General features: G+C 38.1%; 1 protein-coding gene across 1 annotated transcript; it reads right to left on the bottom strand.

The window, feature by feature from the left end:
* Positions 1–18,156: 18,156 nt before the first annotated feature.
* LOC149258597 (12-oxophytodienoate reductase 7-like) lies at positions 18,157–21,304 on the bottom strand. Its single transcript, XM_089372220.1, has 4 exons — positions 21,021–21,304; positions 20,699–20,839; positions 20,300–20,430; positions 18,157–19,326 (listed from the first exon to the last, which is right to left on the bottom strand). Exons 1-4 carry the CDS (start codon positions 21,140–21,142, stop codon positions 18,500–18,502), a joined length of 1,221 nt encoding a protein of 406 aa, XP_089228346.1. The 5' UTR covers positions 21,143–21,304; the 3' UTR covers positions 18,157–18,499.
* Between the last annotated feature and the right edge of the window lie 50,785 nt (positions 21,305–72,089).

The raw sequence follows: 72,089 nt of genomic DNA on the forward strand, positions 1-72,089 counted from the left end.
CAGTTAGAAAGCTTTCAAGTTTTTGCAAAAAGAAACATATTCTTTGTTTTAAGTCTTTGATTAGTTTCTAAGTGGAATGTTTCTCTTTACTTATTGAATGATTTCATTCGAAAAGGACTTAAAACTAGCATTGTTTTGAGTTTTGCATTTGGTTGCTTGTCATCTATTCGAAAAAACAAAATATCACATTCATTTTGCATTAGGAAATGAGAACAGTCTTTTGCATTAGTAAACTCTTGACATTTAGAAGTTGAAAAGCAAAGGATGTATTTTTCATTTTCTTAATTAGATTGCTTGCAAGTTAGTGCAAGATAGAAGCATTTCTCTTTCCTCTTTATTGGTTTGCTTGTGAAATAACGAAAGTACCATTCTTGCATTTGCTTGCTTTTTCTGAAATAAACCTCTCACTTTTCTTTAGTTAGTTATTCATTGAAACGAAATGGTTTCTTTACTCATTTAGTTTCATTCTAGGAGTTTTTGAAGATACATTCGGTAGGTCCTTGAAACTGAGATCTAATTCAAGATAAAGTGCTAAAATTTATCGAATTAATCTAAAAACGCATTGGAACTTAATGCTCATATATCTAGAGGTCTTTGCTAGAGACGTGTTCCAGCGTCTTTAAACCTAGTGGCTGTTGTTTTCACTAAGGTTGGGTGATTCCTCCTTTTGTGATTCGATAAGTGCTAGTACGGACTTGTGCTCCCTGTACCGTCACGTATATGATGGGAGACCCCACTAGGTTGCAATCCTGTTATCCATAGGAAGCCGAGTCTCCCGCCTTACAAATCGTAACGCACTGAAAAACAACATTCGTGAAGATTAGCTGTCGTACGGGAATTCCTTGGTCATTTCTCTTTCATTTTACCACCAAGGTGTATATGCAATTTTACGATTTGTCTGGTAAACCTTTTTCCTAGAGTTCCAGAGCAGTCATTTGATCTTTTTGACTCATTAAACTTAAAAGATCATTTGAGCACTTGTCTTTTCGAGCTCGTTTGCGATCAGAAGTGATAGAGTCACCTTTCATCCTTTTCTCGACTCTTAAAACAGGAAAAGGAAAAGTTTTGTTTTAGTGTTCTAAAATTAACTTCCCACAAAATATTCCTCGTAAAATTTATCTTCTTTAGTAATTCTTTAGAGTCGATTCTAATGGCAACATTTCCGGAGTCCGCCAGTCAAGGATTCCCTTTGGAAGGGAATCATGGTCATTTTCCTTCTTTCGGAAATGTTGGTGCTCCTTATATGGCAACGTTGTCCCTCCCTGGGTTAACCATTGGTTTCCCTGTCTGGTTATTTTCGACCTCAGTGATCTCAAGTGTCCCAACTCTTGCCCCGCCATCTCCTTCATTTGAACCATGTCACGATGATTCTAAGGTTGACCCCTCATCTTCTTCCCCTATTTCTTCACCTTCCTCTTCTTCTTCGCCTGGTGAAAGTTTCAAATCTAGTAACTAGGAGGCTACGAAGAAGAAGAAGAAGATGAAGAAGAAGAAGTCAGATAAGCAAGAGGCCAACCATGCGGTTGTTACTCCAAATGCACCTCCTATAGGCAAACCTTCTATTCCTCCACGGAAGGTCAGATTCCCTTGCAAGATGTGTAAGGGTGACCATCTCCTCCAAGACTATCCTGGCATTACCAGAGTCTTAGAGGTATGGTCTCAAAATCTGGATCGACCATCCACATCGACCTCTCGAGATCATGTCGATGCTACACTCTTAGCTAGCAATGGTAAGAAGAAAGGGAACATTAGATTCCCCTGTAGGCTATGTGAAGGAGAGCATCTTATTCACCTTTGTCCTCTTATGGATAAAGCTTCCAAAGCTTTGGAAAACCTTACAGCTCCTCAACCCCAACTCCCTGTTGGTTATCAGAGGCTTTATTCTGACCCTCTCCCGGTTGGTAAAGAGATTGACTTGGGTTCATCTCTTTTTCATCCTGCTCTTCTTGAGCGAGACTCTTTTGTGTCTATTCTCGACCAACCATTGGTCGAAAAGAGTGTCAACTTGGTTTCTCCACCAGTTGCTCACTCTGTTCCAGAAGAGCGTAGTGATCATACTGCTCATGTTCTTCTCGTCTCCTCAGAGTCTCATGAATCGAAGAGTGACCCTCCCATCCCGATTGTTCAGGAGAGTCCTTCTTCTATTCTTGTAGAGCATGGGGGCAAACATATGATACCCCCACCAAGTAGTTTTGTCGTCTCTTTTGATTGGGATCCATTGACTGCTTTCTTCCTCCCATCTTATGTGCCTTTCTAGATCACAGGATAAGCCTATAATGTGGTAGTACCTAGCACTATATTAGATGAAGGTGCATCAGTTAGCATCATGTCTTATACTACTTGGCAAGCTTTGTGTTTCCCACAACTTGTGCCTGTCACCCAGAATCTGTTGGCTTTCAACGGAGGAACCAGTTAACCCTTAGGGATCCTTCCGCAGTTCCCTATTACTTTGGGAGGAAAGACCATCTATATAGACGTGATGGTAGTCAAAGGTCTGTTAGATTTCAATCTCCTTCTTGGACGTGACTATGTGTATGTCATGGGAGCTCTTGTTTCTTCACTTTTCTGTGTGGTTTGTTTTCCGCACGAAGGAAGAATTGTGACTATTGATCAACCATCATTCATTGATCACTAGGTGTCTCCTTTGCAACCATCATCCCCTATCGGCTCTTATTTGCAAGAAATACCTTCCCTGCCACAGGTCAATTATGTGGCTACTCGTTCCATCTCCGCATTTGCTGATGATTACACATATGGGATTGTATATTATGTACTGGGGGAATTGTAACCTGATCTGTCTATGGTACGAAATAACATGTATTCCTCCCAAAGTGTGGTTCTTCCATGTAGTGATGATCTCTTGGGAGCCATGTTCTCGTATGATCCATGAACAAATGTTATGAGGATAGTTCTTCGTCTTGTGTCAACCTCATTAAAAAATGAAACAAGAGATGAGGATAGTTATTTTCTTGTGTCAACCTCGTTAAAAAATGAAACAATGGGTGTGAGCATAGTTTTTGTCTTGTGTCAAGCTCGTTAAAAAATGAAACAAGGGTCTGAGCATAGTTCCTTGTCTCATGTCAAGCTCATTAAAAAATGAAACAAGGAGTTATGAGGATAGTTCTTTTATTGTGTCAACCTCGTTAAAAAATGAAACAAGGAGTTATGAAGATATTTCTTTTATTGTGTCAACCTCGTTAAAAAAATGAAACAACTCCCTTTTTCAACTCGAGTCTTTGATTAAGATCTTGTAAAATCCCAGTCGAGTCTTTCCAATATCTCGAAAGTGAACCTTCATTCCATTCACTTCATTGAATGACATGAAGCTTGGGGGGCATGTACCTCATTTGAGTCATTATGATGGGGGCATGCGAAGTTATAGCAAGCATATTTCTTCATTTCAAGCTTGTGTAAACATGAAACCGAATTCAAGCAGAGTTCCCCATGGTTCAAGCTTGTGTAAAAATGAACCCATGCCCGATTTACATCCTGTGATTGCTCTTTTTATCAGCTAATTTCTGCTAGATGAGCCTTGGTTGTTTCATTCCATTACCACCATCTCTTTGGCCAATCATATGCTTTCACTTGGTTGATTTTCCTTTCCTGAGGGACCATAACGATGAGTGGTTTTATTAGCCAGCCTCTTGACCATTACATGTTTTGAGCAGTTCCACCATTGTCGGAACTAGTTGCTACCTTTTATACCACTCATTCCTCCAGGACAAGTCACCTTTAAGCACTTTTCTGACTCGTAAAAGATGAAAAGATTGCTGACTATTTTTCCCTTTTTGACTCGTTAAAGAGAATAAAAATGGGGGGTCCGCTTTCAGCTCTTTTCCGACCCTTTAAAAACGAAAAGATGGCTGAGCCCTTGTCATTTTGAACTCGTTAACAGATGCAAAATGTCGTGTGCCTAGTACAATTTTACCCTTTTTTTGGGCTGGGAGGCACTATTTACGAAAAAGGTACTCCTTGGCTAAAATGGTCAAGCGGTTCCCTTGGGTATTGTTTTCTACCTTTTCAGATTCAAGGGACAAACGTACGAAAAAGGACCATGTGGAGGTTTCTTTTACGTGTCTTTTTCAAACTCTCTAAACATGAAAAAGATACAGAGTTACACCTTTGTCGGACTCGTTAAACTATTAAACGACATTGGATTCGTCACCATGACGAACACAATTTTCTCCTTCGTAGGGCTTGTTAAACTTACTAGGTCGGATTCATCGAAAGGACAAACTTATATTACAAGCATATGCTATCCCCTTCAAGCTTGTGTTTCAAAAATAATTGGGGTACTTGCCAGAAATGGTGGGGGGGAATTTGGAAGTATTATGTCGGTTGTATTAATTATTGTGGCAGCTTGCCGCTCTTGAACATCGACACTCTTTCTGCTTCGTGTCGGGTTGGGATATCATCACTTTATCGTTGGCCTTCAGGGTTTTGGGTTATCCATTTTGCTTCATTCCATCTGATCCTTACTGCATCATCACGACCTTTGATCCCTTGGCACCAAAATGCTGCCAAACTCCACAGTCGTGTCGCCAATATGTTTAAGAGCTTAATCCTTCTGCAGTTTGTATCCTTACATACCTTCCTCAGATTCTCTGTCTCATCCACATTCATCTTGTTCCTTTGTCTCGTGTCGATGATGTGGGAAACATTATGGCGCTCCATCAACCGATCTCTTCCTATCGACTTCAGCTCATTATCTGGGAAGTTGATCTAGAGACTCCTTTCTGGTACCTTGGAGCTTGCAAGCTTTAATGGAAAGTTCTTCGCATTCAACGATGGGCTTTCATTATTGGCCTTCGATCAAGTGATTTCACAGGTGTTCGACTTTAGATCATTCTTCAAACTTTGTGGATTGTACTAGCAATACCTTGAGAACCATTGACATTACTGGTGGTCTCTCTCATGCTTGTTAACGGTTTACATCATTGACCGGTAATCAAGCAATTTTCTAGTATGCTCGACTTCAGCACATCTATTCGCATATTAGAATTTGTACCTTGATCGGGTTGGGATTAAAGAACCTGAGCTCATATTACATATGTCCAAGTTGCATGGATTGGTTCATGATTGTATACATGACTCTTTTGATTAGATGCATGTGACCATACCTGAGTCTTTTATATGGTCCTTTTAATTGGATGGTTGCGTCCATACCACAGATCATTTATGTTATCTTCTGGATGGTTGTGCCCATGCCTTATGCACATGTAGCTCCTTTCACTATGTACTTGTGTATCAGAGATATCAGTTGTACTTGCATTTGCAAGTTCTCTGTGATGGTGTTTTGTTTCAGTTACAGATTCGTAAAGCATTTCACCCCTCCCACTCTCTCGGCCTTCAAGCTTTAGGGGGCATCAATTACACAGTAATTTGTCACCAACCTTGTATTCCCTAATCCCGGACACTACCAGTCCGTGTTATTTACATTTGCCTTGTGTCATGTTCCAAAATATGTGTCAGTGTCTTCCTTGTCACATCAGGAAGAATACCTTAGTTCATTACTCCTGGAGCAGACCCTTTTTAACCTTTGTTTTTGGGTCATCGTGGGTCATCAGCTATTCCACCAGTGAAGATGACCAAGATTGAACTAAGCCTAGCGACATCGTTGCTCTGTCCCTGTGTTTCACTCACGACGAGCTACTTTTTGCGAGTTTGTTTTAACAAATTGTCGAAGCTTCAGAGTGGCGGTCCTAGGGTTGGTTGTTGGATCAGATGAGCTCGCCTCTCTCCTTTGGGATGGTTGTTCCACCTTTTGTGCAATCTCCAAAGAGATAAGCTCTTTATCCCATATTTTATGGAAGCTCCTCCTCCTATAAATACCTCCTTCATGGCTGAGATCAGCTAGTTCAGAGAGAGGGAGAGAGTTTGGAAGTAGCCTCTAATGTAACTTAGCCTGGGATAGTTTTGTGTGGATTTGGCTTGATTATATGAGTGTTATAGCATCATAATTTTTCCTTTTGGGTAGGAGAGAGAGTTATTAATCCTCTTGGGAGACAATTCATGAGTGAATGCTTGTGGAGACATGCTGACAAGACCCTTCAAGGAGACTTACAACGTCAAGGCATGGTTGTAAGTTTTACTTCAGTTCATATTAATACAAATCAACGGTTTATTTTCTATGTCTTATGTCGAATTGCATATTGATAGCTTGAAGTTCCTTGACCCTTTAAGTAGATCGTTTTTGTTGTATTCTATTTGTTGTTGTTCTCTGTATGTTGTTTCAAGTACAAAAGTGATTAGAACGAGAGCTGGAGCAACACAACGTGTTGAAAAGTGTGCAACAAGAAATTCTTGTTGAGAATGCAACAAGATGATGGAGCTTAGTGGAAAGGAGTCGCCTTCACTAAGTGGGCCCGCAGGCAAATTATGGCGCAAGTTCTATTTTTGATCCCAACAGGGATGATCATAGTATGGGTGATCACAGTATGGGTGATCACATTATGAGTGATCACAGTATGGGTGACAACAGTATGGGTGACCACAGTATGAGTGATCACAGTATGAGTGATCAAAGTCTATTTTTAGACTGGCTGTCAAAAATAGAAAAGTCAAATATTATTGTCTCATAATAATATTTGGACTATAAACTTGATCTTATTCTCTTGGAGCACTTCAGGATGAGCTACGGATGTGGTACATGCATATCCCAGAGGGAAATACGTGGTTACCTATGGGATGACTAATATTTGCATGTAGGACTTCAGTTAGAACTCAAGAGAGTTGAGTTTAGTGGACTAGAGGTGCAGTTGATGGAGTTGTGTTCAGTTTAGCTTTGTTAAACTAGTTGTATTTAATCTAACTGATCAATAGACTAAAGATGAGTTGGGTGAATTAGTTATTAATTAATTCACAAGTTATTAAATCATAATGCAACTATAGAATACATCAGTTAACTCAGTTGCATGTCAATGCATGTTCAGTTCAGCAGGGACAGGTGTTAGAGGATCAGATTGCTATCAGTTGTGACTATAGCTGTGCATGATGATTTGCACAATCAGAGGGATTGAGTATGCCAATGAATTGGCCAATACCAAGATTTGTAGCCTGTGCTCACGTCCAACATAGTGTGAGTGATTATTGCAGGTCAAATACGAGTTTGGTAAATCATTCTCATCAGTTCTGGAGCAGGTATTGAGCTGTGGAGGCAGGCAAGCAGCGGGGGAGATTTGGAGATCAGATCTGAGCTGTATTGTGTGTAGCATGCGGAGATAGTACTGAGTACTTGTGAGGAGTATTTTACTATGTATTGTCACATGATTCAATCAATATAATATACAAATAGTTGGGGTTTTTAGTGAGATGCTTTCCCCGGGATACATACTGTGTTAATGAGTTTGATTGATGCTTCTATGTGTGCCTGTGAATGTTTCTGCTTCTGTAAATTGATTATCAACATAGAGGAGGTTATGTATTATGCATGTTCCGCTTATAAGTGTATAATCAAGATAATCTTTGTGAATATGTGTCATATTATTCAAAATTTCTACATGGTATCGGAGCTAGATAATTGTAGAAAAAGTTTCTACATGGTATCAGAGCGAGTTGATTTGTAGAAGAAGTTCTACATGATATCAGTGCTGTATTGATCATCAGATCTATTATTCGGGAAGTGTTTACATTTTATTTCTTCAGGCAGAGTCTGTAACCAGGCCAGGTAACCTCTGGATTCATCCTTCTTTTGGAAGGTGAGATATCCGGTGAATGCCCATACAGTCGATCTCTGCAAAAGAAATACTTTGTTCTCACGACTTTTAGATCAGAAGCGGTTGAGTTTTTTTGAGCTGGTGGAATTCGAATTTAATTCCAAAGCAAGAGATAAAACTCAGAAACATTAGGTGTGAGAATGGAGACAGTATGCCCCAGTATCTCACGAAGTTCACCCAATGCCGGGATGAGCTGGGAAGTGTGGGGGTGACTGTCGGATGAGGATGGTGAGTCTAGCACTCCTTGACCTTCCTAAGAGTTGGCATAGCTACCAGGACTCGGTGAATGGAAGGGAGAAAATGCCAAATTGGGAACGACTATGGTCGGATCTTGTGTAGGAGGAGATTAGACGGCGCACCAGAGACGGTTCTTCATCCATGCAGGATGAGGAGAACTGTGCCTTAGCGAGTAAGGCGAAGAAGGGGAAGGAGAAGGTTTCTCTTTCCGAATCTTGTTCTTCCAATGATGGGAAGAAGGTTGACAAATCGAAAGTGCGATGCTTTCGTTGTCATGATGGAGACTTGGTGATTGAGAGGGAGCATACATTACCTCTCAACATGCAGAGCCAGAAGAAGTCTCAGACGATTGTGGAGGAGCCGCGATTGGTGCAGCATCTTCAGGAGGTTGTGGAGGAGCCACAACATGGGAAGCTGAGAGGAGATCGAGTAGAGACATATACTCATCCAGAGACCTCCAGTAGGGGGAAACTTCGAGCCAGGTGGACTGAGGGATCGCATGCAGCCATACCTCCAGGTAGGAGGTGGGGTGATGTGGATTGATCATCCCAAGGAGGAGGGGCAAGATCCTTGAGGTACCCAACCTCTTAGATGAGACCTTGCTATGAGAGCCCTGATGTGGAGTAGCAGAAACTGACTGATTGGGTAGATATAGATGCGGATGGAGCGGCAGAGAGAGCGACAGTGCAGGGAATCCCAGGACAGCGCATAGCTAGCAGGCTGCAGCAATGCGAGAGGCACAAGTGTTTTGCATAGTGCTAGGTGGCACAGAGAGGTGTGCAATGGTGCGAGATGCATGGATATGTTGCAGTAGCGCAGATGTCAGAGAGGGAGCACTTGTCAGCAGCAGGTAGAGCTTCAGCATCAGAGGGTGTTTCTAGCCCAACAGGGAGGTCAGTTGGGAGGTGCAGTGCGGATGCAATGCTGGGAGATAGAACCAGCAGCAGCACGGATGCAGTCAGAGATCAAAGTGATAGAGGCTAGAGCAGTCAAATACTGAAGAGCACAGAGATGCAGAGTCTTCAGTCGACAGAGGCAATAGCAGTCAAAGACTTTGATGACAGAGCAAGTGGACCAGCCAGATGTGTTGCATGGAGAACATTCCAGAGTTACAGGATCGGGTTTGAGAGGAAGCTTTTATTATTGAGAGGGAGTGTTGAAAAGTGTGCAACAAGAAATGCTTGTTGAGAATGCAACAAGATGATGGAGCTTAGTGGAAAGGAGTCGCCTTCACTAAGTGGGCCCGCAGGCAAATTATGGCGCAAGTTCTATTTTTGATCCCAGCAGGGATGATCACAGTATGGGTGATCACAGTATGGGTGATCACAGTATGAGTGATCACAGTATGGGTGACAACAGTATGGGTGACCATAGTATGAGTGATCACAGTATGAGTGATCAAAGTCTATTTTTAGACTGGCTGTCAAAAATAGAAAAGTCAAATATTATTGTCTCATAATAATATTTGGACTATAAACTTGATCTTATTCTCTTGGAGCACTTCAGGATGAGCTACGGATGTGGTACATGCAGATCCCAGAGGGAAATACGTGGTTACCTATGGGATGACTAATATTTGCATGCAGGACTTCAGTTAGAACTCAAGTGAGTTGAGTTTAGTGGACTGGAGGTGCAGTTGATGGAGTTGTGTTCAGTTTAGCTTTGTTAAACTAGCTGTATTTAGTCTAACTGATAAATAGACTAAAGATGAGTTGGGTGAATTAGTTATTAATTAATTCACAAGTTATTAACTCATAATGCAACTATAGAATACATCAGTTAACTCAGTTGCATGTCAGTGCATGTTCAGTTCAGCAGGGACAGGTGTTAGAGGATCAGATTGCTATCAGTTGTGACTATAGCTGTGCATGATGATTTGCACAATCAGATGGATTGAGTATGCCAATGAATTGGCCAATACAAAGATTTGTAGCCTGTGCTCACGTCCAACATAGTGTGAGTGATTATTTGCAGGTCAAATACGAGTTTGGTAAATCATTCTCATCAGTTCTTGAGCAGGTATTGAGCTGTGGAGGCAGACAAGCAGCGGGGGAGATTTGGAGATCAGATCTGAGCTGTATTGTGTGTAGCATGTGGAGATAGTACTGAGTACTTGTGAGGAGTATTGTACTATGTATTGTTACATGATTCAATCAATATAATATACAGATAGTTGGGGTTTTTAGTGAGATGCTTTCCCCGGGATACATACTGTGTTAATGAGTTTGATTGATGCTTCTATGTGTGCCTGTGAATGTTTCTGCTTCTGTAAATTGATGATCAATGTAGAGGAGGTTATGTATTATGCATGTTCCGCTTATAAGTGTATAATCAGGATAATCTCTGTGAATATGTGTCATATTATTCAAAATTTCTACACAACGAGAACTTTCATCATGTTATCATAAGGTCTCAAAAAATCCAAGGAAGAACGTTGCTTGAGTATTCATATGAGTTCATGCGATTAATAAGAAAGCCACCTCCAATATGCAAGTCCATCACGGAAAAACTAAGGGCTCTTACATGCACCATACACCTTATAACATATGAAGCACCCCTAAAGCATGCTATAAACATTTTCATAGTAACCTTGAAAGATAACATGCAGACCCTTACTTCCAAAACATTTACATAAAATTTGCAAATATCAATATTCAAACTTGAAACCAATTGTATGAAATGTCCCATAAACCCCTTTCACATGAACATAATGATGTCCACCCTCAAAAGATGGTACCTTGCGAATCTTATGATATAATATTGGCCCTACTCCTAAAGTATCAAAGACACATTTATGCCACATTTCTCATAATCCACATGAAACAACCACCCATTACTATAGTATTATGGATAACTACTACCATGTTTACATTTGAGGTTCTTAAAAATTGTCCATAAGAGAAGTAGTCCTTACTATCCATTTTTTGTGTTGTCAATCCTTCAAATGCTAGTTTAAACACCATCGACTTAGATAAAGTAGAGCCTTGGCTTCCCTTGTTAGTGGCACTTCAAATTTTGGTTACAATGAAAACCTTATTGTTCATCATCATAATAGTGATAAGGATGCATCCATATGTATCATATCCACTCATGTGTGGAAAAATATATATACACTTAAGTTAATTCCATTAACAATCACCCATGATGCTTCAAATGGTTGCCCTTTTATTCGAATTGTGACAATAATCAAGGAGGTGAAATTTTTCTGGTAAAAAATAAATTTACTTGAAGAGAAAATTCGACAGTTCATGTAACAATGATTGTTAATGTAATGATTGTAGTTATGTTGAAGATATTATATATCTATGTAGTGTTGATAGGCATATGTAATTTTTTAATGGATATTGTGGGGATATTATAATCTGTACCTCTAAGAAACAAGAATACTAATGCTTTTCCCTATGCATGTTTCCTTGGAATATTGTCAAGGTTCTACCACGTAAATCTATGTCTTGTTGAATGTTGTTTTCTTTTTCTTTTTTAATCTATTCCATTATTTCTTCAAATATAATTTGTACTACAAATTTATATGATTATGTGGTCTCACGTTCTCAACAATTGGCCCATCAATTACTTTTTTTATAGCATATATTGTGTTAGAGTTGGTGTTTGTTCTACAACATCAAATGGTGAAGGTTTCAAATGCAATTTTTGAGGTGGTGAAGTTCAATGGGAAGAATAACTTTGTGTTTTGGAAGCTCAAGAGAGTGTTTTGTTGGTGTAACAAGGATTGCACAAGGCATTGGAAAGAAAGAGAAAAAACCTATGGATATGAGTTTCATGGACTCAGAGGTTCTAGATACAAGAGCTCTCAACACCATTCACTTGTGTTGGATGAATGATGTTCTTTTCAGTATTGCTGGAGATGAAACAACAATGGGCTTATGGAGCATAATGGAGAGCATTTACATGACAAAATCCTTGACAAACTGTATCTATTTGAATAGGTATTTGTGTAGTATATGAATGAAAGAAGGTACCAAACTTATTAATAATTTAAATATTTTCAATACTTCTATGTTTTAATTAACTTGTATTGATGTAAAAATTGAAGATGAAGACAAGGTAGACATGTTATTGTGTTAATTTCTTGAATAATGGGACAATTTAGTCACTTTTATTAGCTTTATCACAATACACACTCTTGATTGTGATTCTACTATGGGAGTCTTGATGTATGAGAAGGTGCAAAGAAAATCCAATATAGAAACAATGACACTATAAGCAATTATGGCTAGGGGTTGATCCATAGAAAAGGGGTGAATTCAAGAAAGACAATAAGATCTAATTCAAAAGGGAAAAGGGTAAGAAAAAATGTTGGTACTACAATAAATCAAGGCATTTTCCAAGGATGAACCTGCAAAGGAAGCAAATATAGTTGAGAGAATTTCAATTATGGTTGATGAAGTATAATTTGTTTATAATATCACATGATATCATGAGGAAATGTTACTAGATTCTAGTGATTTGCATCTCATGTGTCCACATAGGAGTTGGTTTTCTTCTTACTTAGGCTATTGATGTTAATAATTTTCTTATGGGAAACCATGTTTCTTATAAGATTGTTGAAATTAGGAGCATTAAGATTAAAATGCTTGATGGTATTGTAATTTTTAAATATTAAAATATGTACCATAACTCAAAAAGAATTTCATTTCTTATCATTTTGAATTTTAGAGGTTATAAATTTACAAGTCAAGGTGGAGCATTAAAGGTGTCAAAGGGGATTTTGATAGTAACGAGGGCTACAAATATTGGTAACCTTTACAAGCTAGAAAGGAGTTCTAAAAAAATTGATGCAGGGGTTGTATCTAAGGATGCACATGAATCCAATTGTTTAGGGCATTAGTGACTTTCCCATATGAGCGAGAAAAGGATATAGGTGTTGATTAACCATAAGTTACTTTGAGATTTAAAATATCTGAATTTGAATTTTTGCAAGAATTGTGTTTTTGGTAAGTAGTGTATACAAGAGTTTAAAATAACTATTCATACAAAGTAAGGGTGCTCTATATTATATTCATTCAAATGTTTGGGGTAATTCCATATATTTTCTTTTGGAGGATCATCATACTTTGTGACATTTATAGATGATTACTCTAGAAAGGCGTGGGTCTATATTCTCAAAAGAAAAGATGACATGCTTAATGTATTTAAGCAATTTAAACTTTTGGTTTAAAAGAGAATTGGCGGGTCAATCAAAATTTTAAGAACAGCTAATGAAAGTGAGCACACATGTTTGTAATTTGAAAATTATCATAGAAGGTGATGAATGAGCTTGGGAAAGTATCAAGTAAATTGTTGTCAAGGTGGAAATTATTGGAAGTGTGACAATAATCAAAACAATAAATTTCTTTTAATGGTAAAAGTAGAATCTACTTGCAAAAAAATTGGTAGTTCATGTAATGGTGGCATTTATGTTGAAGACATCATATATATATATATATATATATATATATATATATATATATATATATATATATATATATATATATATATATATATATATATATATTTATATATTTATATATATTTATATTTGTGTGTGTGTGTAGCATTGAGAGACGTGTAATTTCATAATGGCCATTGTGGGAAGATTTCAATATTTACCTCTATGCAATAAGAATATTGATACCTTTCACCAATATGTTTCCTTTGCATATTGTCTAGGTTTTACCATGTAAATTTGTGTCTTGTTGAATTTTTTTATTACCTTTTTTCATCTTTTCCATTATTTCTTCATAACAAATTTGTATTAAAAATTTATATGATTATGTGGGTTCATTTTCTCAACACTTTTCACCATGAATAATTTTTTTAAAATGGTCAAATTAAACTCACCAAACTCACTTTCCAAAATGTTCCCACTAAAATTGTCAACAAAAATTCATAATAGATATTAAATTTGTAGAGACCCAACATTAATACATTGATAATCTAGAAGAGTGTTTGAATGATGCAAATTTCGTTGGCCCCACACTCACTAGTATAATCATAATTCTTGTCATTTATGTTGATGATATTGTTCTTTTAGCAAGGATCCATTACAATCTTGGCAAGCAACTAAGAGTCCTCCAAGATTTCAGCTTCAAAAATGGATATGATTGTTAATATTAACTAAACTAAAATCACAATAATTAAATCCAAAAGAACACATGATACTTTCATATATGACAAAAACTACTTGGAGGAAGTTCATTCATACAAATATCTTAGAATTGACATCCATCACAAGTTCAATTGGAATTATAGCATTGAGAAAAGGAAAAATGTAGTATGGAAGGCTGCTTGAAAATAATTGTAAGTCAACAGATCTTTGGATATGGGATAAAAAGAAAAAAGAAAAAAAAAAAGATATCATCTTTGAGACTCTCGTCACTCCTATTTTATATGGATGTGAGGTTTAGGGTTGCAGTATCTCTAGAGAGTCATGGAGAAAAAATGTGTAGATCCAAAGCAATTTATAACCTACAATCTCAAGATCAAAGGAAATACTCCCTATCCTATCCTCCTGACTTAGGAAAGTCTTTCCCCCTATTGAAAACATAGCTATGACTAGGTATCATATGTATAAAATAATTTATACAATATGGAAGCCAAGAGGTTTCCTAAACTTGCTTCTAACTCTAGCTAGGACCCCCACCTTTAGCTCAAGTGAGGATAGCATAAGGATGCTCAATCTTGGCTAAACCATTGGGGGCTAAAGGAAGAGATTGTTTTGTAGAATAAGGATATATTAAAAATATAATTACCTCAAGTTTTAAGGAGAAAATTTGCAACAATAAAGAGTTAGAGGGAAAAGAAAATTAAGATATTATAAGGAGGTGATAACTCCAACCCTGAATATCAAAAATATCTATCTATCTTGACTACTATTAAGAATAAAATAAATATCCTCGTGAACTTCATAATGAAACTAGGCATTGGTCAAATCCCAAAACATGGGATGAAAGAGTCTATCACCTTTGCAGTACTCAGAGGGTGGAAGATGAAAAACACTTTCTCTTAGATTGTTCATCTTATACTCACATTTGAACTAATTTTCACAATGTTTGTCACATTACCAACCTTCTTGACCTTTAAGCCAACAAAACTATTATTGATATGTTTTAAAATTAACAATCTTTTTTTAATTTTAGTTTTAACTCAAAAATAAATTTAAATTTACTTTCATGTTGATATGTATTTTTTATTAAAAATAAATCTTTATTATTATTATTATTATTATTATTATTATTATTAAGAAGTAAAATTAATATTTTTTTATTTAACTATTTAAAAACATAAATTCAAATTAAATAAGTTTTATACAAATTTGCACTTTAAGATATATCACCCTAAATCCTTCTTAATTCTAGATCTACAAAGCCAAGAGAGATCAAATCTCTTTTCACTATAAAAGAGGTTTGCATCTCTAGGGATTTGATCCATATAGACCCTTGGTATTAAGATGGATTTAGGTTGGTTTAATTTTCCCCTTTAGATGGGTTATATTTCACATGAATACCATGGGCTAATATCACGAGTTCTAGTATGGGTCAATACCTTTGGTGAATACCAAGAAGTTATTTTTATTTTAATGTTATTTTTCTTTATTAATTTTTATTTGATTTTAATAATAAATATTTTTACGTTATTAATTTCATTTTTTATTTTAACTTTTATTTTTATAGCAAAGGGTTTAATTGGAATTACAACATTGAGAAAAGGAAAAATGTAGTATGAAGGCTGCTTGAAAATAATTGTAAGTCAACAGATCTTTGGATATGTGATAGAAAGAAAAAAAAAAAAAAAGATATCCTCTTTAAGGCTCTCCTCACTCATATTTTATATGGATGTGAGGTTTAGGGTTGCAAATAATTGTAAGGCAGGAGATCTTTGGATATGTGATAGAAAGAAAAAAGAAAAAAAAAGATATCCTCTTTAAGGCTCTCCTCACTCATATTTTATATGGATGTGAGGTTTAGGGTTGCACTATCTCTAGAGAGTTATGGAGGAAAAATGTATAGATCCAAAAGCAATTTATAACCTACAATCTCAAGATAAAAGGAAATACTCCCTATCCTATCCTTCTGACTTAGGCAAGTCTTTCCCCCTATTGAAAACATAGCTTTGACTAGGTATCATATGTATAAAAGAAGTTATACAACATGGAAGCCAAGAGGTTTCCTAAAATTTCTTCTAACTCTAGCTAAGACCCCCACCTTTAGCTCAAGTGAGGATATCATAAGGATGATCAATCTTGGCTAAACCATTGGGGGCTAAAGGAAGAGATTGTTTTATAGAATAAGGATATATTAAAAATATTATTGCCTCAAGTTTTAAGGAGAAAATTTGCAACAATAAAGAGTTAGAGGGAAAAGAAAATTGAGATATTATAAGGAGGTGATCAACTCCAATCTTGAATATCAAAAAATCTATCTATCTTGACTAGTATTAAGAAGAAAATAAATATTGCTAAGATAAAAACTAATTCTCATGAACTTCATAATGAAACTAGGCATGGGTCAATTCCCAAAACATGGGATGAAAGAGTGTGTCACCTTTGCACTACTAAGAGGGTGGAAGATGAAAAACACTTTCTCTTAGATTGTCCATCTTATACTCATATTTGATCTAATTTTCACAATATTTGTCACACTACCAACCTTATTGACCTTTTAAGCCAGCAAAACTATTATTGATATGTTTTAAAAGTAACAATCTTTTTTTATTTTTAGTTTTAACTCAAAAATAAATTTAAATTTACTTTCACATTGATATGTATTTTTTTATTAAAAATAAAACTTTATTATTATTATTATTAAGAAAAAGTAAAATCAATATTTTTTTATCTAAGTAACTATTTAAAAACATAAATTCAATTTAAATAAGTTTTGTACAAATTTACACTTTAAGATATATCAGCGTAAATCCTTCTTAATTCTAGATCTACAAAGCCGAGAGAGATCAAATCTCTTTTCACTATAAAAGAGGTTTGCATCTCTAGGGATTTGATCCATATAGGCGCTTGGTATTCAGATGGATTTAGGCTCGTTTAATTTTCCCCTTTATATGGGTTATATTCCACATGAATACCATGGGCTAATATCAAGGATTCTTGGTATTCAGATGGATTTAGGCTCGTTTAATTTTCCCCTTTATATGGGTTATATTCCACATGAATACCATGGGCTAATATCAAGGATTCTTGGTGAATACCAAGAAGTTATTTTTATTTTAATGTTATTTTTCTTTATTATTTTTTATTTGATTTTAATAATAAATGCTTTTACTTTACTAATTTCTTTTTTATTTTTATTTAATTTTTATTTTAACTTTTATTTTTAAGTAATTTGACGAAGTCAAAATGAATTGAGGCTTCTTTGATCCATAATAGTTGAAAGAATAACTTCCACGTAAATCACATGTAGACAGACAAATGTCGACGTGTTTCGAACCAACTAGTGTGGCTCATCGTCAAAATGTTTAGAGACAATTTAAAATTATTTTAAAACCAAGTTAAAACCACTCTACAACCTAATAAAAGAGATGTTATCTTTAAAAAATAAAATTAAAAACAATTTAAAAAGTTACAAGTAAAGTTTTGCACCAATACAAATATATTTAGGAAATTTAATCGTTTTAATAAATCTTCATTTATTTATTTTAAATAGGAAAAATCAAAATATAGAAATAATGATGATGATGATGATGCACTAAGACCAATTTGGCCCGTAAGACCTTAAGAAAATACCAATCTAATTGGATCTTTCATGATCTTATTTCTATGATAAAATAGAATATCTGTTTTTTGATCAAAATCTAACAAAATTTTTGGAAATTTAAATTACACCCATCAAAATTAACTTTTCTTTTTAATTTTATTAAATAAATATTTTTTATTATTATTTAATTTAATTTTCTCTTAAGCTGAGTGAAAACATCTTCCAATGTTAGAACATGGGAATATGTGCACATACTAAATGCGTCTGAATACAATGATCCACACAGCCATCTAATCTAAGCCTATTCAGAGTCACTCCGTGCGCTTTTAACTGAATTGCCATCCCGCTTGGGACGTATCATTGAGAACGTCAGGCAATAGGTTTGACCACTAATTTCCAGGTCCATTCTGTCACAATTGAGGATTGTTTTTTCAGTTTTAGAAAACTCGTCAATTTGTTATTCTACGATGAGACTAGAAATATGTGTGTGTTGACAATTGTGGCACCAGTTCGACTTCGTCTCTGTGTATATTATGGCTGCCGCTCGGGCATCTCTGCTCAGCAGACTTGAACAATACATGACCGTTGCACACTCAGCAGGCTTAAACAATACATGAGCCCTGGTTGCAAGCTTTTTGGCCTCGCTAATACAAGCACTTTAAAGAAAATTGCGACATATAGGTGTGAAATTTACAGTATTATCCGTTTATTTTTCTACAAAGAATAGTTTGAACTTCGTAGTCCATGGACAATTGTGTTTTACAATAATTTGCAGAGAATGCCCCTGCTAGACAGCTGAACCTGAGTATGTGGAGAATTTGTAGTTTTGTATTTCGAAATTTAGATCTGATTAGCTATTATATTTGCTTTTGGAGAATTGATGTGAAATGGGTAATCGGTGTATCCGGCAACCTGATGATGAGTGTAGAAAGTGGATCTGTCATATTCGTTGAGCTTCGCATCAATGGCGAATCTGAGAGGCAGGTCTGGATTCGAAATGAATAGACGGCCGAAGGAGATCATGTCTGCATGGCCGTTTGACACGGCTTCCATGCCACTTTCTCGAACATATCCCCCGCTCCTCATCAGCCGTCCTCTGTACTCCCCTCTAATCGTATTCCACATTTCAGCGGCCATGACCTCGGCCTCCTCCGGATAAGCTTGCTTGAGCCCTTGCCTGGTGAAGCGTGGTTCGGTGACATGCAGATAGGCCAGACGGTAACGATTCAGGACACGCATTAAGTGGCGGGCGAGTGCCACAGGATCGGAGTCCGTTGCCCCATTGTGGTCTATGATAGGAGACAACCGTATGGCGGTGCGCTCCACCCCAATCTCCTCCGCCACTGCCTCCACAATTTCGCGAGCGAAACGGCTGCGGTTCTCGATGCTTCCGCCGTATTCGTCGGTTCTGTCGTTGATGCCGTCTTTGAGAAATTGGTCGATTAGGTAACCATGAGCTCCGTGTATTTCCACGCCATCAAACCCCGCCAGCTTTGCATTTCTGGCAGCTCTGCGAAACTGGTCCACTATTTCAGGGATTTCTGCCGTCGCGAGGGCGCGGGGTTTGGAGCAGGTACCGCTAGAGCCGTCTGGCATTAAGATGCCCCACTGTTCTGGAATTTGCTTGCTGGTGGATGACAACGGGGCTCCCTGGTTGGGCTGATAAACTGCGTTATCAAATAAACAAAACAACGCAGAGATTGTGAATAATATAAACTCTTAATATTGTATACTGCACCGCAGACTCAGTTTACTCCCGAAACCTAATCTTAATATCTTTCGGACCCATTTCTTAAAATTGTTGGGAGTGAGTGCCACTTCCATGGTCGTTTTATATTTTAAATATAAATAAATAAGATAATAATATGAAATGTATGGTTGTGTAGATTTAGGGAATATTTTAGAATTTGATTATGAGGAGGGAGGTTAATTGTTTGACATCTCTTTTGATGAAAGAGATTAATTGTTTGAGATTTTTCTTGATCATCAGATTCCACAATTGATTTTTAGAATCTGCAATCTACTTAAAAATTACTCAGATTTTACAATCTAACATCGAGAGAGAAGTATTCAAATAAGGAAACCTCTCAGTCTGCCTAGCTCAGTTTGCAAATCTTGCCATATCAGAAGTGCCCTCCTGAATGGGTCAAAGTTGGTAAAAAGAAAGGGAAAAAATGGGGAATAGTAGATTCCACCCATGTTGGGTAGAATCCTCTGCTCTGTTCTTGCTCCTCTGTTCTTCTTGACTCTTCTTGCTCAGCAATCCTCTCTTCTAGGGGCCCAGGTGAATAGATTATCCTTTCCGGCTGGCCTGTTCCTGCTTCTCTTGGCTGTAATGTCTTATTGTATTATATTTCCCCTTAATAAAATTAGTTTTTACTGAGAAAAAAAAACATCAAGAGAGAAATAAATTGAACTCTCCAAAATATTTTAAAAATCTACAATCAAATCCCAAAATATTCCGAAATAATATTTAGAAAATCTACCAAAATCTTTAAACATACTGTACCCAAAATGGTACAAAATCTTTAGATTAGCTAAAATAATCTATGTACCCAAAATCTTTAGATTAGCTAAAAGATTAGCTAAAATAATCTATCTGTAGCGTAGAAGAGTTCAAAGTATATATTGATTTCGGACCTGTGTGCGACGCCCTGCCGACGTGCCATATCTGGCAGAAAATGATGCCGCCCTTCTCATGAACTGCGTCTACAACATTTTTCCAGGCCTTGACTTGCTCATCGTTGAAAATGCCGGGAGAATGGGAGAATCTGCACAACATTACATAAAAGGCTTTGTTATTACGATACTATGTCAGAAATATTCCTTCAACATTATTTATTTGGAAAAAAATTCGTAGATATCTGTCAATGTCAACTGGTAATTGGACAAGATTCAACTGAATTCCAACCTAAATCGTGAGAGATTTTACGAACCCAAACCAGAAATCTTATAGTAAACACCACCTGAAAGAATGTGCATCTAATTTATGAAATTTAAGGGAGGTACAGAATGGCGCAGGTGATGAGGGGAGCGTACCCGATGGCTCGCTGTGAGACTGCGTTTGCTTCGGTGATGAGGAGGCCTCCTCTCGTCGTTCTCTGAGAATAGAACTCCACATGGGAAGGCTGAGGGATGCTGTCCAGTGCACGGCATCGGGTCATGGGAGCTAACACAACTCTGCTAGTAGTTGCACCATGAGTTAGCACCCATTACTAAATAATGTTGAAGAGAATATTATTATAATAATAATAATAAGAATGTTAATATTCAATTGGGTTATAATAATCTTTTATTTGTGAAGAAGTAACTTGTGGGTAAGAAACCCAAACTCCTAGCTATAATCAATACGAAAAATTACCTGTGAGATAGACGTAGCTGACCCATTTGGAAGGGCGAAAGGAGGTGAGGACTTGAGTTTTTGTTTGATAATTCATTCTCTTCATGTTCTTGATGTTGGTTAGAAATACCTCCCATTCCCATTATGCACGAACGAATGAAGGAAAAAATGCTCACAAAACGAATTGATGATATTTCTCAGAAGTACGAAGAAATATTCTGCCCTGTGCTGCAAGTGTCAGCCTAAGCCAAAAAGCAAGATGACCTATTCTGAGAAGAGAGAATGAAATAGTGAATCGCACAACGGCTTAATGTGTCACCGGAGGAGGCGTTATATCTATAGTTTGCAATGTGCATTCCTTTTGTTGTCGGACGCGGCGCGGATGACTCTGTCTCTCTCTGTAGTTCAAAAATGACCGTCGTTCAATATAGTTGAAGTCAGGCATTGCTTGGAGTACCTTACACGTCTGCGACTGCTGAAATTTTCAACACGTCTTACCAACGCTCAGGTGCGACAAGGTCTCCTTCGCTTATTTTTTGTTTATATTATCCAATGTTGAATTAATTGATGTAGAGCAGCAATAGACGTAAGAGAATCAGTATTCCAACTCTGCCCAAGTCTCGAATCAGAGAGGGTAAAAATTCAAATTCAAATTCGATATGTAAAAATTCAAATGAAAAAAAGGTCAGTTCCAAAAAGATTTTATAATAGACATCATAATACTAAGTTTTTATTTACTTATTTTAAACTTTAAATAATTTTTATTAATTCTAGATAATATAACAATTTTACAAATAAAATTTATCAAAAAAATTATTATTTATTTTTTTTTTTTTTTTTTTATTTTCGAGAATTTAGATTTAATATTTTTTTATTTCAAATTTTATTTTTATGAAAAGAAAATATTTGCATTTATCGGTATAGATCCATTTTAAATATAAAGCTAATATGAATTCGAGTTAACAAAAGGTCAGAGAAAATTTCACATCTTATTTGTGTAAAATCCTTCCTACATACATTTATTAGGATAGATCCATGTTAAGTACGAATCTAATATGAGCCGAGAAGAATCTTTTCACTTACAAACTTTTTTATAGTGCAAAATACAATGTGTTATTCTTCATTGTTTAAATTATATTTTTGAATACTAAATAGAATATATATAGGGTCAAATAAAAAATTTAACCATAAAAAATTATTTTTTTCTATATATAGATATATATGAAGTTGATATTGACATAAATTAGTTAACATAAATCTTCAAATAATTTATCTAAATCTCTTAATGAAATATTTTTGAAAAGTATAAGGTTTAAACATTTTATTCACACTTTCTTTTACTACTAATTACTGAGTATTCATTTTTTTTAAGGACGTACCAACAAACTTACACATCCCCTCATACTAGGCTATAAGATAAGCCACTCAGCTCAATAAAATTTATATTCAAAATTTATTTATATATAATTTGGCTAGAAATAAAATAACTGGTTAAATTAAGATGACTTTTACATATTCTCATTTCCTCTTTTCTGGGTTTTCTATATCTTTAAAAACAAGAACAAAATTAAAATAACCAAAATTAAAAAACAAATCCAATTCAGTTTACTTTCAACTCTCTTTCATTCTTCATACTTTTATGTATTTTTGTTCATAGGGCATCCTATACTAGAAAATGAATAATCCATCTGAACATGAACCATAGATTTTCATAGATTTTCAGTCCGGATGATCGATTAGATATAATTTTGTGTTTAGAAGGCATCCTTTGCCAGAGAATTAACCATCCCTGTTGGTAAGCTAGATTAACCTAGTCACATTAACCTTTAAATTATTCACATTGAATTTCGTGAAATTGTTAGGCACTTAATCGAATTGGCGAAATTGGCGAAATTCATATTTTTTTTCTAATTGGAATAAATTTTGTAACTATGCTTTCTGATTATTAACAAAATTTCATAATTTTTTACCTCCAATTCAGATAATTTGGTAACTATGACTTTTAATTAGTGCATTATTAATGAAAATTATAGCAATTAGTAACCAGAGGAAATAAACATTTAGTTACAGTTAAATTATAATATTTGTGTTATAAAATATTATATAAATTGAAATTAAAATTTAATTTCAATCGATAAATATTTTCACTAGATTATAGTATTCCATCTGTTATGAAACCTACCCAATTACCAATTCTTCCCATTAAATAAAATAAAATAAAAAATTCCCAATGTTAGTTGATAGCATTCAGCTAGCGCAGAGTGGTATAAGCGTAGTCAACCATTGATGCAACGAAGAACAATCTATTCAATATTATACAAATGAGTTCCACAACGTGTGGGCAGCCATGCTGAGACTGAAAGAGTAAAACAGAGACAATATAATACGACAGTGGCCCGGCCGAACTCTGCCGAAGAGATTGAGTCGTTGAATATTTAGAGTTCGAAGCAAAATTGGCGTTATGCTTTTAAGTCGGTTGAGAAATTCCAAAGAAAATGTTCAAATTTTTTTAATTAATGACTTTCTTTGCGTTAGAAAAAAGGGTTCGGTTAAGTTAGGTTACGATTTTACATTAAATTATATTAATTTGCCGTCAAGTTCTCATACATCAATTTGAAATTCAAAAAGGCTAGGCTATATTCCCATTATTAGTCCAGTCCCTGGTGTTAGGTAAAGCTTATTATATCCATTTTTAACATTAATTTATATTGTACTAACCAAACTTACGAAGGATATAATATAAAATTAGTATTGAAATATTTATTTTAATGATATTATTCAAATGTTTGATTGGATGACAGGCCAATAAAAATCAAAATAAAAATGTATTGAATACTTTATGGACGATGTAGTTGGTGAGGTGTTAATGTTCTCTTGTTGGGTGGTCGTGAAAGTTGACATGAGTGGCTCTAGGGCTCCAAGAGGTTTCCCTTTTTCACCCGGGTCCATGGAAGATAGTTAAGGGAAATGCCTGGTTTGAATCTACGTAGAGCACATGGATTCTTTAATATATTCTTTCAGTGATTTCGTCCACCATTTTGACTAACTTTTTAGTCTTGGGCTTTAGCTTTTTCTTTATATTCTCAGGGTTAGACTGGACTCGATGGAGGATGAATCTGCCATTCCACTAAAAATTGGTCTATTCAACTGAGAAGAGATTCTAGAGCATGCTCTTGAGTTGTTTCCATGCATGGAATTAATGCATATCGGAAGGAACGGTGGGATCCAGTTAGAAATGTGTTATTCTATTTCCCAAGAGGAGATTAGGCTTTGAAATGGTATGTATATGTTTAGTCAGATTTTTGCCCCTTTTTTAAATTATAATGGTAAATTTTGTATTTTTTTTAAATGAACAATGCAGTAATATATCAAAGATCAAAAATTGATTTTATAGAATTTATGAATGTAATTATTAAAATAAATAATTGTTTAAATTTTCTTTTTATATATTATACAAAATTTCTCAAGTTTTTATAATTAAAAACATTTTAGAAGGTTTTTACATATAAGTAAAATTTGTATTTTATGAAATATTAGTCTTTAGGATCTTCATCTTGTTCATATTTTGGTTTGTAGGCTCATTAAGATATGGTAGCTTTAAGCTTTTTATGTTTACATAATTGAATGAGTATCAAGAGTCTTGACTATTTCTAGTAATTTGCAATTTGATTTCTTCAATTTAAGTTTTTATCAACTTTATCTCATCATCAATTTTGTTCATTTGAGATTTATAATTTATAATTAGCTCCATAGTCATAATTAAGGGGGAAACGAAATAGTCATATCAAAGCTTGAGCCTCATTATATTTGTGGTTTCATCCTCATCTTCATCATGCATCGCTAAAAGCTCCTTACACTACCTAAATTTGAGATCAAACCCCTAAAAGAAAAGCACTTGAATGGCAAGCTCACATAGAGAGTTGATAACCTAAATTTGAGATCAAAACCCTAAAAGAAAAGCACTTGAATGGAAAGCTCACATAGAGAGTTGATAAAATTTCTACAACTAAAAACATGTAGAATGAACTTTTTCAGTAAAAATTCAAGATTGTGACTTTGGAATAGAGTGCACAAAGGGCAACTAGAAAGATCCAACTAAAGAAAAGGAATTTTGAAATGGCTCATTTAATGCCAAAAGAGGGACACCATGACAAACTATATCCATCACCAAACAAAGTGGCATATTGAGAATTAAATAATACCACAAGGCAAAGGCCTTTGACTCCCATGTTAACAGATTCAACTCCAAAAAAATATCATAAACATCAAATCCCATAGAAAAAAACAATAAATGAAATCCTTGGAATACCTCTTTAGAGTCCCCAAAACCATAATTTTCTCACATCCATACTCCAACCTATGTGGGAAAGACCTTCTCTGTAAAATACCAAATTAGACCATGATGATCATTTGAAAACATCCCTCGATCCTCATACGATGATATTATCTTCTCTAACGAATGCACCAAGAAAGCATGTGTAACAACTTGTGGTTAAAATTTCATGTACCAAACTAGACCATGATGATCATTTGAAAACATCCCTCGATCCTCATACAGGATGATATTATCTTCTCTAACTAAAGCACCAAGAAAGCATGTGTAACAACCCCTGGTTAAAATTTCATGTAATAAAAGTTAATAAAGACAAAAACAAGACCAATGATATTATCTTCTCTAAGGAATGCACCAAGAAAGCATGTGTAACAACTCCTAGTTAAAATTTCATGTAATAAAAGTTAATAAAGACAAAAACAAGACCAATGATATTATCTTCTCTAACGAATGCACCAAGAAAGCATGTGTAACAACCCCTGGTTAAAATTTCATGTAATAAAAGTTAATAAAGACAAAAACAAGACCAATGATATTATCTTCTCTAACGAATGCACCAAGAAACCATGTGTAACAACCCTGGTTAAAATTTCATGTAATAAAAGTTAATAAAGACAAAAACAAGACCACGGTTAAGAGACATGTATTCCAAGATGAATGTTGGGTAAATAGGGACATGTATTACAAGATGAATGTTGGGCAAAGATATCCTAGTGGGAATCAGTGGATGTGTTTATGGCTAAGGGACATGTGTTTATGGCTAAGGGACATTGGAAAAGGCAATGGATAAGGCATTAAAAAGGAAAAAAAGTATTTTGGCACATTTATTTATGAAAATAAAGGAAAATAGGAGAAAGGGAAGGTGAAAGGTCACATGTTGCATGTGAGGAGAAATTGAAGGAAAATAATGGAAAATGAAGAAAATAGAGGCCTCATTGATAAAAAATACTTCTAAGGATCAGTTGGAAAGATTTTTCTCAAGTTTGGTGAGTGTAACGTTTTGGCAATTTAGTTTTGGAGCTCTCTCATTGTTCTCTCTCTCACACTCTTGGAAACTTAGATTTTTCTTGGAGCAAGGAAGGGAAAAGCAAGCAAAGGAAGGACAAGGAAAAGAAAGGAAATCAAATAGCAAGCAAGGAAGAGCAGGATCAAACAGCTTCAGCAGGAATACTTGCAGGTAACATATTGCATGTGTGATTTCCTAGTTGGTTTTGACATGCATGGCTTTGCATGTTGGTATTTGGTTCTCTGGTTGTCAGTGGCATGGTCTTCCCAGGTTATGATAGTGGTTTTAGGCCTTGCCTTGAATTTTTCCAGATAGCCATGGTGTGATGGGATTGTTTCTCGATTTTGAGCTTTGGAATTGCCAGATGGTTTTGTAATCCGAGGCGGAGGTGGTTTCAGGAAAATTCCCAAAGGCCTAGGAATCCCTCAACCGGTTTAGGCGGGATACATAGTAAATCCTGAGGGTGGAGTCTCAGTTTAGGGCCTAGTGATCTGGTGTGGATTTCGGTAAAGCCTGAGAGACAAGGAGATGGAAAATTCCTCAAGGATAGTGATGGAGTCTGGAGGAATTCCAAGCTCGGTTTGGTTTTGTGATCTCGGTGTCGATTTTGGTGAGATCACAGGTTGGTGAGGGTGGAGGTGGTTTAACCTATGGATTCCCTTGGTTATTTTTGGATTGTTTTATCCATGATATCCCACATTCATGCTTGGAATATGACACGAGGGTGACTGGCTGAAAGAAAGATTTGGTTCAGTCATGTCTATGATCCGGTGGTACATGGAAGTCCCTAACCTAGTTAGCTCTTACCTATGCTTAATAAAATCTAAGTTCTCTTATTTTTGTACTTGTTATTATGTGGCCTTAATGGTTGTTATCTTATTGTTATTTACATGGTTTAATGTTGGTAATAAGCATGGTTATGTGATTGGTTATAGTCATGGTTATTTCATGTATTTACTTGTAACTGAAATGATAATGGAGGCAAGACCTAATTGATGTCAAAAGAGTTAAGGGAAGAGGATGATGATCCTTCTTTTCAAGTTTCATATGAGTTATCTGTAATTTATGCTCTATCTTGTATTCATTTCCTTTAGATATCAATGATGCCAAGTGTTTGACAAAATTTCAATCCTAGTTGGGGATGGTCAGGCATAGTCCTGGAGTCAGTTTTTTATTTGTAAGTCTTCTCATCATGTAAATTATGGATTCTGAAAGCTACAAGGGTTTCTGGGCAGTGACCTGGATTCCGGGCTTGAAAAGTGGTACAAATCTCGAAGTTGCAGGCATAGGTCTGAGAAGAAAAGTCCTTAGACGCACCCATGCCCTCCTCTGGGAGTGGATGGAGCCTCCCAGATGCACTCTTGTCCATATCAAGGGAGAGTTCATGGGTTTAATGGTCTAAAAATTAGTGGGGCCCAAGGACTGGCCATGGGGATGACTGGGAAGGCTTATGGGAGTCCTATACCAGGTATAGAAGGTTTGTGTTGTGGGTTTCCATCGATTCCACTTCCTTAAGGTCGCCTAGGAGATCGAGTATTGGCCTGAAATGGGGGTTTGATAACTTGTTATGCTTACAAGAACCTCCCACTCAATTTAACAAATAAATGATCTAGCTTATATATGACATTTGCGGAATTAAATACTTGAATCAGGTGTATGTCTTTTGATTTTAATTGTTTAAGTGCTTTAAGTCCATTTGTTTCTGTTGATATTAAACACATATAAGAGCCATATAATGCAGCGAATAAACATCAACACATAACAACAAATTTAATCTAGGAGTTCACCCGAATATCATGGGCTACGTCTCCTTAAGCTTTTGTCATCTTGACTTAGCTCTTTGGGATTATGGAAAAGTTTCTTTTACAAGTTCCACACTTAACTCCAAAGGCTATTGAATTGAACCAATGGGCTTAGAATACCATCTATATCCCTGCCATGGTTTTCATCATTCTGCAAACAGATCTAAGCTCCCTTAGACTTAATTCTTTCAATCAGTGCTCTGAGCTACCCTGAGCTTCTTGATGGCACTAACTCCTTCAGAATTCTTTAACTGTCATTGAAACTCATCTATTGTCTCTAGCACATATCAGACACCGAAAATGGACTGATCATTTGCTCAAAATGAGCACTGCATCCCCAAACTAGGCCTTCCTCCATGGTTGGCACTAGGTTGCTTGAAACTTCCCTATAGCATCTCGACCTTTAGAAGTATTCAAATGCTTCTAAAAATCCCTGCAATGGATTCAGAATGCTCATTACATTCAGGAATGACTATTGGTTCGCTGAGAACGAGTACTGGTAGCTCCTACAACTGCCTCCAACTCCTGGTGGCCCTGAGCTCCAAAATCTCCCTGGATGAAAACCTCCATGAAGATGACTTTTTAAGCTTCTCTGGACTATCCCATTGGCTTCAGAAGGCTCCAATTAGCCTAGCTAGCCTCTTGTTTCACTCTCTTTCTGTTATAGACATATTTGGGCACTGCAACCCCAATCACATATGTCGATAAACCAAGGGCTCTTAAACCCCTAAAAGTGTTGTTTCATACCCTAAAGGATCATGGTCAACTGATTACATCATTTCCTGGAAGTTCTACCTAAAACCACTCAGAAATGGCCAAAACTGGACCATACAGACTGCTCCATGCTTAGGGTGTGATGCATACTAGCTGCTACACTGGCCAGGTGCGATGCATATTGAAAGAGCCTTCTGTAGGGTGCGACAGGCGAGAGTAGCAAATGGCAGAGGCAGTTTGCTAAGCGGAAACCCAAAGAATCTTCTAGAAACTGCTCATATGACACTTGCCTCTCTGAATTCACCCAAGGATGAGTGATCCGAATTGGATCCATAAAGAGTGATTAACAGAGCCATGGTTGTACCAGGTCAGGATAGACTGCAAAGAATTTAAACAGGGATCAAAAACACCCTGAACTAGTGGAAATGGCAGCCAACGTGGAATGACGAGGACCCTGGTTAAAGCGCGTTGATCGAGGTCCATGGAGACTGCGCAGGAGGCCGGATTAGCCCCTGGGAGCCCCAGATCGGGAAACAGAGGTGGATTTTGATGCGGAGCTAATCGCGCATCGCTTGGTGAAAAGGGCCGAAATAGAGAAGCCCCGAGCACTCAGACGTGTGGGGAGCCGGAGAACCACGGGCGAAAAGCGAAAAAGCGCTAAGGCGGGACCCGTGCTCCGAAAAACTGGCGGTATTGATTGGGGCACCCTCAAACGGTAAGCGGTTTTGGAGAAATTGGAGCGATCCCACTCAACGATCGACGCGTGGCAAGCGGAGGAGAGAGAAGACCGCCATTGATCTCGCACTAAGGTTCGAGCAAACCAATCGCGTGAAACGTGCGTATGGCATCGGATCTGGAGGCCCCAGATCGGACGGCTGAGATCGCGCCCGATGGGGGAAGCGGAATTGACGAAGGAATGAGCCGTGATTTAGAAGGATTTGAAGTCCATTTTGACCGCCACAGTGGAGGAAGACTTCATCCACGATGTAACCGAAGAACTGAACCAACAAAGCAGGCTGGTGCGTTACAGGACATGTGGCCACTCCCTGTGAGCCGATGATGACGCCGAGCCAGGGAACTCCAAGTGCAGCTGCAGAAGGTGATTCGACGGAGGCAGAAGAGGAACTGAACAGACATGGAAACGAATGGCTTAAAGCCATGAACAGAGACAGAATACATAGTTAGAGAGAGAGAGACAGAGGAACCAGAATCCCAAGAAAAGGATGGAACACAGGGAAAAAGACAGTGAAGCAAAAGCAGAAGAGAATGGAGGGCCGAGATGACCAAAGGCAGCGTTGAGCACTAGAGAGCTTGAGGGATTCAAGCCATCCCAGAGAAGATCTACCCGAACTGAGCACCACATTGAGCTCTTTCCATTGTAGACTAGAAGGTCACAGAGCTGGTAGGCAAACGAGTTTGTGCACTCCAGTGGCTTGGGGAATCCAAGAACCACATTGCCAAGCAAATCTATTTTAGGTGACTCATATTGAGCTCCTGCATTGTAATTCTCTACTTAAAACACAATAAAATAAGGCCACCACTGAAGCTGGACCGGAGATGTAACCCTGGACGATAGGGTGAACTCCTTATTAATTCTTTGTGTTCTTGTATTTGCTTACTATATTTCTCTGTTGTTTTCCATTTCAAGTGTCTGTGTATTTTCAATATGATCGATCCGTTGCTTAAATAACATAGACACACACCAGCACATGAGTCTGTAATACCTCTAATTGATAATTCTTAACTGAGGTCACTCATTGGGTGATTATCAGATCAAGTGGTATCAGAGCTTTAGGCTGTAAGGTCAGACAAGCTTGTGTTGGTTTAGTTGTTGAATGCTCACTAGATCAAAGCTCAAATTAGGAGAAGGAGAGTTGGTCAAAACTAATCCTGAAATTGGGAAAGTCTATCCTCAGAAGACAATGTCAAAGGAAGGTTTTGTGGGGCCAGACCCTCAATTCATAGAAAGTTTCCTATAAAGTCTATGGTAGAAGAAATGTATAGGGACTTTAGAAAGCATAAGGATGAAGATTCATCAGGTTCCAAGCAAGATAAAGAATAAGATGAGTCTCATTCCCATGACCACTCAAAGGGAAAAGGGAAAGAGGAAAACTTTCTCACACCTCCTAATAGCCCTGTGCATAATAAGAAAGCATCTTTGATCAAGCTAGATGTTAAATTTGATTTGCCTATATATGATGGAGAGCTAAATGCTGAAAAGTTGGACAATTGGATTAGACAAATTGATGTGTATTGCAGAGTGCAGAACATCGACTCAGACAAGAGCAAAATTCAGCTGGCAAGCCTACGCCTAGGAGGCACTGCCTTGGTTTGGTGGGAAGGCAGAACCCAAGCTGACATGAAAAGACATGGTAAGACTATCTCTGTCTGGAGTGAATTTGTTTCTGCCATCAAGAAGCAATTCTATCCATTGGCCTACATGCAACAAGCCATGATGAGTTTGCAAACTCTTCGGCAGTTGAAAGGGCAAAGTGTGAAAGGGTACACTCAAGAATTTAGAAAGAGAGCATTGATTCTAGGGATCTCATTAGACTCACCAGAGACTCTTTTGAAGTACATTGGTGGTCTACATAGCTACATGAAGCATACCATCCTCATGTTTAATCCCACTAGTATAGATGAGGTATCTATACAAACTACTCATCTAAAGGCTAGAGGAAAGAATGGAAATCCAGAAGTTGGGGGACCATCCCAACCCACTGCAAGCAAGAGCAAGGAGTAAAGAAAGCAGAAGTGGAAAGCAAGGAAAGCTAACACTGCACATAAAAGCAAAGCTTCATGCACTCACTGTAAAAAGGATGGGCATGATGATGAGCATTGTTGGATTCTACATCCAGAGCTGAGACCTAAGAAGTCTGAGGGCAAGAAGAAGAAGATTGCTGCAATTATTCAGAAAGATTTGGGGTCAAACTCGGGAGATGAAACAATCATTGCAGCAGTAGGTATAAAAGGTAAGAATTCTGAAGCATCTACCAGTAATTCTGCTCAATCTATTATTGATGAAGAACATGAGAGAAAAAGACATGAGCTTTTCCATATTCGAGTTGGCTCACAAGTAAATTTGATTTCTGAAGCAATTGTAAAGAAATTGGGATTAGCAACTACACCTCACAAGAAACCATACCCATTAGGATGGTTGAATGATAAAGCACAGCTACAAGTGACTAGACAGTGCAAACTCAAGTTTTCTTTTGGGTCAACATTTGTAGATGAGGTTGAGTTAGACATAATTCCTTTGGATATATGTGGAATTGTTTTAGGAAGTCCTTACTTATATGATAGAAAAGCCATTTTCTATAGAGCTGAGAACAAGTATCTACTTGTTAAAGATGGAATCGAATACTTTGTAAGAGCTCATAAGCTCAAAAATAATTATACTCTCATAAACTCAGGGCAGATGAAAAGAATGATAAATTCGTGAAAACAATTCTTACTAATGGTTGTAAAGGAAAAGAAACCTGATAAAACCAATGTATTTGAGGGTTGTAATGCTAAGCAGCAAGCTGATATAGAAAAGATTGTTTCAAAGTATGATGTTATGTTTCAAGAACCTAAAGGTCTGCCACCCAAAAAGGAAATAGTACATGATATAATTTTGCAGCAAGATGTTCCATTGCCTAACATTGGAATGTACAGGTTGTTTGCTTTAGAGAATGCTGAAATAAAGAAGCAGGTGCAGGAGTTGCTCAAGAAGGGGTTTATCAAGCCTAGCACATCACCATGTGGGTCACCAATCATTTTCGTGAGAAAGAATGGCTTGTGGAGAATGTGCATTGACTACCGAGCACTGAATAATATAACAATCAAAAATCATTATCCCCTTCCTCGCATAGATGATCTTTTATATCAATTAAAGGAAGTTGCTTATTTCACCAAGCTGGATTTGCACAGTGGATACCATCAGGTCAGGGTCGCAGAGCAAGATGCATGGAAGACTGCTTTCAAAACAAAGCAGGGATTGTATGAGTGGCTGGTTATGCCTTTTGGCTTGACCAATGCCCTTGCTACTTTCATGAGATTAATGAATGATGTACTCAGGCCTTTTCTTGATGATTTTGTTATTTTGTATCTGGATGACATTCTGATTTTTAGTAAAACGTGGGTAGAACACTTAAAGCATGTTAAGCAGACATTAGATGTTTTGAAAAGAGAAAAAATTTATGTTAAAATCTCCAAATGTGAATTTGGCAAAACCTCTCTAAATTATTTGGGTCATATAGTAGGGGGTGGTGAATTGAAAATAGATCCCTCTAAAGTGGCAGTCATTGTAAACTAGCCCAAACCCAAGTCTGCTACAAAAGTGAGAAGCTTCTTAGGAGCAGCACAATATTGGAGGAAGTTCATCTCTAACTTTTCCTCAATTGCAGCTCCCTCACATGCTTTGACAGGATTGAACAAGGTGTTTCAGTGGGGAGGCAAACATTAGAAAGCCTTCGACACCTTAAAGGAAAAGATTAGTACAACACCTGTACTAGCACTGCCTGATCTGCAAAGACCATTTGAGATCCAAACAGATACCAGTGACTATTCCATGGGAGCAGTGTTGACACAGCACGATAAACCCATATGTTATCATTCTGAGGCTTTTAATCCTGCAGTAGTTAACTATCCGACATATGATAAAGAATTGTATGCATTAGTTCAGAGTGTGAAAAAGTGGAAACATTATTTAATGGGCAAAGAGACAGTAATACATACTGATCATCAACCACTTCAATATCTACACTCCCAAACTAAGTTGCAGCAATCAAGACATTACAGGTGGATGGGTTTTCTACAACAGTTTCATTTAGTCATCGGATATAAAAGGGGCATACATAACAAAGTTGCAGACATGTTATCTAGACCCATTATAAATGCATCTACTATACTTAAGCATAATTTTGTACTACATGAAAGCTACATTGAACAATATGCTAAGATATAGACTTTAAAGATATATATGCAACTTTGATTCAAGGCAAAAAGGTAGAAGAATTGGATTATCATGTGAAGGACCGACTCTTGTATCATTGTGGGAAACTCTGCATTCCACAAACAGAGAGAGTAAAGATAATTAGAGAGGCACACACTTCTCTGATATCAGGTCACTTTGGGGTAAGTAAAATAGTTGCACAGCTGCAAAGATTTTGTTATTGGCCAAAAATGAATGAGATAGTTACTAGATATGTAAAAGGGTGTACTATGTGTGCTAAAAGCAAGCCTAGCAATAGAAAATTAGGCCTGTACACTCCATTACCAATTCCTTCTCACCCTTGGGAAAGTCTTTCCATGGATTTTGTTAGGGGATTGCCTGTCTAGAAAAGGTCATGATTATCTATATGTTGTTGTGGATAGGTTCAGCAAAATGTGCATTTTGATACCTTGTAATAAACAGATCACAGCTGAACAAACTGCAAAACTATTCTTTGAGTATGTATGGGTTCATTTTGGATTACCCACTTCCATTGTATCTGATCGAGACACCCGATTTGTGGGAAATTTTTGGTCAAGTCTGTGGGAACTGATGGACACCCAACTGAAGAAAAGCACAGCTTTTCATCCATAAACCGATGGCCAGACAGAAGTAGTTAACAGGATAGTGATCCAGTTGCTCAGAGGATATTGCAGCAAACATCCTAAACTTTGGGATGAACACTTTTGTTATGTGCAGCATGCTTACAATAGAGCAAAACTTTCTTCCACACAGAGATCTCCTTTTGAAACTTGTTTTGGTTTCACACCAAGGTCTCCTTTGGATTTTGTCTTTGGTAAAGATACCACGATTGATGGACACAGTGATGTGGACAAGGCAACTAGGTTCATTGAAAAAATCCAGGAGATCCACCAGGCAGTACAGTAACAGCTGGAAAAGAGCCAAGCCAAATACAAGGCTAGGCATGACAAGCATTGGATGAAGCATAGTTTCCAAGTTGGTGACCAGGTCTGGTTGTATATCAGCAAAGACATGATGCAAGGTGAAGGTAAAAAGCTAAAGCCTATTAGGTATGGACCTTTTAGGATACTTTAGAAGATTGGTGAAAATGCTTTTCGCCTTGATCTACCAGCTTACATGCACATCTACTCAGTGGTAAATGCAAATTGCTTGAGATTGTTTGAACCTTCAATGATTGAGGATCCTGAAGAGCAAATTCAATTGCCTTCTATTGATGACCTGCTACCTGAATATCTGAATGAATTGCAGGAAGAGACAGTCTTGGACAAGAAGGTGAGGACAACACGCAGAGGAAATTTTGAGTACCTCAGAATTGGACTCAAAGGTTCAAAGCCGAGAAGTGAAAAGTGGATTGAGATTGGGCAAGTGAGACAGCAGTACCCTCACTTAGTCAATGCTTGAAAGAAAACCAACTTTTGGTGGTCCAAAATCTTTTTAGTAGGAAGGTCGTGATTCTAATTGGATCCATAAAGAGTGATTAACAGATCCATGGCTGTACCAGGTCGGGACAGACTGCAAAGAATTTAAACAGCGATCAAAAACACCCTAAACCAGTGGCAATGGCAGCCAGCGTGGAACGATGAGGACCCTAGTCAAAGTGCATTGGCCGAGGCCCATGGAGACTGCGCGGGAGGCCACATTAGCCCCTGGGAGCCCCGGATCGGGAAACAGAGGTAGATTTTGATGCGTGATTAGCACATCGCTGGGCAAAAAGTGCCGAAATGGAGAAGCCCTGAGCACTTAGACACGTGGGGAGTCGGAGAACCGTTGGTGAAAAGCGAAAAAGCGCTAAAGGACAAGGCAGGACATGTGCTCCAAAAAACCAGTGGTATTGATCGGGGCGCCCTCAAACGGTAAGCGGTTTTGGAGAAATTGGAGCGATCCCACTCAACGATCGACGTGTGGCAAGCGGAGGAGAGAGAAAACCGACATTGATCATGCGCTAAAGGTTGAGCAGGTCAACTATGTGAAACGTGCGTATGGCATCGGATCTAGAGGTCCCAGATCGGACGGCTGAGATCACGCCCGATGGGGGAAGCGGAATCGACGAAGGAATGAGCTACGATTTAGAAGGATTTGAAGTCCGTTTTGACTGCCACAGTGGAGGAAGACTTCATCCACGATGTAACCGAAGAACTAAACCAACGAAGCAGGTTGGCGCATTACAGGAGGACATGTGGCCACTCCCTGTGAGCCGATGATGACGTCGAGCCAGGGAACTCCAAGTGCAGTTGCAAAAGGCGATTCGACGGAGTCGGAAGAGGAACTGAACAGATATGGAAAAAATGGCTTAAAGCCATGAACAGAGACAGAATACACAGTCAGAGAGAGAGACAGAGGAACCAAAATCCTGAGAGGAGGACGGAACACAGGGAAAAAGACAGTGAAGCAAAAGCAGAAGAGGATAGAGGGCCGAGTTGACCAAAGGCAGCGTCAAGCACCAGAGAGCTTGAGGGATTCAAGCCATCCCAGAGAGGATCTGCCCGGACTGAGCACCACATTGGGCTCTTTCCATTGTAGACCAGAAGGTCACAGAGCTGGTAGGCAAACGAGTCTGTGCACTCTAGTGGCTTGGGGAATCCAAGAACCACCCTGCCAAGCAAATTTGTTTCAGGTGACTCATATTGAGCTCCTGCATTGTAATTCTCTGCTTAAAACACAATAAAATAAGGCCACCACTGAAGCTGGACCAGAGATGTAGCCCTAGAGGATAGGGTGAACTCCTTATTAATTCTTTGTGTTCTTGTATTTTCTTACTGTATTTCTCTGTTGTTTTCCATTTCAAGTGTCTGTGTATTTGCAATCTGATCGATCTGTTGCTTAAATAACATAGACCCACACTAGCACATGAGTCTGTAATACCTCTAATTAATAATTCTTAACTGAGGTCACTCATTGGGTGATTATCAGATCAATGAGTAGGAGATCAATGAAATCTCCAAGTGGAACCAAGAAATATCAGTGAAATGACACTAATCAGAAACCCAGAAGCTGACTCACCCCTCTGCAAATATCTATAAATGGATCCCTCATCTGAGAGATCCGAAGGCTGGAATTTTGTAATTTGTAAGGAAGTGCTATTGGTTTCTCCTTAAGAAGAGACATTGTATTGTTGGGTGATCTTGCTTTTCATGAGGTGAAGGGGGTTTTCATGCTGGGAGGATGATGCTGGATTAGACAGTTGGGTTGTAATCCTCTCTTCTATTTCTAATATCAATAAAGTTCTTTGAGTTTTCCTCAATACAATCGTGTACTTGTGAATCTTGTTATTTGTAGATGCAATTGAATGGTTAATGTATTTCTGATTCTGCATTGTTTATGATATCATAGATCGAGATGCTTTGATGGTGTTTTGTTTCTTTGCCTCTATAGGTATTCTCTAAAGTGGGACAAGCAGGAGAAGAGTGGCAAGCTCTATCAAGGGAGAGAGGAAACAAGCAAGGAGCCAAGCGAAAGATACAGGATGGTCTTCTTTGCTTCTCTCTTATCTATCATACATAAAGGAATTCTTGAAGTTCTTTGAATTGTTTGTTTCTAAGATAGCTACCCGTCTTAGTGGGACTAGCAGATCGAAAAGACATTAGTTTTCCCAGAAACAAAATGGCGACTCTGCTGGGGAGTGAATATTTTGTTTTTTTGTTACTATTGTTTTCTTTATAAACTATAGACAGAGCCTGATGTTAAGCCAGCTAGCATTCGAACTGCCCTTGCTATGCAAGTGCAAAGTAAATCAACGCTACTTCAGTCAATCTCCGGGTTAGTTTATGAACTGAACATCTAACTTGTAAACATCCTAAGCGCCCTTGTGGTAGCTCAATAACCTCATAAGATCATACCCCTGTACTTTGTTTTTACTGTCTATCATATCTCGGCCTAAATCATGAACTTAGCTACAAATTTTGAGTGAAAACCAAGCTCAGTTTCGTTCCCTGGTCCACCGCACTGTCTGTAACTGGCAGCCTGTATGCATCGCACCTCCCTTGTGTTGCAGGTGAGATGCATCCCTGTTTCCCTTAAGGACAGGTGCGATCACTGAAAGATATTGTTTCTCTCTCTGGAATTTGGTTTTTCCTCCTTGTTTTCAGCTCTATTCAGTAGTTTTGCTGCTCATGATTAGTATATCATTGCTGAAGCATCCTTCCTTCACATTATTCAACTTCCATTGATTAGGATTTGTAAGTGTTTTTTATGTATTTTTCATCATTTACAGTCCTTCTTTGTGAAAAGTAGCTTAATCGAACTATCATTTTTTATTCAAAAGTGTCGTAATTTTCATTATGGGTCAAGAAGAAGAGTGTTGTAAAGTCTTCCTCCTCTAGATAGTTGATTGTACTTTTGTCATTGTATTTGATTTGAATTGTCAATATTTGAACTGTCGGAAGCAGTTTTTCATTCAAAATCGAAGGTGTCGTCTTAGTCTTCCTTTCATTTTGAAAAGAAATTGTTGAAGTGTCGCTTTGAAGAAAATAGTTTAGATCTGTACTTAGTTTTCCTTTTTGGCATTCTCACATTAAGGAAACGGAAAAACAAATACATGCATGTGCATTTGCATTTATACTGCATGCGGAAAATGATTTAGGAAAATTGCATTTAGTGTGTGCTCTTTGCTCTCTGTTGAAAGAATCGTACTCTTCTTTCCTTGGTAGCTAGGATTTTCATTGCTAAAAAGAAAACAAACGACTGTTTATCATTTTAGATTGCATATTTAGGAATTTTACATCTACATCACACGGTGAACCTTGAAAGACAAACTTCTAAAAAAGATCAACTCTAAAATAAATCTCAATGAACATAAAAACGCTTTGGAACCTAACGCACAACATCTAGAAGTCTAGGCTAGAGACGTGTTCTGGGGTCGTAAAACCTGGTAACTATCGTTTTCATCGAAGGTTGGGTGATTCCTCCTCTTTGATACGACATGTTCCAGTACGAACTTGTGCTCCCCGTACTGTTGAGTATATATTGGGAGACCACAATACGATGATATCCTTTATCCTTAGGAAGCCGCGTCTGCCGCCCTATCAATCGCAATGCACTGAACACAGCATTCGGGAAGATTGATTGTCATACGTAAAATCCTTGGTAATTTCTCTTTAATTTACCACCAAGGTGTATATTGCAATTTTTCGATTGGTTTGGTAATCCCTATGTCTAGATTTCCGGAGTAGTCACTTTCGTTCCTTTTCGACTCCTTAAAAGAAAAGGTCCATCTGAGCACTTGTCACTTCAGGCTCATTAAAAATCGAAGGTGACTAGAGTCATCTTTAGCTTTTTCTCGACTCTTGAAAATTGAAAAAGCAAAGTTGTGTCAAAGCGTTATAAAACTTATTTAATTCAGAATAAAATTTTCCCCTTTAAATTTTTAGTTGATCAAGTAATCCGCAATCGTGGAAGAAAGTTAATCAAAACCCTGTCATTCGCAGAGTCAACCGTCTTTGTCTCTAGAAACGAAACCATTCCGGGCAAAATGGTATCATTTAACTAAGTCCACCTCTCCTGGTTTGTTTGAAACTTGTGTTTCAACATCATCAGAGACTACAGTTACTCTGATCATTTCTGGTACATCTCCCTTTATAGAAGAAGTTCCGCAGTTACAAGAGGACATTAGAACTGATCTTAGTGTAATAGTAGACACCTCTATACCTGAAACAGCTCCATCTAGAGCTGATCCAGAAACTGAATTTCACTTACCTGAACATCCGGAAGTTGACTTCCAAAATTCAGAAGGTGTCACCCCTCCAGTATCTGTCGCTGCAGAAACTATACCTTCTTTGGCCCCAGAAATATTTTACAAACCTGATGGTCTACCTCTTCCACCTGGACTGATTGCTATAGAAGAAGTTGTAGAGGATCCTCCATCCAGTACTCCATTGCATTTTGGAGCAGGGATCCACTTATATCGTTCTATTCCTGAAGTTAGTTCTTTTAATCATCCTTCATCGCAAGTTCCTTCCGAATCGCTAGGAAATATTTTGGATAGACTAAATATGTCTAAACAACCATCGACATCTAGGACTGTGTCATTCGATACAGCCACAGTAGAACTTCCCGCTACCACTCCTACGATGTTTGTTGGTATACCATCTGTCCCAACTAGTTATCAATCACTAGATGGAGTCCACCCAGGGACTGTTTTGACAACATGATTTGTTCCCATTGGTTCCTCCGGAATCCTATCTAGCATTTCTTATGTTGAAACTTAGCAAATTGATCCTGCATACCAATTTCAATTTGGGCAGCCCAGTCTTCAAAGACCCATCTATCCTTTGAGCACTGGATTACCACCATACGGGGGGCAGTATTCTTTTTCATTATTCCCTCCTGGAGAACAATCTTATGAGAGCTCACAACAAAATTCGGGTCAAACTGGAATTACATCCGGTGGTTGGATACCAATACTGCCTCAAAAACCAAGGGTTGTATATTCAATGCAACTGACCCAACCTGTGTCGAATATTACCACTACACCTGCTATTGTGACTATGTCGCAAGTACAAGCACAACCCGTTGTATGTCAACCTCAAATTTCTTAGGTTGTAATACAACAGCGTCTTGTCTCTACGGCTCCGTCAAAATCTCAGATTAGTGCTTCTTTAACCGGAATGACTCAGGCTCAAACAAGTGTTATCGCTCTGCATCTTGGTCAATCATCCAATATTGGGCAATAGCAAATGGTTCAACAACCATGGCTGGTGCAATATAACCAACCCCAATTCCAGCAAGTTTACCGAGGACCTGAGCAACAAGGCGTTTTAGTTAATGGACAACCGCATTTTCAAAACGGTTATCAACAACCATTCTATACCGGTTATGTCCATCAACCTTATCAAATTTACCAGCATCAGATACATTATGCTGGTATGCAAATACCCACTGCTCAGGCGATCCCATCTTATCTTGGGCATGCTTCACCAAACCTGAATCAATAGTTGCCCTTTGTAGCAACTCTATAATTACCAGATTTGAACTGGTTAACGAATGATCCAATTGCTTACACCCCTTGGTGGCCAGTGATTCCTCATAAACTTCCCTCAGATATTCCTAAATTCAATGTAAATCTGGGTGAAGATCCATCGAATCACATAATGACCTTTCATTTTTGTTGTTCATCCAACACCCTCAATGATGATTCGATTAGGCTTCACCTTCTTCAGGGAATGCTAACTGGTCCGGCAGCAAAATGGTACATCGAATTGCCTAGAGCTTCATTCAATAACTTCAGCACGCTTGCCACTACCTTTTTAACCCGCTTTCAGTTACCCATAAGGTACGAAACAGGGACAGACTCCTTACCAAATTTAAACAGACAATATCCACTCACATATCTAATCATATTCATGAGTGGCAACGTCGTTGTCGAATGGTAAAGATGTATGTTCCTGATCAGCTTATAGCTGAGTGGTTTATTAAGTCATTATTACCTTCTATCAAAAAAGATGTGGCGAGAGAAGGAGTTGTCACTGAAGAGCAAGTCATTGCTCGTGCACAATATTTGGACTTGATCTATACTAAGTCTGGCACACTCTATGACAAAATCCCTGACTCTCCTAGACCAGAATTTTCCATTCCTCCCCCTCCTAAATCAAACAGGGACTCTCATGCCGGCAATGGCATGATTGGTACCTCAAGTATGCAAATTGCGAAGGCTCAATCTGTTAAAGCCCTTGTTGTTTCTAGTAAAAAATAAAATGACAAACTTCCTGCCTCGGAGGTTAATGCCATGTCATCTGACAAAGGCAAAGAACCGAAGCAACCAGGGGGCAAGAAGAAAGGGAAAAACAAAAAGAAGAAACAGGAAGATTCAACTCCTGAAAAATCTTCTGAAAACCCTGTTGGGCAAAAGAAACCTAATCAGCCATGCTTCATATGTAATGAGGACCATTATACAAAAATTGTCCACATCAAGCTGAGGTCAAGAAATTTTTAAAAACTTCAAGCACCTCAGTAGTATTGATTGATCCGTTTCCAAACCCAAAAACTAATTTGGTGCTATCGATCATGCTTCCCCATCCCAAGTGCTTATGTTATCCGTCTCAAAGCAGAAAAATGATGCTTTGATATCTACAAGGAATAAAGATTACAGGAATCTACAGATGTTGAACAACAAGGCTACAGATCAACCCAATAGTTCGACAACGACTTCGTCAAAAGTTGTGCCACCCATCATTCCTGGACTAACAATAAAGTCGCCAAAGGGAGTAGTACATAAATCGACATTTAATCCTTGTGCTCGAGCAGCACATTATTATAATATAGTAGAGGATCTGGCTCAATCACCATCCGCTATGTCGACACTTGAAGTGTTGCAAAATTGCCCCTCCCAAAAGCAAGCTTTATAATCAGCAATAGGTGGGATTGACCCAACGGATTCCAATCTTGTGGCCTTTAACCAAAAAGGATATGAACCTCAGTTACCGGCCCAACTCTCTTTCCTTATACAGGTAAAATCCCTCAACAAAATTGTTCATAGAACAATCATTGATGAGGGGGCATCTACCTATATTACGTCAATGAGTTGCTGGAAAATTTTAGGCTCACCACCCTTGTCATGATCATCAACATCATTAAAAGCATTCGATGGAAGAACATACACGCCATATGGGATATTAAGTAACTTGCAAGTTGAACTGGGGGGCAAGACAATAGAAATTGAAGTCGAAGTTATCGATGGAAACCTTTATTACAATATCCTACTAGGAAGGCCCTGGATTTATGCTATGGCTGTTGTTGTGTCAACATATTTTAGAAAGATTGCATTTCCCTTCCAAGGTGGAATTACAATTGTTGACCAACTGACCTTTTTCCCCAACAGTTCACAAGCTACGGGAAGCATTTTAATGATCCATTGAAGCTCTCAATCGCTTCAAAATGTCGGAGTAGGACTCCTAAAATACCCTACAATGATGGGTACTTTTTCCCTCCCACCTCTGATTAATCTGGCGGAAGTGGCCATGGTGGAAACCTGTCATATGTTATCTTCAACATCATCAAAGATTAAGAAGATTTCCAAACATTTTGTTAGCAAGGATCATCAGCAGGTATTGCCCCCAATCCCCATAGAAATTTTGTAGCAATCAATTTTCTGGGCCTGGGCGGCAAACCCAAATCAACACTCATCAAGTGTGTGGATAGATAGGTCTCTAGAATATGGCACCTCTTCAGATCCTTGGTCATGTATACATTCTACAGACGAAGGAATCATTCAGTCAATGATGATAGGAGAGGCACCATGGGAAGATTACCACCATCGTTCCCATCTTCAAGATAACAACGAAGATTATTCCAGCAACCTTAACCATCCTTCAGTTTTTTATTTTCTATCAAATATTGTAAATACGGTGGATTCATAGCGAAATCTGTCCAATATTGAAGAGAAAATCGCCATAAATATCTCAACCAAACCTAATGTTGTAGAGAATATTCATGTTGGAAAATCTTGTTCTTCTTCAGAACTGGAAATATACTGCGCTCTCTTTCGTGAATTCAATGATGTCTTTGCATGGTCATATGAAGAAATGCTAGGCATTGACTTGAGCATCGTTTAACATGAAATAAAGATGTATCCAGATGTCAAACCAATACGACAGCGGCTTCGACTATTTCACCCAAAGAAAGCCGCTGCCATCAAAGCAGAAGCTGAAAAACTTTTACATGCTGGTTTCATTTACCATTTTCCTCTAACTGATTGGGTATCAAATATTTTTCCTGTCATGAAAAAATAAGGAACGATTAGAGTATGCGTTGAATACAGGGATGTAAATCAAGCTTGTCCAAAGGACAACTACCCTACACCCTTCATTGACCAAATAATTGATGAATGTGCCGGATGTGAAATCTTTTCATTTATGGATGGATTTTCCGGATACAATCAAATAAACATCCGCCCACAGGACCAGTCAAAGACTGCATTTATATGTCCGTGGAGCACATTCGCATACTGTAAACTACCTTTCAGTTTAAATAATGCAGGGGCAAATTTTCAGAGGGCAATGAACTACGCCTTCCATGACATCAAACACATTGTTCAACAATATCTCAATGATCTATCGGCTCATTCGCGAAAGCGGACTGATCATCCACAGCATTTGAGAGCTATATTTCTACGCTGCTGACACTACAAGATACGACTCAATCCACACAAGTGTGTGTTTTGTGTCGGTTCTGGTCGTTTACTTGGTTTCGTAGTTTCTAAGGATGGAATTCGACTCGACCCATGTAAGGTTCAGGCAATCATCGACATGCCTCCACCTTCAAATTTGCTTTAGATTCATAAACTCCAAGGGAAAGAAAAATTTCTTAGGAGGTTCATTCCAAATTATGTCGAACTTGCTAAAGATTATACGCGACTTTTGAAAAAAGAAGTGCCCTTCAAATGGGATCAGGTTGTGCAAGCTTCCTTTGATGCTTTAAAGGATTCCATAATAAAAGCATCATTAATGTACGCTCCTGACTATCAAAAAGACTTTAACCTGTATCTCGCCGCAGCAAATACAACCATCGCAATGGTTTTAGTACAAGAAGACAATGGAATTAAACATCCAGTCTATTATTTAAGCCGAAACTTAAATCATACAGAAAGCAAGTACTCCTGTGTTGAAAAGCTGGCTCTAGCAGCTGTTCAAGCAGTACAAAGATTTCAACACTATATCCTCTTTCGCAAAACTACCATTCTGTCAGATTGCAACCCTATGACCTACATTCTATCACGTCAATTACTAGGGGGAAAATATTCAAAATGGATATCCATTTCGCAATAGTTTGATCTGGAATTCACAAAACCCAAATCAAAAAAATATCTATTTTTCACAGAGTTACTATGCGACTTCCCATCGTCGTCCAACGATTCAACATCTAAAGCATCAATCGTGGATGAAACTTTGTTTCTGATATCATCAAGCGATCCGTGGTATGTAGATATATTGATCTATCTCCAAACCCAAACCTTTAGGCCTAACACTTCTCGCTCCGAACAACGGTGTACTCGATACCGAGCCAAAGACTACATGATCGTCAGTGATACGCATTACCGTCGTGGTGTCGATACATTTCTACAAAGGTGCCTCACCCATGAGGAGGACGAAAAAGTCCTGAATGATTTTCATTCAGGTGCGTGTGGGGGACATCAATCTGGTTACGCTACGACACAAAAGATCTTATGAGCAGGTTACTTCTGGCCTACTATATTCAAAGATTGCATAATCGCAGTCATAAATTGCCATGGTTGTCAAATCTTTGACCACAAAACTAGACTACCACCCACACTACTGCATCCAGTAGTTGCTGTTGGGCCATTCGCCAAATGGGGCATAGATTTCATGACATGTAACCCCACCTCGGTTGAGGTGCATGGGTATATCATAGTCACAGTCGACTATTTTACAAAATGGCCTGAGGCGATGCCTACATTAAACAACAGTGGAGAAACGACTACTCTTTTCTTTTTCAATAATGTAGTCTCCATATTTGGTGTTCCATAAGCTATAGTCACAGATCATGGATCGCATTTTCGCAATCACATGATGGTTGAATTGGCTGCCAAATTAGGACTGTCCCACGACAGTTCTACTATGTATTATCCGCAAGCTAACGGACAAGTTGAGGCCATCAACAAAGTCCTGAAGTGCATGCTGCAAAGGATGATTGGAGTCCACAAACGGAATTGGAATTTAATCCTGTACTCATATTTGTGGGCATATAGGACATCGGTGAGAAATGCGACCGGATTTACACCCTTTCAGTTGGTGTATGGTCTGGAAGCGGTCTTATTGATTCAGTGTGAAATTTCATCTCTCAAGCTCGCAATCGATCTACTTCCCGAAACTTCAGAGGAAGAGGCTCGTTTCTTGGAACTAATCCAATTGGATGAAACTCGTTGTGATGCTACATTGGCTAATGAAACTTATAAGAAACGTGTCAAGGTGCAATTTGACAAAAATTTCAAACCCCGTGTCTTCTCAGAAGGCGACCTGGTCTTGCTTTACGATTAGGACTCTGATAAACAGGGAGTAGGTAAGTTCGAACCATTATGGATGGGCCCCTACATTATTAAAAGAGTATTAGCAAAAGGAGCCTATGAGCTAGTAGATTACGATGGGATTCCACTGTCGCAACCCCGAAACGGGTTGTATCTTAAGCGCTACTATGCTTGATTAAGTGTAGTACTCTCTTTATAGATATGCTTTTGTTACATTTTTGTTTTCATCAAGAGTTATCATTTTGGTTAGGTAATCTGCTTTGCATTTGTTGCAGATGTCGGACCTGTTGGAATCATTCGTTGGATACGCTGACGGAGCTAGTCGTAGTACGCGGAACCTATCTTCTACAACCTAGGCCATTTTTTATCCAAGCGGCGAGTTAATGAGTTTCAGAGGGATATGTATTGGTTGATCAACGAATAACATCGTTGAGTACAGCGCGTTGATAGAGCTTCTCTTTGATGCCATTGCACATGGCATATGCCGACTTGTTGTCAGGCTAGATTCGTAACTCGTCATCCTACAACTTACTAGCGTCTATTTCGTTTAGAATCCAGCTATCTATCGTATATTCCTAAGGGTCAGGATTTTGGAAAGGCAGTTTGATTCTATTCAATATTGACACATTTCCAGAAACCTAAACACATTAACTGATTCATTAGCAAATTATGTGTTAGATAGACATTTGCAGCATTTATAAAGGAAAAGCATTTCACATTAACATTTGCATCAGGATCACATAACTTAACCAAAATAAGCTCCGAAAATCAAAAATATATAACTATTTATAGTTTCACATAATGTTTTGTGTACAAGGCAAAATTGTTCATGCGACCAGAAAACTCAAAAAATGAATGCAGAAAAGCATCCTAAACTAATGGTGCTAGTGATAACATGTCACCGCCTGTGCGATCATACACAAGAGCCTAGTCCATCGACTCAGCACGCCAGTAGTATGGCGTTGTAATCTCAGAGGTAACTCGTCGGTCCTCACATCCTAAATACCAAGAGTGAGACCCTTGATCTGATCCTGCAGTACTACGAAGGTCTCCGCTATGTCCAAATCATGAAGTACAGCCCTCCCCACGGCCTCTCCTGCTGGAACGTATGTTGTCCCCCTTGGGCGCGCCACTGGTCGCACTGGCCCAACATCTGCACAAACATATGAGTTCAATTAGTCTTGATAGCATTTAAAAACACAAAAACATTATAAAAATAATAAACAAAGATATGGTCAAAACTTTTTACCCATAACTCTCCACTGCTCACCAACCAGTAACACCAAATCAAGGTCGCCTCGGAAATCCATCCCGACGTATGGATACTCTGCAAAGACCATCTCCTGTCGATCGAACCACTCAAAGAAGGCATCAAAGAAAGAAATCTGTGGCTGACCAGCATGTCTGGCCATGAGATCAACCCACCTCTGCATCCATGGTTCCCTCGACACTGGCAATCCTAATGAAATGTACTGAGGCTGCATCAGTGGAATCCTCTCCAAGGTAAAAGCAGTCAAAATGGAACCGTAGCCAAAGTTCTTGGATCTTCCATTCTTTATCTTGGAGAGCTTTTCTTTTATAACCAGAAGTACCACCTCACACCACTTGAATACTTTTGGTTCCAAGCATTCCAGGGCATACTGCATATAAGATATGTTGGCCAAATGAAGAGTCGTGCTACCAGCCAATCTAGAAAAGGTAAAAAAAATGGTCCTCAGGGGCCGATCAATGACATCTCAGATATTGATCTTGCCATCTCTACTAGGATGAGATCCATCTCTACAAAACTGATGGATATAATCTCTCACAGATTCGCCCCCACGGGCGAATCCCGACAGTGAAAGAGGGGCATCACGCCTTGATAACCCCGTCAGAAAGTAGATATCCTCGACTGTCAGTGGAATGGATTTGCCTCTAATTTGTAATACCAGGTTGATCGGATCCCATGCATTGAGGAAATACTGCAACAAGTTGATTTTTTGCCTCATGCTAGATATACGGAAGAATTTGAGCAAACCGCAGTTTCGCAATGCAGTAACAGTACCCTGATCATGTAAGGCAATCATGTCCTCTTCTTCATGCTCACGTTCACGCCATGTAATGACCATCTTGATCCGATAAATCTCTGAAACACAAACAAAATATGAATTAGGATCTTATTTGGGCAAAAACAGGCAAAAATTTCATAAAAAAATCACTGTGTAAAGTTTCCCTCTGCGCCCATCGCACCCTGGCTTTGAACTAGGTGAGATGCATACTGACTGGCCAATATACAACTCAGTATGCATCGCACCTTTTGATATAGGGAGGGTGTGATGATGGGAGAACGAATTCTTCAAACCCCAAGGGCTCAATAGGAAGGGAAAACTTGCTCAAAATCAGAAAAAGATAGAATGAAAATGAAGAGCTCAGGGTTAGCTCTTACCTGGTCCTGACGGCACGGAGAATAGTCCACCGGATCTCCCGAAATCAGCTAATGAAATTTGAGGGGGAAAACCACTCCAAAGCTCCAAAATCCAAAATTTGAAATGAAATGGTAAAAATGAGAGGTAAAACTACTTTTTATGTTACTATGCACGTATTTCAAGTAAAATGTTACTTTTTAAATTCATTTTTCAGGCATGTATATGTATTTCTAATCAGTTTGATGGAGCAATTGAGCAGGGTAAATGACCGATGAAAGGATCTAACGTGTTAAATGGTGAACTGAATATCTTTGACCACTATTCATGAGCAATGTTTCCGCAAGGTTCAAGCTCGTTAAAAAATAAACCCGCTATGAGCAATGTTTCCGCAAGGTTCAAGCTCGTTTAAAAAATAAACCCGCCACTGAGCATAGTTTCTTCCGATGCAAGCTCATTAAAAAATGAATCCACCCTCGGTAAATAACCTTTGTGATTGCCTTGCTATCTGCCTTTTGAGCCTTGGTTGTGTTCTTACCGTCACCTCCATTCTTTTGGCCGATCATACGCTTCCACTTGATTGTTTACCCTTTTGAGGAATAGCTAGGACGAGTGATTTTGTTAGCCAACCTTTTTACACTACCGTGTTGGAGAAGTTCCAAACTTGGAACCAGTTGCTACCTGAAAACATCACTCGTTCCTCAAAAACGAGTCTCTTTTAAGCTCTTTTTAGACTCGTAAAATATGAAAAGATTGCCAAGCTATTGGCCTTTCCAGCTCATTAAATTAAGGGGAAGTGCCATCGCTCCTCTACATTTTAATATTTTTGGACCTGAGGGATCATTCTACAAAAATATCGAGCGCTTGTCTCTTTCGGCTCACTAAAGCAATCGAAAAGTCATCCCTTTCGTATTATTTTATAGTTTTTCGAACTTAAGGGATTATGCCACGAAAAAGGACTATTGGAGTTTCCTTTTCGTCTCTTTTCAAACTCTCTAAACATGAAAAGAACCAAGTTATCTTTGTCGTTAAACTCATTAAAACAATAGCGACAAACTTGTCCATCCAGACAAGAGCGAGTTTCACTGTCGCTAGGCTCGCTAAAACATAGCGACAAGTTTTCCCAAAGGGAAAATTATAGAACAAGCATATGTTATCCTCCTCAAGCTTGACAAAAATAAAGAGGTACTGGTCAGAAATGACTGAGGAAAAAGGGAAGAAAACTTGAAGAACTTCAGTGGTAGTAGGTCGCTCTTGAACATGACACTTTCACTCCATCACCATGATTCAGTCGAGTTGGGTTATTCCGTTCACCGGTCATATCACCATTGGTCATCCATACCATCCATTTTTTAGGCTAACGCTACCAATCCATCTCAGTGTCGCTGATATGTTCAAGAGAAGTCATTCAGAGAATTCACCACCCAGCTAACACCTCATCCACTGCAATACCTTCACCCTCCATTTTTCATGACCGCCATTCCTGAACCTTGTATCATCATATCGTTTTCACCTCCAGAAAATCATTTGCTTCGTTTCGTGTCGTAGATGTGGGATTCATTAAGGCCCTCCTACGACGGGTCACTTCTTATTGACATCAGCTCATTATCCAAGAAGTTGACTTAGGAACAACCCTTCCAGTACTTTGAAGCTTGCATGCCTCAATGGCAAGTTTCTCACTTCCGGCAACAGGTTTACATCAATGGCCTTTAACCGAAAGATTTTGTGTGGTGTTCAACATCAGATCCTATATTCACACCACGTGAATTGTACTGCAGTACCTTGAGGGTCATTATCATTATCGGTGATTCCTCTCGCGCTTGTTAACAGCTTACATCATTGGCTGGTAATCAAGCGATGTCTTTCCATGTTCGACTTCAGACCATCTTTTCACATGGATCGACTTGTACATCGGGTGAAGATTGAACAAGTTTGAAGACCCTGGATCTAGTTTCATCCATCCGGGCTGCAATATATTCAGGAAGATAAAGACATCAAATGTACACAATAGTTGCACAGATGATCATCCAAGCTAAGGGATGATGGCTCTACAGGAATCACCAGTCTGCAACAACGGACGATTATCTGTCCTATGTACATGAAAATGAATTTATAAAGCTGAGCATGGGAATGCCTGCCTCAGCTAGATCATGAAAATAATATGAATATGATGTATTGTATTGTATTTTATACAGGTCACCTTCCAGTTCGAATACCTCAGATCCTCATGATAAAGCATTTCACCCGACATCAGAAGATTTACGACCTCATGCTTTAGGGGGCAACTATTATAGACATATTTGGGCACTGCAACCCCAATCACATATGTCGATAAACCAAGGGCTCTTAAACCCCTAAAAGTGTTGTTTCATACCCTAAAGGATCATGGTCAACTGATTACATCATTTCCCAGAAGTTCCACCTGAAAAATCACTCAGAACTGGCCAAAACTGGACCATCCAGACTGCTCCATGCTTAGGGTGTGATGCATACCAGCTACTACACTGGCCAGGTGCGATGCATACTGAAAGAGCCTTCTGTAGGGTGCGATGGGCGAGAGCAAACAAATGGCAGAGGTAGTTAGCTAAGTGGAAATCCAGAGAATCTTCTAGAAACTGCTCATATGACACTTGCCTCTCTGAATTCGCCTAAGGATGAGTAGGAGATCAATGAAATCTCCAAGTGGAACCAAGAACTATCAGTGAAATGACACTAATCAGAAACTGAGAAGCTGACTCACCCCTCTGCAAATATCTATAAATGGATCCCTCATCTGAGAGATCCGGAGGCTGGAATTTGTAATTTGTAAGGAAGTGTTGTTGGTTTCTCCTAGAGAGGAGACATTGTATTGTTGGGTGATCTTGCTTTTCATGAGGTGAAGAGGGATTTCATGCTAGGAGGATGATGCTAGACCAGACAGCTGGGTTGTAATCCCCTCTTCTATTTCTACTATTAATAAAGTTCTTTGAGTTTTCCTCCATACAATCATGTACTTGTGAATCTTGTTATTTGTAGATGCAATTGTATGGTTAATGTATTTCTTATTCTGCATTGTTTATGATATCATAGATCGATATGCTTTGATGGTGTTTTGTTGCTTTGCCTCTACAGGTATTCTCTAAAGCGGGACAAGCAGGAGAAGAGTGGCGAGCTCTATCAAGGGAGAGAGGAAACAAGCAAGGAGCCAAGCAGAAGATACAGGTTGGTCCTCTTTACTTCTCTCTTATCTATCATACATAAAGGAATTCTTGAAGCGCTTTGAATTGTTTGTTTCTAAGATAGCTACCCATCTTAGTGGGACTAGCAGATCGAAAAGACACTAGTTTTCCCGAAAACACTCTGGTCAAAAACTACTCCTAGAATGCATTTAGTCAATATCCCCTAGGGATACTCCACCAAATTTGGTGAACTACACCTAACTCCAGATAAACTTGGCATATTTGCTCTGCCAAGATGACCGTCGGAGGTAGCCGTTACCATAACTGTTGGGCACGCATATGAGGGATATAACCCTGGTGGTTAAGGATAATGTCGCGTAGATCTGGTGGTCGGGATAACATGCAACCACGTGGGAAGGTGCTACAATCAGCAGTTAGGTCGCGACATGTGAACAGTTTTCAGGGGACCGCTGGCGGGTAAGTCCGCTGGCAGTCCTAACTCCCAACTCTCTAACTATTATAGAACTAATAGGAAATGTATCCATTACAGGTTAAGAAACATCGTCGAGCAGAGTTGGTAGAGCGTTGTCTTGTCTTGTTGGAGGTCACAAGTTCAATTCCGTCGGACCCCTAACAAATTTTGCATAACCATTCCAGGACCACGTGGAGGCCTCCGAGCTTGTCACATGTCAGCACCTGATTGGTCCCCAAAATGGAATATTCCTTGGAATATACTTTTTTTAATATTTCCAAAAACCAAATTAATCTTGGTCAAATGTCCATAAATAGCAGTTCACTGGAATTTTCAAATTGTGATAACTCCTTCATACGGTGTCGGTTTTTCGAACCGTTCATGGCACCAGAATCAGGAAGACAAGATCTATCTGGTCGCTTAGGTTAGACACTCTTTCTAACACTTTTAAATTTGAGCCATCACTTAAGTCATTGATCAATATCTGATCACTCCTCCCCATTAGGAATCTTTTGGACCCCAAAAGACTGATATACTGATCTGTACAATAGATGAGAGTACAGCACCCTCTTCTTTCAGCCTCCATACACTTTCCTTGCATGGCTAGTGCCTTTAAACCAAAACTTGAAGGTAGTCGACACTTCCCTTCCTGGATGCACTTGTCCTCCTGTTAAGAATTGTCTTCCTTTAACTCATTCAAAATTTCTATTGAGAAGTTTACAGAATTTAGTTGAACATCGCTTCCTTGATCATCAACCCAAGGTGGCTCAAACAAACGTGAGATTACATCATAAATATATGCATAATTAACTGAAATTTGCATATGTACCAATGAAAGTATGTTTTACTGGGTCAAGAAGTCAAACCACTTCTTACCAAGCCACTTCTATGGCAACTTTTGTTGTTGCAAATCTTCTTCTGCATCTTGTCAAAAACAACATAATGCAAGAAACAACTTGACGTCATAAATTCACATCATGTGAATCATCATCATGTCTCTTACATCTTGTGTACAAATGATCGACTAAATCACAAGACGACAAAAACATGCCTTCTTCAAACCACTGAGTCTCCAAGTCAAGCATGTACAAAAAGAACTTGACGATTCTTTTCCAAAGTAGAAAGAATTCCACCTCTTGTGAAAAAATTCATCATTATCTCCCTTTTTCAATCTTAGAGACAAAATCAACTTTTCCAAGTCGATATAACATTGCATGCATGTTTAAACAAAGCAATCGACCATCAAGTCAATTACACATACATGTTCAAATACAATGAAATCGTCAACATTCTTTTGTTCATACATACCATTCTCATGCATGTATTCCATTCTTCAACTTCCTCTCAAGCACAATCAGAAGTACAAGATCCTCCATCATATGTAAATGTACTTACAAAGCTGAAATGATCATAATTTTGTTGCAATAAAGCGAGTCTCATACTCAACTTTTTCATTCACCTTTTTTGGTAAAACCCTGCAACTTGCATTCCATTGGCAAAGAAATGTATTAAATCAAAAGACATGCAACCCATAGAAAATTTTAGGGGCGAATGTTCCCCCTTTGGCGAAATTAAGGGGTTTTAAATTTTTAGTGGGCGAATATTTTGTATCATAGTACATTTTTACAAATCACCTCAAATAGCTCACCTTATTTTAATGGAGATGGTAAAAAAGGTAAATTTAGCCCTTGAAATTAGGAGTTACAACCTTCCATTCGCCCATTTTCAAGAATAGGTTTTATTTAAGTGAATCCATTTGTCCATTTTCAAGAATAGGTTTTATTTAAGTGAATCCTATGGGCCAAAGGCCCAAATACCATATTTATAAAAGAGGTATGGTAAATTAATAAAAATATAAATAAATGAGAGGTATGGTAAATAAATAAAATATTTTTTATATTTACTCCATAAGTCACCTTATATACATGCAAGGGTGTAAACAAATAAAAATATAAGTAAAGTGGAGGTATGGTAAATAAATAAAACGTCTTTTTATACTTACTCAAAAGGTATGGTAAATAAATAAAAATATAAATAAACTAGACGCATGGTAAATAAATAAAACCTCTTTTTATATTTAGTCCATAATGAAGGCTCAAGAAAGAGGTTTTATTGAAGTGAATCCTATGGGCCAAATACCATATTTGTAAAAGAGGTATGGTAAATTAATAAAAATATAAATAAACAAGAGGTATGGTAAACAAATAAAACATTTTTTTATACTTACTCCATAAGTCATCTTATATTTACGAACACTCAAAAAATGCGTTATATTTAGGTGAAACCTATGGGCAAAATACTATGGGACAAATACCATCGACTAGATTGTTATTAATACCATGCAAAAAAACATTATTAACCCTAATATTAGTATTAATAAAAATAAAAATGGCATATGGTATTGACGCATAGTATTCACCTGGAATGTAGCCTATTTAAATGGGGGAATTAAACCAGCATAGATCCATCTTTACTCTGGATCTACTAGCCCCCGACAGGTATCAAATATCGTGATATGCAAACTAGCATAGAGTGAAAAAATATTTGATCCGATCAAGAGTAAAATGGATGTTGTAATTTAATGTATGTTAAACACTTTAGCTTGGTTAAAATAAAAAATAAAATAAAAATCAACTATTAATTTTATTAATTTTTATAAATTACTAATAGTAATTTTTAAGCTCCAGGTTTATGATAACCCATGGTATTGACCCATGGTAATACCATGGTATTCATGTGAGCATAGACTATTTAAAGGGGAAATTCTATCATATTAGATCCATCTTAATTCTGGGTCTACCAAGTGCTCAGAGGGATAAATAGATTTCATCCCATGGTATTGACCGATGGTAATACCATGGTATTCATGTGAGCATAGACTATTTAAAGGGGAAATTCTATCATCTTAGATCCATCTTAATTCTGGGTCTACCAAGTGCTCAGAGGGATAAATAGATTTCATCCCCCTAAGAGTGGTAGATGTGGAGTTAGGATGGATATAGGTTCGTTTTTATGATAATGAAGATATTAAATAGACTTAGGAAATTATATTGTAAAAACATCTTAAGGTGAATGGTTAAAGCATAGACATTGGACAAGTATATTTGTATACTTCTGTTTTAAACTTAAACAAATCCAGGGCTAAAAGGAATGGATTTATTGCACTAGTCATCCTTTTATAACTTTCCAACATATGCTGGAGTAAACAGATTGTAATTTGGGTAATTTTTCTAATTGCAAATAGGAACATACTTGTGTATTGGCAGGGTGGTTACGAGGTCCCTAGAAGTGATGAATTTGAATTTTTCTTGGTTTTATATATAGTATTAGGTTTTTTCTCATGCTTTCTGTGAATGGCACGGGCGAATTTTATCCTACACCCACTAGCTTATTGATATGTAATTTCGGTAATTTTGATTTCAAAAGATATTTTAAATAAATGCAATGATTTCATTTGTGTATTCAATAAACACAAGATTTTATAATTGATTAAAATATTCGCCATGCCTGGTGAGAGATTCGCCAAAAAATTATATATACATATCATATTATTGATAAAATCGCCTTCCATTTTTCCTATATACCATGGAGATTCGCCCATTTATTATACATGTAAATTTAGGGGGGGTTCTTAAAATTTTCCCTGATGCAACCTTTAATTGGATAAGAACTCTAACCATTTCTTACCAATCCACATCAAAGGCACTTCCTTTAACTACACATCGACATCAACATGTGAATCATCCTGAAACACATCAATTATGGAAACTTCCTTTCCATTCTTTCCATTCTCTTTTTCCACCTTCTTCAAATTTCATGGAAGCATTTTTGGATTCAAAATCCAACACTTTTCAGCAACATGTCCCTACTTATTGCAATAAGTGCAACACATGTTCATCCTCTTTATAGCATAATTTTCCCTGTCCAATGGACCTTTGGCTTCGTGCCTCCTCTTCTTCAAAAGTTTCTTGTATGTGGCCATTTTCTTCCAACATCTAGAAACATTATGGTTAACCAAACCACAAAAGGAACATGCAATTTTTTTCAATGCTTATGTGGAAATTTACCATGCTTAACATAATCAAAAGAAATGTGATCAAAATCTGATTTATACCTTTCTCTTTCACCTTTGTTTCCTTCATGAGAAGGTGAATTGAATGAAGAAGTGGCTCCCTTCGGAACACCATCAATCTCTTCAATGATTTTAGAGCTTTCACAACTCTCTTCTTCGAGTGCATGTTTATGAACACCTTCTTCTTTCAAAGTATGTTTCAAACAATTTCATTCCCCATGAATACAATCTTTACAAACTTGAGGTAGAGAACCTAAAATGAAACTCCTTTTAGGAACTATTTCAATTGCCTTCATGGCTACTTTGGAACTTTCTCCATAATATTGTCCATAGCCAAGACCCAAATACTTAGGCCTTTCCTCAACCATTATTGGCTCAACAATGCCTTGTGCATGTTTGCCCAATCCTTTTCCTTCATAGCCCATTTTTGAAATCAACTTGGACCCTATACCTCTTGTATGTTTTTCAAAAGAACCAACATAAACATTTTTAGAGGAAATTGAAGACAAACTAGGACTGTTTACCTCTTCTTCAAACTGATGCTTGACTAAGGCTTCTTTGGCAACGAGTTGTGTCTCCAACTCATGCATTCTTTCTAGTTTCATATTTTCAATATGAAGTTGGTTCTCCATTTCCTATAACTTGTCAAAAAGCAACTGCTTCTCTTCCTTCATGGAATTCAACTGCTCTCGAAGTTTTGTGCCCTTCCTTTCATCTTCATACATTTGTTTCACCATATCCATCATGATGAACAAGTCATGCTTGATGTCTTCATCAAATAATCTTGTGAAGTAGGAGGATTTTGAAAACTCACTTGTAGAAGTTGTCATTATAAAAATGAACAAAATTCACAAAGCTTTCAAAATCTATTTACAAAACTTCTGAGCTAAATGGCTGTAGAGTCAAACTCTTATTCAAGAAGCCTTTTGCAAACAAACCCTCTTGTGCTTCAAGGATTGCTTTGAGGTCCTTTTGGTAAGGAGAATTCCTTCAGCCCTTCTTCCTTCTTGTCCTCTCCTAGACTTAGCTATCAGTAGCTTTCCCTTCTCCTTCGCAAACTCAAGCAGCAATCAATTTACAAATAGTCAAATTCTTTGTACTGTTGAAACACCTTTCAAGTCAAACAAGCAACATATTGCTCTGTCAATCAAGCAACTAGCTCTGATACCACCTGATCTGAAATGGGGGTTTGATAACTTGTTATGCTTACAAGAACCTCCCACTCAGTTTAACAAATAAATGATCTAGCTTATATATGACATTTACGGAATTAAATACTTGAATCGGGTGTATGTATTTTGATTTTAACTGTTTAAGTGCTTTAATTCCATTTGTTTATGATGATATTAAACACATATAACAGCCATATAATGTAGCAAATAAACATCAACACATAATAGCAAATTTAATCTAGGAGATCACCCGAATATCGTGGGCTACGTCTCCTGAGCTTTTGTCATCTTGACTGAACCAATGGGCTTAGAATACCATCTATATCCCTATCATGGTTGTCATCACTCTGCAAACAGATCTAAGCTCCCTTATACTTGATTCCTTCAATCAGTTCTTTGAGCTACCCTGAGCTTCTTGATGGCACTAACTCCTTCATAATTCTTTAATTTTCACTGAAACCTCATCTATTATCTCCAGCACATATCAGACACCAAAAATGGACTGATCATTTGCAAATGAGCACTGCATCCCCAAACTAGGCCTTCCTCCACGGTTGGCACTGGGTTGCCTGAAACTTCCCTGTAGCATCTCGGCCTTTAGAAGTCTTCAAATGCTTCTAAAAGTCCCTGCAATGGATTCAAAATTCTCATTACAGTTAGGAATGACTATTTGTTCGTTGAGAACGAGTACTGGTAGCTCCTACAACTACCTCCAACTCCTGGTGGCCCTGAGCTCCAAAATGTCCCTAGATGAAAACCTCCATGAAGATGACTTCTTCAGCTTCTCTGGACTATTCCATTGGCTTCAAAAGGCTCCAATTAGCCTAGATAGCCTCTTGTTTCACTCTCTCTAGTCGAAAAATTCTCCTGGAGTGCATTTAGTCAATATCCCCTAAGGATACTCCACCAAATTTGGTGAACTGCACCTAACTCCAGATAAACTTGGCACATCCGCCTTTTTATCCGCTCCGCCAAGTTGACCTTCGGAGGTAGTCATTACCATAATTTTTAGTCATGAATATGAGGGGTATAACCCTAGCGGTTAGTGATAATGCCGCATAGATCTGGCAAGCGGGTTAACACGCAACTGCGTGGGAAGGCGCTGCAATCAGCGGTTAGGTTGCAACATGTGAAAAGTTTTTGGGGGACCGCTGGCGAGTAACTCCGTTGGCGGTCGTAACCCCCAACTCTCCAACCATTACAGAACAAATAGGAAATGTGTCTGTTATAGGTTAAGGAACATCATCGAGCGGAGTTGGTAGAGCGTTGTCCTGTCTTACGAGAGGTCACGGGTTCGATTCTGTCAGACCCCTAACAAATTTTGCATAACCATTCTAGGACCACGTGGCCGCCTCTGGGCTTGCCATGTGTCGGCACCTGATTGGTCCCCAAAAGGGAATATTCCAAGGAATATTCATTGGAATATACTTTTTTTAATATTTCCAAAAACCAAATTAATCTTGGTCAAATGTCCATAAATTGCAGCTTACTGGACATTTCAATTGTGATAACTCCTTCATATGGTGTCAGTTTTTTGAACCGTTCGTGGCTCCGGAATCAAGAAGACAAGATTTATCTGGTCACTTAGGTTCAACACTCTTTCGAACACTTTGAAATTTGAGCTATCACTTAAGTATTGTCATAGTAGCCCCTCATCTCATGTTTACCTCGGGTAAGCCGGTGAAGGTGGGTAGACATGAGGGAGGCCTCCTTACAACATGAAGAAGAGAGAATGGTGAAATTAGTTCTAAAAATAATTTTAAGATTTTATAAGTTTGAAATGTGGTTGAAAATCTTAAAATTAAAAAGTGAACATTTTATGAAAATGTAAATATTTATTTTTGTTAATAAAATAAAATAAAAAAAAATACTTATTCTTATTCTTGGAAATACTTGAGGAGCCACCATGTTAATAAGTAGACTCCCAACTGTCATAACATAGTTAAAATCGGTTATGGTCCAAGAATGGAATGAAACAAAAAAAATAAAAATCATCCATCTTTGGGGAAAAGGGGGGATGCCCCTTTATGTAGTTCAGTTCACCAGAACTACCATGATCGAAGATAGATGTCATGAGTGTTCAAGATTGTCTAAAAGAATATTGTAGGAGATAAAGGCAATCTGAATCAAAAGGAAAGGTATCAGTGGGAGTTAAAAATGTGAAAGATAATTGATTGGTTTCCTGACTGGAAAGGAGTCTATAGCTCGAGGGAAATTGTTGAGATAGTGGTTCGCTAGTTGGGAAGAGCGTGGAAAATCCTATTATGTTTTCAAGTTTTAGAGAAGTATTTGAGTTGTCTGTGATTTTGTGCTACGTATATGAAGTTTCCATAATTAATTTATGATTTAAGTAGGAAAAAAATATTCAAAGAAATATTATGTTATTAATGTCAGAATGGGTATTAACAAATCTATTGCATACAAATGAACTAAAGTCAGTTTGTTTATGATTAATAGTCTTTATGTAAATGTACACATGTATGTGTATGTTTTGAACAAGCTTGGAAGAATGGAGAAGTGGTACACAGAGAACCCTAAGGATATTCCTTAGACTTGTCAAACCCTAGAAATCTCTTAATCTATTAAGGAAATACAAATGAGGGAACCTAGAACCAAGAGTCCAACATTGATTCCTCTTGGTATAGAGGGAGTGAGTCAATATTTTAACATAAACAAATAAATAAAACAGAGAGAGCGAAAAAAGGGGGGTTTGGTTGTATTGATTCCCCTTGCGCACTTGAAGACACATATTATTAGTATCAATGTATACTAAAATCCCAACTAAACGTTGTAGGAAATAAGTTGGAAATGGAGTAGGTGATAGGGTTGGAGACAAGGCTAACATGCATATAGGTCTACAGTGAGAAAAGAGTCCCACAATGACCTGAGAGTGTGTGCAGTCCTTGCTCCGCGTGCAAAAACCCAGTAATAGGAGTATCCAGGGTTACCCTAGCCTATAACTTTACCCTTGATATTAAATATACACTTAATAGTTGTATACGTATAGATTACATAGGAAAAATATTGTAAACTAAATGTCAATGCGAAATAAAACTCCAAAATCATTACACATTGAGAGAGCATCTTAAGTAAATATCATGTTTATAAACATAACCAAAGAGAGTATAATCTTCAAGCTTTCAAAATGGAGAAAAAAAATTATTCATTGTAGTTACAGATAATGGAAGAAACCAAATATAATATAAAACTGAGGGGTTTAGAAATTATCCAAAGGTATACATAAGGTTCGAGCCCAATTATTTCACGGCCAAAACCAAAAATAACTAACATTGTGCATTCCAGCAAGAAAGAGAATTCCCAATGCATAATTTCTTCATTTTGTCCGGGCTATAGGTGTCTGGTCATGTCCCTTTTTAAACAAGAAAATTCTCAAAACATTTCCTAAAATAGATTAGTAGCCCTTGGCTACTTGGAAGATTTTATTTTAAGGTTAATTGCAACGAAATATGGCTTGGCATGCCAGAGCACTAGTTTAGCTAGTTAAGGATGTTCCATAAGAAGACCTATGATAAAGGCATGACACCGAAGAATAAATGCTTGGAGAATACCGAAAGAAAATCAAGTAAACCCTTGAAATATTCTTCCTCTTGAGTACCCAAAGTGTAGAATTTTCTTGTAGATTCAAACTGCAGATTGTCATATGCTAAAACAATTAACTTGAATCTACTCTACTCATCAACAAAAACAAAAGTTGGTCGATGAAATCATGAATCATAAAAGGAAGAATTTCAATCACACATAACACAATAATTTTCTACGGAAATAAATTGCTAAAAACCCCTGCTACCTATATATTGCATTAGACAAAAGATTTGAGAAGAAAATACAAAGTGTGTTCAACCCGAACAATCTCTGCACAAGTACAATCTATCTCACTACTTCACAAAGTAGCTCGAGCCAATACTTAGCCAAATCTATTTCCTGCCAAGCTCCTACTTCTTTGTGTAGCTTCCTAGGGAATTATCCAATATTTAATTGAGAAATTCCTCACTCATAACTACGCAACCCATCCATAGGCCTTCCTCTGATTGCATGAAACATTGGTTTAATTTAGATGATTTTTCAACTGATAGTACATTGCCCCTGAACTCTAATCTCAACTGGGTCTTCCTCTGAACTAACATGCATAACTTATTTTTTAGTGAATTATCAGTTATCTGATTGACCACTGCATGTGAATTAAATCCAATTTAATTCGCGTGACCCCTCATTAGTTCCTCCAACATTTAGAACTAGTTTAACTGAATTTAATTCAGTTAAACTGAATTAAAGAATTACAACTCAAAAGAACTCAACCTAGGCCCCTAAAATTTGGGGATTACTCTACATGACTCTAGATAGACTCCCAACCCGAATTTATTGAGCCAACTAAGTCAACTTAACTTAGTTAACTATTACAAGCTTCTATGAGAATAGAATTACAATTTAATTCCTAATTTAATTCAAGGACAAACTAAATTAGGATTTTCTTGTTGCTATTTTTAACAGTCCCTCTCAACAAGAAAGGGATTATCTACTACCCTGATCCTGCCTCTGTGAAACTTGAATTTTCATCTTAACAATGCCTTTGTCAAAATATATTCATCCTTCTCCTCTGTAGGAATGTACTCTAGCAACATGATTCTCCTCTACACACAATCTCGTAGGTGGTGATACCTAATGTCAATATGCTTTGACCGATCATGAAAAACTGAATTCTCGGAGAGTTTGATACAACTCTGATTTTCACAGTAAATCACTGGAGGATCCATCTTTTGACCAAACAACCCAACAAGGATCTTCCTCATCCAGATAGCCTCACAAGCTTCTTGACTAGCAGCCATGTACTCTACGTCTTCTAAACTGAGTGCAACTGATCTCTGCTTCCTATTGTACCAAAAAACTATTGTTGATCCAATATTTAATATTCCCCCTAATGTGCTCTTCATTTCGGGTGGATTCCCATCCTAATATTTATCTGTGAAGCCTTGAAGCTTCACTCCCTCTATCTGTTTGTACCAAAGACCAAACTAAGTGGTGCCTCAAAGGTACCTTAACACATATTCACTTCCTTCCAATACAGTTTGGTTGGCTTAACCATGCCTTGACTAAGCTGGTTAACTACAAAGCACATGTTTGGTCATGTGTTCACCAAATACATGAGTGAACCCACAAGCTATCTATAAATAGTAACCTCCACTACTTCCCCTGAAGTAGCATCCTCCTTCCTCCATTTACAAGCTAGAGGAGTCTCCATGGGTTTGTTGCTCTCCATGTGGAACTTCTTCAATATCTCGTTGGCATACTTTCCCTGAGAGACAAACAGTTCCTTGTCTCCTTGCCATACTTCCATACCAAGAAAGTAATGCATGAGCCCCAGGTCCTTCATCTCAAACTCTCTTGCAAGATCCTCTTTGCAAGATGTGACCAGCTTCTCATCACCTATCATAATCAAATCATCAACATACAATACTATAATAAAAAATTTACCTTCAACCACAATATGGTAAAGGTTTGCATCTACTTCAGTTTTGGGAAGCCCAACCCAGTGAAATAGTTGTCAATCCTGGTGTACCAAGCACGGGGTACTTGTTTCAGTCCATACAGGACTTGCTTGAGTATGCACACATGTGACTCTCTGTTGAAGGTCTCAAATCCTTCTGGCTACTCAATATACACCTCTTCCTCAATCATGTCGTTGAGGAATGTTCTCTTTACATCCATCTGATGTATCTTTCATCCCATATGTGCTGACAGTGTTAGAATAGATCTAATTGATGAGTACCTTGCTACAGGAGAAAAAGTCTCATCATAGTCAATTCCCTCCACCTAAGAGAACCCTCTAGCCACAAATTTGGCCTTGTGTTTCTCCATACTCCCATCTACTTCTTGATTTACTTTGTAAAGCCATATGGAACTCACCACTGACTTATCTATTGGTCTTGGGACCACCTCCTAAACATTGTTTCTGATAATGGATTCATACTCCTCAACCATGGCATCAACCCACATTGGTTGCTACAATTCTTCCTCGAATGAGGATGGATCAATCTCTACACTCTCGCTCATTAGAGCCATGTAGCTAGAGTACCGATTTGGTGACCTCCTCTGCTTGCGTTGTGATGTGTGTGATCCCACATTCTCTCTAGCATCATGAAATAATATTTCAACCTCTCTGGTACACTTTCTTCAATCTCTGGAAGTCTCTCCATGAGTGGGTGTCTCCACTCACTACTCCTTTGCATGTGGCTGCTCCACATCATCCTAAGGTTCCTCCTTCAGAGCTAAAAGCTCATCAACTACATGTAACTGAAGCTCCCTCTCAAGGGAACATCTCATGGCCTTCTCTTCATGGAACTTCACATTTGTACGAACCATTGTCATCCTGTTGGAGGCAGGTACACCAAATAGTTGTGAGGTGTTATAACACCCCCTCCCAGGTCTACCCAAAGTAACCATTCCAACCAAGGTAAACATGAGGAGAGATGCTACTAAAATCAGAATCAACCTCCTATGTAACCTTAAGGAAGTGGAATCGGCAGATCATCACATACAGTCATCCAGCATCATCACATAATCCTCAAGAGACAAGTCAACCACTCAGACAACATGTCCCTGGGTCCCATTTCTCTTTTGCATCTCTTAGGCCATATTCGCTCTCATGTTATAGGCAAGGGAGCAGCCAGCAACCTAAAGTCGCTCTCATAGGCCTACCTTCCAGCGACTGTGGACCAGAATTTCCAGTTCTACGCTAGCGACCTTGGGATTTAAGCCAAATTTCTAGCCCAAAATCTTGGCCTCTACCCAGAACTTCTTGTAACTTCTAGAATTCATTAAAAATATAATAACAATGTTGATCAATCAAAAATCAACCTCAATACTAGGCTTGAGCATCCCCAGCTAGGACTGACATTATGTCAAACACTTGGAATCAATGCAACCTACAGGTCTAGGATACAAGACATAGCACAAATGACTTAAACAACTTATGAAACATAACCAGAAGGATCACCTCCTTCTCCATTGAACTACTCCATCATCAATTAGGTCTTGCATCCATCCATTTAACCATTACAAGTAAATATATGAATTAACCATGACATGAACCATTTATTCAGCCATGCTTATAACCTATATAAAACCATATAAATATCATAGATATGACAGCCATTAAATCCACATATAAACCAGTGCAAAAGTAAGAGAACTTAGCTTTTATTAGTCATAAGAAAATCCAATCAAGTTCGAGACTTTCGCGTACCGCCCAACTATAGACATGGCTGAACCAAATCTCTCTTTTAGCTAGTCACCCCCGTGCCATATACCAAGCATGAATGTGGGATCTCATAGAAAAACCAATCCAAGAACAACCAAGGGAATCTAGAGGTTAAACCACCTCCACCCTCACCAAACCATGATCAGTGCTCCGATCACAATCGAACATAAATTGGAATTCCATCCAGAATCCATCACTATCCTTGAGGAATTTTCTATCTCCATGTCTCTCAAGATTTATCGTAATCCAAACCCAGATCACTAGGCCCTAAACTAAGACTACTCCCTCAGGCTTTACCCTGTATCCTGCCAAAACCGATTAAGGGATTCTTAGGCCTTTGGGAATGAACCTTGAGACCACCTCCGCCCCGGATTCCAAAATCCATCTGGCAATTCCAAAGTTCAAAATTCGAAATAAACATCCCAACATACCATGGCATATGGAAAAAGGCTAGGCTAGGCTGAAATCCATTGTCATAACCCGGCAAAAACATGCCATTGACAACAATAGAACCATACACCGACATGAAAATCCATACATGTCCAAACCGGCTAGAAAATCACACATGCAAAAGGTTACCTCCAAGTATTCCTACCAAATCTGCTTGATCCTGCTTTCATTTCCTTGATCCTTGCTTGCTTTTCCTTTCCTTTCCTTGCTTTCCCTTTCCTTTGCTCCAACTAGAGTGCTCCAAGAAAACTATAAGTGACCATGGGAGTGAGAGAGAGAGAGAGAATAATGAGAGAGATCCAAACTTGAACTTCAAAAAATCCATGAACTGATCCTCAGAAGCCTTTTTATGCATGAGGCCTCTAATTTCTTCATTTTCCATTATTTTCCTTCAATTTCCTCCTCACATGCAACTTGCGACCTTTTACCTTCCTTTTCTCCTAATTTCCTTTATTTTCATAAATAAATGTGTCAAAAATGCCTTTTTGCCTTAGCCTTTTCCAATTTTCCTTAACCAAAACACACATCCAGTGATGCCCACTAGGATATATTTGCCTAACATTCAGCTTGGAATAAGTGTCCCTTACCCGTGATCTTATTTTGTCTTTATTAACTTTTATTACATGAACTTTTCACCAGAGTTGTTACAGAACCCTTCCCCTTGGGGAACACCATCCTCGGTGTTAAACCACACTAAGACCTCAGCAAAACTGCTAAAAAGAAAACATACTACCTATGGAGCTTTATAACTTAGCTCATTGCAGTATTTACAACGAAAGACTTGCTCAAAGAAAAACATCATAACAACATGACAATATAACAACCATAATAACATGACACCCATACCGCTTATTGGAGCTTTATAACTTAACTCACGGTGGTATTTAGATCCACACACACACACACACACACAAATATCAAAATATCAGCAAAACATATGCCAAAGATAACCAACGTCAAACCAAAACTACTTTGCCTCAAGCGGAAAACAATGAAGGATATAGGGCCCACATCTGATCCATCATCTCCCACGTAGCTTCTTCAGGCCCAAAGTGCTTCCATTACACTTTAATTTGCTTTGTGGCTTTGTTCCTGAACATGAGATGTTTCTGCTGCAATATGCACTGAGGCTCTGACTGGAACTCTCCTTCTTGCACCACCTGCAATATAGACTAATCAATAACATGATAAACATCCTTTATATACTTCTTAAGCAATGAAATATGGAAAACATCATAGACTTTCACTGTTGGAGGTAGTGCAAGTCGATATGCCACTATTAAAATCCTCTCAAGGATCTCAAAAGGCCAGCAATATCGTGGTGCTAGCTTGGCACATGAACCAATCCTCAAAGATCTTTTCTTGGGCTTCATGTGCAAATACACATGCTCCCTAACCTAAAACTCTTTGAAAACCCTGTGCTGATCTGCATAACTCTTCTGTTTATCTTGTGTTGCCTTGAGATTCTTCTTTATAGCTTGCATTTCCTGCTCCATGTCCATCAACATGTTCGGCCCAATAAGTACCCTGTTCATTGGATCGCTCCAGCTGATGGAGGTGTTACAACTTCGTCCATGCAATGCCTTGAAAGGACTCATCCTCAAGGACTCCTGATAGCCATTATTGTATGTGAACTCAACCAATGGAAGATACTCCTCCCATTTCCTATGTTGGTGCATTACGTACATCCTCAACATATGCTCCAAGATCTTGTTGACCCTCTCTATTTGACCATCTGTTTGCATGATCAGGTGCTCAGTATTTAGCTCAAAATTAAAAGTTCTTATATTGGCTCTAAAACTATATGGGTGCATCTGTCTCATCAAGACGATCACAACGCAATGCGTTTCGTCGAAAATGGAGTCCGGATGAAGGAGAAAAGGCCTATTGTTCGTTTTCCTAAATAGCTAAAAAAATTGCAGAATGGGAGAGGATGATGACATGGCAGTCCAGTCAGGGGAATCTTCTTTAGTTTTTACCCAATGAGGTTGTGACAAGTGTCACCTCTAGATTCACCTGTTTGGCTCAGAGAAGGTGAAATTGCCTAGTTGGTTCCAAGGTGGAAATTATGTTTTGTTATATATATATATATATATATATATATATATATATATATATATATATATATATATATATATATATATATATATATATATATAATGATTTTTTTTAATTATATATTATAATATAACTATTATATGTTATTTAACAATTAAAAATTAACAAACATTATATTTAAATCCACATTTCATATAGCCAAAGTTCGGTGGCATAATATATATCGGTACTGGCATATATGTTTAAAAAATGGCATATGTTAAAGTATGGAATGGTGCATATATAATGTATTAAAAACTTCAATGGGGGAGGGCGCCCAAATTTATTTTTAAATCCATACTGTTAGCCATTGGCGGGAGAGGAGGGAGCCAGCCCCCTCTCCATGCGACCTCAAACATGTGACCAAGGGCCAACGCTAAGTGCTTTTAGCACCCATAATTATGATTAACTGCTAATTAACTCTCCATTAATGACGGGTTAAATTGACAGAGATTTTGGAGGAGCCACCAAATCCATAATTGCCACCAAATTTGGCGGACTTAACTGGAATCTCTCAAGATTTAGCGAAGGTTTCATAGGAAAAATTGAAAGAGGCATAATTTACTCAATTTTCGACTAAATTGAGATCAGAAAGAAGTGTTATTAGCTAATTTTGACCTCCTGAACACATTGGTGTAGGTATCAAGATACAGAGGCCCAAGCCCTAGAAGTTGGACCAAGGAGATGTAGCCCAGGAGGGGTGAACTCCTTCATCAAAACATTGTGTTAATGTGTCTCTTTGATGGTTTGTTGTACTATACATGTTTGTTGTTCATTATTAATTTCTGAAGCTATTTTTCTCATGCATGTATTGTTTAACTTAAGGAAATTTACTTGTTTGTAAGCACCAACAACTAAGGAAACCTCAGCTCAAAAATAAAGAAGCAAACACATGTTTGTTAATATGTAATTTTTATTAGCACAGCAAAACTAATCATACAAATACAGATCACTGCGGATGATGAGTTGTGTTGAAGGCCAACTCTATACCAAAGCTTGCAAATAGCTCCTTCCAAAACTTGGAAGTGAAATTTGCATCCCTATCTAACACAATCTTCTTTGGAACACCATGTAGCCTCACTATCTCTATGATGAACACTTGTGCTACCTCACTGGCTAAATATGTAGTCTTCACCGGAATGAAGTGAGCTACCTTTCTCAACCTGTCAACCATGACCATAATAGAATCATGCTGCTTCACTTTCTTCGGAAGACATGTGATGAAATCCATGGAAATGACCTCCCATTTCCATTCTAGAATCGCAATAGGTTGTAGTAGACCACCTGGATGTTTTCATTCTGCCTTTACCTACTGACAATCTAAACATATAGCCACGAACTCAACCACTTCCTTCCTCAGATTCGACTAGTAGTAAAACTTCTTCACTGTCATCAACGTTTTCTGATATCCTGGATGACCCGAATACGGTTTCACGTGAAACTCCCTCAATATAAGCTTCTTGAGCTCACTGCAATTCGGCACATAGATCTTGTCTCAAAACCTCACCAAGCCATCTGTCGTGAGATGATAGTCTGCATCCTGATCACCTGTACATGTACCTGCACCTGAACATGTAACTTTGCATGTATTCTGCTATAACCTATGCATGATCTCCATGTATTTGTCATCCCGGCGTCCTACCTGTAAGATCATGTCCTGTAACTCTGTCCCATAGGATCTTATAACTGTTGTATGATTTACATGTACCTTCCTACTAAGAGCATCTGCAACCCAATTCTCCTTCCCTTTGATGTATATAATCTCGAATTCAAACTCACTAAGGGTAGCCAACCATCTAGCTTTCCTGGCATTTAGATTCGGTTGGTCAAATGAATACCTCAACCCATTGTGATCACTCATCTATGTAAACCTCTTGTCTAGAAGATAATGTCTCCACGTCTTCAATGCATGTATAATCGTTACTAGCTCAAGATCATTTGTCGAATAGTTTTTCTTGTGCTCATTCAATTTTCGTGACTCATCGCACATTACATGTCCTTCTTGCATGAGAATTCCACCAAGTCCCCTTTTGCAAGCATCTGTACCCACCAAAAACTCCTTGTCTGGATCCGCAATCTTTAGCACTGGTGCATGTGTCAACAACTGCTTAAGCTAATGAAAACTATATTCACATTCTATTTCCCTTCAAACTTCTTACCATTGCGCTGCAATGATGTGATAGGATATGCAATGCATGAGAAGTTCTTGATGAACCTCCTATAGTAACATGTCAATCCCATGAATGATACCACCTCATCTACATTCTTAGGATTTACCCATTCCATGATGTCTTTTATCTTTTCTGGATCCACTGCAATGCCTTCCTTGGAGACGACATGCCCCAAGTAATGTACCTCTGTCTGAAAGAATTTGCACTTTCTAAGCTTAGCATACAACTGATGCTCGCTTAGCAATCTCAACACTGCTGCTAAATGTTCGGCATGTTCTTCCTCATTCTTAGAATATACCAATGTGTCATCAATGAATACAATAACAAACTTGTCCAAATAAAGACGCAACACACTATTCATCAAACACATGAATGTAGCTGGAGCATTAGTCAAACTGAATGGAACAACAAAAAACTCATAATTCCCAGATCTGGTCCTAAATCCAGTCTTGAAGATATTCTCTTCCTTAATGCGTACCTGATGGTATCCTGATCTCAAGTCGATCTTAGAGAACATTGTTGCTCCCTTTATCTAATCAAACAATTCATCAATCTTTGGCAAAGGGTACATGTTCTTAATCGTTACCTTGTTCGGCTGCATATAATCAATGCACAGTATAAGAGTATCATCTTTCTTCTTTACGAACAACACTGGTGCGCCCCAAGGTGATACACTGGGCCTAATGTACCCCTTGTCCAACATTTCTTTTAGTTGCAACTTCAACTCTACCAACTCAAGTCTGCTATCATGTAAGGTTCTTTCAATGCTGGAGTTTCCCTTGGCACTAACTCAATAGAAAATTCTACCTCCCTATGAGGTGGAAACTTTGAAATGTCCTCAGGAAATACATCCTGAAACTATTGCAATACTGGGTACCTGCTCAATACATCTGCATCCTCAACCTCCTTACCCTTGTCACTGGAAATGTGTACTGAAAACATCACACAACCTTTTCTGCAACTACACTTAGCCTGCATAGCGGTAACCATCATCATTGGTGTAGGCTTATTCTTTCCCTATAAGGTCCTCTTTCCCCACTATCATCCACACACTCAATGGCCTTGTCGAATAAATCCATTTTGGTTATGTGAAGGTATAACCAATCCATACCCAAAAACATACTATACGATCCCAATGGAAATACATTCAAATGCATTGTTGTATGCATACGATTCAAATCAAATGCACAAGCTCTTACCCAATGGTGAACTCACTTCTTTGTACCTGTAGCCAACTGTACCAACGAAGATTCTACATGCACTTCTTTTCTCAAACCACACTTATCCACCAAGTTAGGATTAATATAACTATAGTTAGATCCACGATCAATCAAAATAGAAACAACTTGATCAAAAATCTCACCATCCATCTCAATGATCGATGCCTGATGATCTGCCTGCCTGTTGCCCACAACTGCATAAATTTGAGGAATGTTATGACCAACAACACCAACTGTATGCGCCTCCTGAGCACCGTAGATATAGGGTCTATCACCACTATGATTGTTGAAAATAGCAACAATAAATGTTAAAAATAGAATCCAAAAATTCCATTTTAGTTTGTCCTTGAATTAAACTGAGAATTAAAATCGAATTTTATTCTCATAGCAACTTGTAATAGTTAACTAGAGTGATTTGACTTAGTTAACTTAGGAATTTCGAGTTGGAAGTCTTTATGAAGTCATGTATATGTTCTCCCTATATTATAGGGGTCCAGGATGAGTTAAGTATGAGTGGTAATTAGTTAACTCAGTTTACTGAGTTAAGTCCAGTTAAATTAGTTCCAAACTGTTTGAGGAACTAATAGTGAGTTAATAGTCAGTTGATGCATTAGTGCACTCAACTAGTGCTACTCCAGTTAATTAAAGATTCCCTCATCAGAAACTCATGCATGTAGGTTCTGAGAAAGATCCAGTTGAGACTAGAGTGCAGGGACAATGTCCTATTTGTTGTATAATTTTCTGAGTTGTACAGATGGTTCATGCAATCAAGAACTAAACCTAGTTTGGATTGTGCAGTTATGGATGAGGAATTTCCCTTTAAATATGGGCTAATTCTCTCAGGAATTGTGCAAAGAATTAGAATCTTGGTGGCTTTGAAATTTGGCTAAGTATTGGCCAAAGGAAGTCATCAAGCGGAGGACAGGAAATACTTGTGCAGGTTAAGCTCAAGTTTGAGCAGATCATAGTGTATTCATCTAAATTCTTTGACCAAGGGCGCATTGGAATAGAAACTTGGAGAGCTTGTGAAGAGGCTAAGCTTTGGCCTTGAGCTTGCTTATGAGTTGGAGATTGAATTTGTTGAGTGTTGGGATTGTTCTTGAGAGGACAAGCATTGTAATTTCATCTTGATTTTCCAGATTAATACAATATACTAGTGGGGTTTTGAGTTGTGGCTTTCCCCAGATATTTGTTTTGTTATGTGCCCTTGATGTTCTTCCTCTTGTCGATTATTGTTTTCTCGATCTTTATGGGCTTCTGATGTAAAGAGTAGAAGTAGATTCTTGTCTCTTGTTTTAGTAGATTACATGAGCTTGTGAATCTATAGGATTTTCTACATGGTATTAGAGCTGAGAACAATATACTAGAGGAGATTTCAAAGTTTTAAGTTTTGGACCGCGAGTTTGTAGAGAAAATATGAATTTTTTTGTGAAAAATTTTCATAAAAAATAGCATATTTGGATTCTTTACGAAAAAATACCCAAGTTCAAAAAAAAAATCAGCTGAATCGAAGTTCGGATGAGGGAGATATCGTTGATTTACAATCAGCTCTTTTTCTAGAAAATTTCGTGACGGCAGGATAGATGAAACAGATTGGTGTGCTAGCCAAGAACCTGTATGTTCTTGAGGTTCAAGGTGCGTGAAAAACCTTGAGTAGCAAGGCAAAGCTTAGAGACTTGGTGGTTGATAGGGAGAGTAAATTACCTCTCAACATGCAGCCCCAGAAGAAGCCTCTGAAGCAGCTTCAGGAAGTTGTGGAGCAGCCACAACTAGAGAAGCTGAGAGGAGACCAAGTGGAGAGATCCACTCAAGAA

Source organism: Pinus tabuliformis, chromosome 6 (assembly GCF_031772625.1).
Source record: "Pinus tabuliformis cultivar Carrire ecotype Pingquan chromosome 6, CPIR1, whole genome shotgun sequence".
In the NCBI taxonomy this organism is placed as follows: domain Eukaryota; kingdom Viridiplantae; phylum Streptophyta; class Pinopsida; order Pinales; family Pinaceae; genus Pinus; species Pinus tabuliformis.

Coding starts and splice junctions, on each gene's coding strand:
- LOC149258597 (XM_089372220.1), bottom strand. CDS start 21,142: ATGGGAATGGGAGGTATTTCTAACCAACATCAAGAACATGAAGAGAAT. Junction 20,840..21,020: donor CAGCTACGTCTATCTCACAG/GTAATTTTTCGT, acceptor AACTACTAGCAG/AGTTGTGTTAGCTCCCATGA. Junction 19,327..20,299: donor CGGCAGGGCGTCGCACACAG/GTCCGAAATCAA, acceptor TTGATAACGCAG/TTTATCAGCCCAACCAGGGA.